The sequence below is a fragment of the Mirounga leonina genome, unplaced genomic scaffold (assembly GCF_011800145.1).
Source record: "Mirounga leonina isolate KUSES-001 unplaced genomic scaffold, KU_Mleo_1.0 Mir_201, whole genome shotgun sequence".
NCBI lineage: Eukaryota > Metazoa > Chordata > Mammalia > Carnivora > Phocidae > Mirounga > Mirounga leonina.
Window position 1 is genome coordinate 22,802,071 of NW_023270504.1, and position 72,089 is coordinate 22,874,159.

The 72,089-nt window shown below is 37.2% G+C and overlaps 1 protein-coding gene across 4 annotated transcripts; it reads left to right on the forward strand.

The window, feature by feature from the left end:
* Positions 1-33,783: 33,783 nt before the first annotated feature.
* KLRB1 (killer cell lectin like receptor B1) lies at positions 33,784-48,507 on the forward strand. 4 transcript variants are annotated; one of them, XM_035027883.1, is made up of 9 exons: positions 33,784-33,969; positions 39,742-39,840; positions 40,500-40,574; positions 41,668-41,822; positions 42,200-42,315; positions 43,080-43,139; positions 45,702-45,831; positions 47,709-47,801; positions 48,251-48,507. In XM_035027883.1, exons 1-9 carry the CDS (start codon positions 33,885-33,887, stop codon positions 48,464-48,466), a joined length of 1,029 nt encoding a protein of 342 aa, XP_034883774.1. In that variant the 5' UTR covers positions 33,784-33,884; the 3' UTR covers positions 48,467-48,507. The 4 variants fall into 4 exon arrangements, with proteins under 4 accessions (XP_034883774.1, XP_034883777.1, XP_034883775.1 ...); XM_035027886.1 differs by having other exon boundaries at positions 47,709-47,810; positions 48,251-48,340; XM_035027884.1 differs by lacking the exon at positions 43,080-43,139.
* The last annotated feature ends 23,582 nt before the right edge of the window (positions 48,508-72,089 follow it).

Here is a 72,089-nt window from a genome sequence, read left to right on the forward strand (position 1 = left end):
TGAATTCCATCTCTGACATCTTGGTTATATCTGTATCCATTTGTAAATCTGTGGCATAAGTCATAGTCTCTGAGTCTTTCCTATTTTGGGGGTTCCTCCTCCTAGTCATTCTGTTGAGGGGTGGTTGAGGGAATGTATAGATTCCAAATTATTGACCACAACCCAAGCAAGATGCACCTGTTTTCTAGGGACCTTAGGGTTGCTGGCCTCTTGTTTTCCCAGCCTGTCTTCTGGGTGAGGGGCCTTCCATGCTGTTACTCAGGCAACCCCATTTGGGCAGAGTTGCCCTGCCCCCTGTGGCAGGCGATGGGCTCAGTGAAAACCGGTTTTTTGGGGCTTTTGTTCTCTGGCGGCTTTCCCTGGTGGCTTTCTGTATCTCTTCCAAGAGTCAGAGCAAAAGAGATCGTTTCCAACCCTCTGCCGCAGAGCAGAGAGATCACAGTCTGTTCTTCAGTGGGCTCTTCAGGCCACACTGTCTCCGTTTCTGTCTGTGCTGCTATAAACTGCAGCATCTTGGGTTGTGCGCCCCTCAGCAGCACTCCCAGTCCTCTCCTCCAGGTTGGGGCACATCTCTGCCCTTTGTGCTTCTAAAACTGCCAGCTGCCACCAGTTCGCATGTGCAGCCCCACCACTCTGGGTTTCTGTCTGGGGGGCTGCCCTAAAGTCCTTTCCCCACTGCTACCGGTCTGCGAATCTGTGCCCTGTCCCCAGCGTGGGAGGCTATTGCTCACCAGCAGTGTAGGATCCTGACGGTTCAGCTCCCTCCCCCTTCTATTTATCCTCTGATATCTGCCCAGAGAATCACGGCCCCCCACTTCATACCTTGAAACCAACCACCTGCAATATTCGGTTTGTAGAGATCCAGGTCTATCTTCTTAAATCTCAGGCTGATTTCATGTGTGTTCAGAGTGGTCTGATAGATATCCAGGTCAGTTCCAGGGACTGGTTGGAATAGGGTTCCGTACTCCTCCGCCATCTTTTCCAGGTTCCCTATTAGCTGATTTTTTAGCAGAAGTTTTTCATGAAGCCAGAAGGAAATGGCATGATATATTCAAAGTGCTCAAAGTAAAAAACCTGTAGCTAAGAATATTCTGTCCAGCAAGGATATCATTCAGAATTTAAAGAGAGATAAAGAGTTTCCCAGATGAACAAAAGTTAAAGTAATTCATCTTCAGTTTTATAAGAAATGTTAAAGGGGATTCTTTGGGTGGAAAGGAAAGGCTCCAATCAAGAGTAAAGAAATTTCAAAAGGAAAAAATTTCACAGGTACAAACAAACATGATAAAAGTAGTAGATAAATCACTTATAAAGCAAGTGCAGAGGTAAAGCACAATAACAGTAAAATCAATTATATTTATTTTATATAAAATCTAAAAAATCAAATTAAAAATCAAATCACAAATCTAAAAAATCAATTATATTGATTTTACATAAAACCTAAAAATCAAAAAAAAACAGTCAAAGGATTGAAAAAATAAAAGGATGTAGGTATGACAAAATAAAATGTGGGGGTGGGGAATTTAGTGCTTTTAGAATGAGTTCAAACTTAACTGACACTCAAACTAATATAGACTGCTATATGCATAGGATATTACATATAAACCTAATGGTAACCACAAATCAAAAACCTGTAATAGATAAGCAAAAAATAAGAGAAAAGAATCCAAGCATATCACTACAGAAGGCCATTAAACCACAAGGGAAGAAAAGCAAGAGAAGAAAGGAACAGAGAAGAACTACAAAAACAACCATAAAACAAGTAACATAATGGAAATAAAAACATACTTAATAATTACTTTGCATGTGAAGGGATTAACCACTCCAATCAAAAGACATAGGTGACTGAATAGATACAAAATAAAGACCATCTATAAGCTGCCTACAAGAGACTCATTTCAGATCTAGAGACACATGCAGATTGAAAGAGAAGGGATGGAAAAAATAACCTAGACACATACCTAACACCCTCCCCAAAATTAACTCAAAATGGATCATAGACCTAATGGTAAAGCACAAAACCATAAAACTCATAGAAGATAACATAGGAGAAAACCTAGATGACCTTAGATATAGTGATGTCTTTTTAGAGACAACATCAAAACATAATCCATGAAAGAAATAATGGATAAGCTGGACTTTATTAAAATTAAAAACATTTTCTCTGCAAAAAGCAATAACAAGAGAATTAGAATTAGCCACAGACTGGGAAAAAATATTTACAAAAGACATATCCAATAAAAGACTGTGATCCAAGATATACAGAAAACACTTAAAACACAATAAAAAAATAAATAAACAAACACCTCAATGAAAAATGGGTCAAAAACCCTAATAGCTCACCAAAGAAGACATACAGATGGAAAATAAGCATATGAAAAGATGTTCCACATCATATATCATCAGAGAAATGCAAATTAGAATACCAATGAAATATCACTACACATCTATTAGAATGGCCAGAATCTGGAACCCTGACAACACCAAATGTTTGCAAAAATATGAAGCTACAGGATCTCTCATACATTGCTGGTGGGATTGCAAAATGATACTGTCTCTTTGGAAACAGTTTGGTGGTTTCTTAGAAAACTAAATATATTTGGACCATATGATTCAGTAATCACACTCCTTGGTAGTAACCCAAAGAAGTTGGAATCTTATGTCCACATAAAAACCTGCATGCGGATGTTTTTAGTGGCCTTATTAATAATTGCCAAAATTTGGAAGCAATCAAGATGTCCTTCAGGGGCACCTGTGTGGCTCAGTCGTTAAGTGTCTGCCTTCTTCTCAGGTCACGATCCCAGGGTTCTGGGATCGAGCCCCGCATCGGGCTCCCTGCTCCACAGGAAGCCTGCTTCTCCCTCTCCCTCTCTCCCTGCTTGTGTTCTCTCTCTTGCTCTCTCTCTCTCTCTCTCTGTCAAATAAATAAAAACTTAAAAATCTTAAAAGAAAAAAAAATTTGGGGGGGGGCGCCTGAGTGGCTCAGTTGGTTAAGCAACTGCCTTCGGCTCAGGTCATGATCCTGGAGTCCCGGGATCAAGTCCTGCATCGGGCTCCCTGCTCAGCAAGGAGTCTGCTTCTCCTTCTGACCTTCCCCCCTCTCATGCTCTCTCTCTCTATCTCATTCTCTCTCTCAAATAAATAAATAAAATCTTTTAAAAAAAATTTTTTTTTTTTAAAGATGTCTTTCAGGGACACCTGGGTGGCTCAGTCATTAAGCGTCTGCCTTCGGCTCAGGTCATGATCCCAGGATCCTGGGATCAAGCCCTGCTTTGGGCTCCCTGCTCCGCGGGAAGCCTGCTTCTCTCTCCCACTCCACCTGCTTGTGTTCCCTCTCTCGCTGTGTCTCTCTCTGTCAAATAAATAAATAAAATTTTTAAAAAAATAAAAATAAAAATAAAAAGATGTCTTTCAGTGGCTGAGTAGGTAAACTGGAGCATTCAGACAATGCAATATTATTCAGTGCTAAAAAGAAATAAGCTATCAATCTATGAAAATACACAAAGGAAATGTAAATGCATATTTTTAAGTTAAAGAAATCATTTTGAAAAAGTTTATGATTCCAACTAGATGACTTTCTGGAAAAGGCAAGACTATGGAGACAATAAAAAATCAGTGGTTATAGCAGTGAGGGGATAGAAGAAGATAAATTAGCATAGCAAAGAGGATTTTCAGGCCAGTGAATATACTCTGTTTGATATTATAGTTATGGATATATGTCACTATACTTTTGTCCAAATCCATAGAGTGAACCCTAATGTGAACTATGGACTTTGGGTGATGTAGGTTCATCCTTGGTGTTTTGTTCCATTATAGTGAGTGCTGTTGATAATGAGGCTATGCATGTGTGGGGTCAGGGGTATATGGAACATCTCTGTGTCATCCTCCCAAAACTTCTCAAAAAAATAAAATCCTTTTTTAAAAAAGTCATCGCACCCATTTTCTAATTGGATTTGTTTTACTGTTGAGTTTTAGCAGTCTTTTATATATTCTAGATACTAGTCTGGTATGCACATTTTTCTCCCAGGCCCATCTTGTCTTTTCATTTTCTTAAAATGATATTATGCAGAATAAATGTTTTTAGTTTCAATGAGGTCCAGTTTACCAATTTTTTCCTTTTATGAATCATGCTTTTGGTGTCAAATCTAAGATTCACTGTGTAGCTCTATATCCAAAATTATTCCATGTTTTTTTCCAAAAGTTTTCTAGTTTTATGTTATAGACTTAAGTTTATGGTCCCTCTTATGTTAACGTTTGTTTAAGATGTAAGGTTTAGGTTAAGGTTCAGTTTATTTTTCTTTTCCTTTTTTTTTTTTTTTTTTTTTTGCCAGTGGATATCCAAGTGTTCCAGCATCATTTACTAAGTGCTTTTGTACCTTAGTGAAAATTGAATTGGTCATATTTGTGTGGGTCTAAAGGAGCTGCAGAAAAAACAGCAAATAAAGCCTAAACCAAGCAGGAGAAGAGAAATAATAAAGATTAGAGCAGAAATCAGTGAAATAGAAACCAAAAGAACAGTAGAACAGAGCAATGAAACTAGGAGCTGGTTCTTTGAAAGAATGAATAAGATCAATAAACCCCTGGCCAGACTTATCCAAAAGAAAAGAGAAAGGACTCAAAATAATAAAATCATGAATGAAAGAGGAGAGATCATAACCAACACCAAAGAAATACAAACAATTATAAGAACATATTATGAGCAACTATATGCCAACAAAATAGTCAATGTAGAAGAAATGGATGCATTTCTGGGAACTTATAAACTACCAAAACTGAAACAGAAAAAAATAGAAAACCTGAACAGACCCATAACCAGCAAGGAAATTGAAGCAGTAATCAAAAACCTCCCAAAAAACAAGAGTCCAGGGCCAGATGGCCTCCCAGGGGTATTCTACCAAACTTTTAAAGAGGAAATAATACCTATTCTTCTGAAATTGTTTAAAAAAAAAAAAAAGTAATGGAAGGAAAACTTCCAAACTCATTCTATGAGGCCAGCATTACCTGGATCTCAAAACCAGACAAAGGCCCCACCAAAAAGGAGAAGTACAGACCAATATCCCTGATGACCATGAATGCAAAAATTCTCACCAAAATACTTGCCAATAGGATCCAACAGTACACTAAAAGGATTATTCACCATGACCAAGTGGATTTATTCCTGCAATGCAAGGGTGGTTCAACATCCATAAATCAACCACTGTGATACACTACATAAATAAAAGAAAGGACAAGAACCATATGATCCTCAATAAATGCAGAAAAAGCATTTGACAAAGTACAGCATCCTTTCTTGATTAAAACTCTATACAGTGTAGGAATAGAAGGAACATACCTCAATATCATAAAAGCCATGTATGAAAAGTCCACAACAAATATTATTCATAATGGGGAAAACAGAGGGCTTTGCCCCTAAGGTCAGGAACATGACAGGGATGTCCACTATCACCACTGTTGTTCAACATAGTACTAGAAGTCCTAGCCTCAGCAGACAATGAAAAGAAATAAAAGGCATCTGAATCGCAAAAAGAGAAGTCAAACTCTCACTCTTCACAGATGACATGATACTCTATGTAGAAAACCCAAGGACTCCACCCCAAAATTGCTAGACCTCATACAGGAATTCAACAGAATGTCAGGATATAAAATTAACTCACAAAAATCTGTTCCATTTCTATACACTAACAATGAGACAGAAGAGAGAGAAATTAAGGAGTTGATCCCATTTACAAATACACCAAAAACCCTGAGATAACTAGGAATATTCCTAACCAAAGAGGCAAAGGATCTGTTCTCAGAAAACTGTAGAACACTCATAAAAGAAAGCGAGGAAGAAAAAAAGAAATAAAAAAACGTTCCATGCTCATGGATTGGAAGAACAAATATTGTTAAAATGTCTATACTACCCAAAGCGATCTACACATTTAAGGCAACCCCTATCCAAATACCATCAACTTTTTCACAGAGCTGGAACAAATAATCCTAAAATTTGTATGGAACCAGAAAAGACCCCAAATAGCCAAAGAATTGTTGGGGCGGGGGGGAACAAAGCTTGTGTTATCACAATCCAGGACTTCAAGCTCTATTACAAAGCTGTAATTATCAAGACAGTATGATACTGGCACAAAAACAGATATAGATCAATAGAACAGAATAGAGAGCTCAGATATGGAGCCTCAACTCTATGGTCAACTAATCTTCAACAAAGCAAGAAAGAATGTCCAATGGAAAAAAGACAGTCTCTTCAACAGATGATGTTGGGAAAATTGGGCAGCCACATGCAGAAGGATGAAACTGGAGCATTTTCTTACACCATACACAAAGATAAACTCAAAATGGATGAAAGACCTAAATGTGAGACAGGAACCCAGACCCAGTTTTAAGACAAGTCTCTGTCCCAAAGTTGAGGCATTTGTGTTCTTGAAAAAGGAGACCTGGGCCAGTTCCAAAAGATCTTTACCTTCCAGTTAAAATACCAATGCTTCTTGAGAGCAGCTTTCACAAATTTTCAACCCAAGAAGACCAAGGATTTGGGGGAGGGGGAGAGGAGATTGGGAAATAAGAGGGGAAGGGGGTCTGAACCAGAACACTAAATAGGTTTTCTCTTGCAGCCTTTCCAAAAGTCCTTAAGCCTCAAACCCAGGGACTCCACTACTCCCCGCTCCCCGCACCAAGCTGTGCACATTCTGAAGAAGAGAGCAAGCAGGTCAGGGGCTCAGGACATCTCGGTGGGGAAATCAGGTCAGATTTTTCAAATGGCCTGGCCAGGGCTGAAGTTTACCAGGCTAGGAAGGCCCTGGGAGGCCAAACCCAGAAGGCATTTTCTTCTTCCTCATTTTTTTCCTTTCCTGGTGATGGTTTCTCTTTCACTCCAACGGGGAGCTCTGGAGAAAGTGGAAAAATGCAGCTGGGGGGTGGTCTTAGGGCTGCCGACCTCTGCACATGGTCTGTCCTTCTCCCGTCTGTGCCCCAGACCCCTCCACAGCTGCGGACCCCCTAGCCCAGTGCCCCTGCTTCCAGGCCACAACCACCTGTCCAGTCCAGGGGAAGCAGCACCAGCAGCTTCCCAGGCCCCCCTAAGGTGTTGCACACCACCAGACCAAGTTCTTACTTTCTGTTTTGTCTCCTATGGCTTTCATTTCTCCACACAGCTTTTGAAATGGAGGAACAAGAAACCAAAACCTCATAAACAGGAAACCTGGAGGTCACTGCTTCCTTCCACACCCAGCAGGGGCAATTAACCTCCTTGCCCCTGGCGCCTGTTTGACATTCTGGTGGACAGCTCTGGACGGGAGGGGATGTCCATATCCCATGGCCATGATTCAGGGCAGAGCCTCTTCCTAGGCCCAGGGACCAAACTGGGTCTCTGCCAGTCCCTGCTGGAGACAGTAGGTAAAATTCTGCTCAAGGCTCCACATCCTGGGCATGGCCTGGCCTAGCAAAGATGGGGGCAGGGCTCTGCCTCTTGGGTTAAGTTTGTCTCCATCCCCTTCTCTTGGATTATATTTCAAAGCTGAGGATTGCCCACAGTGATATTTGTCCAGTTGGAGCAGCCTTTAGGTATGTTCATATTGTTAAAACAAGACAGTAAGACAGAAATCAGTCTTCGGTCAATGACATTTTTTTTCCGGTGGGCTATTTTAATCTCTGAGGTTTTTTTTAGAAGTTTCAGCATGGGGTAATAATAAAAAACACATGACTTTGAAAGACAGTTGGCAGTTTCTTAAGAAAATGAATACCCTTCGGCGCCTGGGTGGCTCAGTCGTTAAGCATCTGCCTTCAGCTCAGGTCATGATCCCAGGGTCCTGGAAACGAGTCCCACATCCAGCTCCCTGCTCTGCAGGAAGCCTGTTTCTCCCTCTCCCACTCTCCCTGCTTGTGTTCCTGCTCTCACTATCTTTCTCTCTGTCAAATAAATAAATAAAATCTTAAAAAAAAAAAAAAAAAAGAAAAGAAAATGAATACCCTTGGGGTGCCTGGGTGGTTCAGGTCATGATCCCAGAGTCCTGGGATCCAGCCCTGTATCCGGGTCCCTGCTCAGTGGGGAGCCTGCTTCTCCCTCTTCCTCTTTCTCTAGCCCCTGGCTCATCTCTCTTGCTTGCTTGCTCCCTCCCTCAAATAAATAGATAAAATCATTTAAAAAAAAAAGAAGAAGAAGAAAGAAGAAACTAAATACACTTATCCTATGATCCAGCAATGTTGCTCCTTGGCATTTACACAAATGAGTTTAAAATTGATTTGAAAACTGCTGTCCACAAGAAACCTGCCCAAGCCTGTTTGTAGCAGCTATATTTATAAGTGTCAAAGTTTGGAAGCAGCCTGTCAATAGATAGATGGATAAACACAGTATGGAACAAATTTAGACTGAAAAAAGAACTCCTATAACAGACAAAATTGAAAGGGTAAGGCATAATAAAGAAATGAAAAATGAGCTAGCAGCACTCAACACAGAAAAGGAAGGTGAAAAATACCTCCGGTATTCTTAACAGAAATATAAGAATGCCCACTGATATCTGATAAAGGAAAACTATGTTAGAGATATCATGATGTAATATTGACTCTGCGAACCAAGTCAAAGCAATTAAAAAGTGATTCTTAAGAAAGAAAAGAAGTTCTGATATGCATAAAATTAGTATTCCTGAAGAGTAGCTCATGGCAGAAAGCAGCTAAGCATTAATAGAAGAAAACTTTCCTGAAATAAGAAGACAACTAAATCTGAGCTTTGAATAAATAAAGCACATCTTGGTAAAGTTTCTTATTTTTCAATATAAAGGTAAAGTATGTTGCTTACAATGGGGAATGCCAACCCCACCTTAGACTTTGCCACAGCCACATCAATGATGGCTGGAAATAAAAGAATAATGTCAACACTGTCTGAGAAAAACATTGAGTGAGGCAAGTTCTTATGCCCATTTAGTTCTCATGCAAATTAAAACCAAAACTTTAGGAACTTATTGAATACAACATATATCTTTCTAAAAATAAACTACTTGATGAATAAATAGATCCAGCCAACTAATGGGTAGTTAAAAATAAGGATTCAGGAAAGATAAAGACATTGTATGAAATGAATAGAACTATAGATTCTTCACTAGGACTATGATTGTATCTAATATGAAGTTTAAACTAAGTGTTGCATAATTATGATTAAACTGTGTATGATGAAGTAATAATGGAGGATAGAAGAAAGGCAGGTGAATCACTAAACTCTACCTCTGAAACTAATAATACATTATATGTTAATTGAATTTAAATTAAAAAAAGAAAACAAACAAACAAAAATAAAGATTTCCCTGTACAAACCTTTTATAATTGTCTTGTATTTAAAAAAAAAAAAAAAAAGGAAAGAAAGAAAGGCAGGGACAAAGGGCCCTGCCCTAAGAGGAAACTACCCCTAAAAGCATCTTAGGAAGGAGCTCGCCACCCTTTCCCACGTGAACAACTACTTGATTGGTAGATGAGCACGTGAACAAAAACCTGATTGGGTGACAGGCGCATGGAGGATTAGGTCAAATTAAAACAGCCACCTACAAGCCCATAAAAACCCCTAGACTTAGAAACCCGCCTTGGATTGCCTCTCTTTTCTGAGAGTTTTGTATTATGGCTCAATAAATTCTGCTTTGCTACCCACCACTTCCTCTGGTCTACTTCTTCATTTTTTGAAGCAGCATGGCCAAGAAACATGGGCATTAAGGGAAAAGAAATCCTACAACAGTAAAAACTAAAGCTAAACCACAATTGAAATTATCATTACCTTAAAAAAATATGTAAATATAAGAAATGTAAATTAGCTTAAGTCTTCCTCTGGCAAAGGTAGAAATTCATTTAATAAACTTTTGATCAGCCAATAAATACGAAATTGAGAAAATTAAACTGTAAAAGTTACAGAGTGACATCAACATCATAGCAGAAAAATCCCTCATTTTGTCCCCTCTTAACATGTAAAATTTGGCATCTATCCATGAACAAAAATGCTTCTTTGGGCTCTAGTGTTATCGAGCACCATATGCCAAAGGACTCAGGAGAAGTCTCACTCATCTATGAATTGGATAATAGGCAGACAGACCCCAGTATGGCTTGGAACCAGCAGGATCCTGTGAACTGGATCCAATCCCTTTTGGCCACAGTGCCTAGAAAACGCTGACTTGGGCATATATTCACAGACACAAGAGTCTTTATAGAAGTTCTAGAGGAAAAGTTCTAGTACTCCACTGGAGCACAAAAACAAAAAACAAAACAAAAGAAAAACAAAAACCAGAAGAGTTTGGAAGTCTTGGCGTGGGTAAGAGGAAATTTACAAGCATCATTCCTCCCTGAAAGTGGCACAGCTTAGAGAAAAAGGAGACCTAGGACCCCTCCCATAAGGGAAAAGGGAGAATGACAAGTGAGTGCCTGGCTTACCCAACCTATAGGACACTGCTGGAGAAACCCTTCTCTCCCAAACAACCTGGAGTATTAAAACAAGAGTTCTGTGACTCAGGGAAGGGAGGAGATTGGGAGAGAGAGAGGTGAGAATATCAGAGGACATTAAAGGAACACCAATTCTACTAACTGCCTTCTAGACCCCAATAGGAGGTCTGGCCAAGAGTTGCTGGGAAAACTTCAGCTGGGGATCCCCCTCCAACTGGTGCATGGGCACCTCCTAGTTATAGCTACTATAACTACTTAATGCAAAATGTAAAAAGAGGCAAATTTTGATGTTAAAAACATAAAAGGAAAGCTAAAAGGGTAGAATTTCTGTATGTTATCTTAAGTTGCTATCAATATAAAATGGATTCATATCTATAAGATGTTTTATGTAAGCCTCATAGTAACTACAAAGCAAAAAACTATAGTAGATTCACAAAAAAACAAAGAGAAGGAAATCAGAGCATGCTACCACAGAAAATCACCAATTCACAAAGGTAGGCAGCAGGTGAGGAAAAAAAGTACAATGGAACTACAAAATAGTCAGAAAGCATTAATAAGATGGCATTATGAAGTCCTTACATATCAATAATTACTCTAAAAGCAAATGGATTAATTATGCAATGAAAAGGCACAGAGTGGCCAGATGGAAAAAGAAGAGGAGAGGGAGGAGGACGAGGAGGGGGAAGAGGGGGAGATCCAGAGTGGGTATTTGGGGAGGAAAAAAAAAAGAAGATCCAACTATATGCTCCCTGTAAGAGACTCACTTGAGCTTTTGATAGCATAGAAATAGTAAAAGAATCATGAGACTACTATAAACAATTATATGCTAGCAAACTGGATAACTTAGAAGCAATGGATAAATTTCATTCTACTAGGAATGAATCCCAAAGATTAGAATATCTGAGCAGACCAATAGCAAGTGAAGATATCATATCAGTAATTAAAAGCCTCCCAACACAGGAAAGCCCAGGACCAGATGATTTCACTGGTGAATTCTACCAAACATTAAAGAATTAATACATATCTTTCTTAAACTTTTCTTAAAAATGGGGCAGGAGAGACACTTTCAAAGTCACTTTATGAGTCCAGCATTATCCTGATGAAAACTGACCAATAACTCTGATGAATATAGATAGAAACATTCTCAACAAAATAATTAGCAAAATAAGATCAACAGCACATGAAAAGGATCATACAGCAAGATCAAGTGGGATTTATTCCTGACATGCAAGGATGGTCTAACATATGCAAATCAATAAATGTAATACACTACGTTAATAGAATGAAATTTAAAAATTATATGACCATCTCAACAGATGCAGAAAAAGCACGTGACAAATTACGACATTCTTCCATAATAAAAACTCTCAAAACTTGGGTATGGAAAGAAGATATCTCATATAATAAAGGCCATATACAACATGCCCAGAGCTAACATCATAGCCTATGGTGAAAGGTTGAAAGCTTTTCCTCTAAGATCAGAAACAATATAAGGGTGTCATTCTCACCATTCTCACTCAACATAGTATTGAAAGTACTAGCTACTGAAAGTACTAGCTAGAGCAATCAGGTAAAATAAAGAAATAGACGGGGCACCTGGGTGGCTGTTGGTTAAGCATCTGCCTTCGGCTCAGGTCATGATCTCGGGGTCCTGGGACTGAGCCCCAGATCGGGCTCCCTGCTCAGTAAGGAGTCTGCTTCTCCCTTCCTCTCTGCCCCTCCCTGCCCTGGCTCATGCTCACGTTCTCTCTCTCTCTCTTAAATAAATAAATAAAATCTTAAACAAAAAAAAAAGAAAGAAAGAAATAGAAAGTATATCTACATCTGAAAGGAAAAAGTAAAATTGTCTTTACTTACAGATCATATGGTCTTATATATAGAAAATCCTAAAGACTTAACTGAAAACTGTTGGAACTAATCAACAAATTCAGTAAAGTCATAGGATATAAAATTAACATACAGAAATTAGTTGTATTTCTATATACCAACAATGAAATATCTGAAAAAGAAATCCAGAATACAATCCCATGCATAATAACATTAAAAATACTAGGAATAAATTTAATCAAAAAGTAAAAGACCTGTACAAATTTAAAGAAATAAACTGAAGAAGACACAAACAAATGGAAAGATATCCTGTGTTCACAGATTGGAAGAATTAATATTGTGAAAATGTCCGTATTACTCAAAGCCATCTAGAGATCCAATCCATCCCTATTAAAATTCCAATGGGCATTTTTCAAAGAAATAGAAAAAAAATCCTAGAATTCGTATGCATAGCCAAATAGTCAAAATAATCCTCAGAAAGAACAAAACTGGAGGTATCACACTTCCTATTTCAAAGTATACTATAAAGTGGTAATAATTTAAATGATATGCTACAACATAAAATGGATACATAGACCAATCAAACAGAACTGAAAGCCCAGAAATATCTCCCCAATAATGTGTACTAATATTTGACAAAGTAGCCAAGAAGATGCAATGGGGAAAGGATAGTCTGTTCAATAAATGGTAATAGGGAAAACTGGATATCCACATGCAGAAAATAAAATTAGACACTTATACCACTCAAAAATTAACTAAAAATGGATAAAAGTCTTAAACATAAGACCCCAAAACATAAAACATCTAGAAGAAAACATAGGAAAGAATCTCTTTGACATTGGTCTTCAAAATAATATTTTGGATATAACACCAAAAGCACAAGTCAACAAAATAATATTTTGGATATAACACCAAAAGCACAAGCCAACAAATAAGACTACGTCAAATTAAAAGCTCCTGTACAGCAAAAGAAATAATCAACAAAATGAAAAGCAACCTACAGAAATAGAGAAAATATTTGCAAGCCATCTATCTGATAAAGGGTTAATACTTAAATATATATATATTTTTTAATTATATATTTAATAATATATATAATGTAATTATATATATAATTATATATATTATATAATAATATATAATTAATAATATATATAATTTAATTAAATATATATATATAACTCAATACAAAAGCAAAAACAAAGAAAATGAGCAGAGGATCTGAATAGAATTTTCTTTCAAGAAGACATGCAGATGGCCAACAGTAAGTGAAAAGATGTTCAGTGTCACTAATCATCAGAGTAATGCAAATGAACTCCATAATAAGGTATCACCTTATGCCTGTTAGAATGGTTATCATCAAAAAGTCAAGACATAACAGGAGCGCCTGGGTGGCTCAGTTGGTTAATCATCTGACTCTTGATCTCAGCTCAGGTCTTGATCTCAAGGTTGTGAGCTCAAGTCCTGCACTCGGGCTTAAAAAAAAAGGGCTTAATTTAAATTAAAAAAAAAGTCAAGACATAACAAGTGTTAGTGAGGATTTAGAGAAAAGGGAACACTTGTGCCTGTTGGTGGAAATGTAAATTAGTGGATCAGCCACAATGGAACACAATATGGAGATTCCTCAAAAAATCAAAGATAGAACTACCATATGATCCAACAATCTCATTTTGGGGTATATATCCAAGGAAGAGAAATCACTATCTTGAAGGGATGTCTGCACCCCCCTGTTTACTGCAGCATTATTCACAACAGCCAAGATATAGAAACAAACTACTTATCCATCAACAGATGAATGGATAAAAAAATGTGAGATAGATATTATAAATATGATATAGACAGGTAGATATATAATGGAATATTATTCAGCCATCAGAAAAGATGGAAATCCTGCCATTTGCAATGACATGAATGAAACTTAAGGGCATTAAGCAAAGGAATTAAGTCAGACAGTGAAAGACAAACACTGTATCATTTTACTTATACATAGAACCCAAAAAAACTGAACTTGCAGAAACAGATAATAAATTGGTGGTTGCCAGAGAAAGAGCATGTGGGACGGGAGAAGTGGGTGAAGGTGGTCAAAAGGTACAAATGAAGAGTTATAAAGTAATGTACATCATGGTGATTATAGTTAATAATACTGTATTGTATATTTGACAGTTGCTAAGTGAGTAGATCTTAAAAGATCTACTTAAAAGATCTCTTAAAAGATCTACTCATAGGAAAAAGATTATAACTGTGAGGTGATGCATATTAACTAAATTCATTGCAGTCGCTTCAAAATATATACATTTAGGTAATCATTATGTGTACACCTTAAAGTAATACAATGTTATATATCAATTATATCTCAATAGATCTGGGGGGGGAAAGACAAGATATTGCACTCCCATATTTATTGCAGCATTATTCACAATAGCCAGGATATGGAAATAACCTAAGTGTCCATCAACAGATGAATGGGTAAAAAAAAATGTGGTAAATATTTAGGATGGAATTTGTTAGTCAGCTATGAGAAAGAAGGAAATCCTGCCATTTGCAACAACATGGGTGGACTTTATGGTAAGATAAACCAGACAGAAAGACAAATACTGCATGATAGCACCCCTGTGTGGAATCCAAAGGAGTCAAACTTGTAGAAACAGAGAATAGAACAGTGGTTAAGAAGGGCTAGGGTTCAGGAAATTGAGGAGATGTTGGCCAAAGAGTACAAGCCTGCAGTTAGAGAATGAGTAAGTTATGAAGATCTAATGCACAGCAGAGTGATCATAGTTAACAATGCTGTTTTATATATTTTAAAGTTGAGAGACTAGATTTTTAAATTTCTCACCACATAAAAGCAATGATAATCATATGATATGATGGAAATGTTAACTAATGCTGAGGGTAATCATATTGCAATATATAAATGTATCAAATCAATATGTTTTATACTTTAAACTTACACAATGTTAACAATGTTATATGTTAAACTTATCTCAATTAAAAAAAAAAAAGACTGAGGGGCGCCAGGGTGGCTCAGTTGGGTAAGTGTCCACCTGCAGCTCAGGTCATGATCCCAGAGTCCCAGAACCAAGCCCCGCATCGGGCTCCCCACTCAGCAGGGAGTGACTCAGTCAATTAAGCTTTGGACTTCTGACTTTGACTCAAGTCATGATCTCAGGGTCGTGAGACTGAGCCCCACTCAGGCTCCTTGCTCAGAGGGGAGTCTACTTGAGATTCTCTCCCCCTCCCTCACTGCCCCCCCGCCCGCTGGCATGGGCTCATGTGCAGGTGGCAGGAAGATTTGACCCGTTCATTGATCCCTGATATAAAGGTTATAAATTGGAAGAGCTTGAGTCAAGTGATAACATCCTTTAACTGTTTGAGTACAAACAAAATAACTATCACATATAAATCTGGATTAAATGGGTTCACTTCTTTAATATATTAAGAGTTTTAAATATTCATTAAGAAAACCTCTAACAATTCAATATAAAAATAGTCAAATGACAAAAACAGAAGATTTACCAAAAGGATCTACAAATGGCTCAAAAGCACTGAGCAGTTTCTCAACTCACTCAGAATAAAAGCAATACAAATTTTTAACCAAGTTAGATAGATAGATGATAGATATAGATAGATAAATGATAGATGATAGATAGATAGATAGATGATAGATAGATGTATAGATAGATGATAGAGAGATAGATGATGATAGGTGATAGATAGATGATAGATAGATAGATGATAGATAGATGATAGATGATAGATAGATGATAGATAGATGATAGATGATAGATAGATAGATAGATAGATAGATAGATAGATAGATAGATAGATAGATATAGATAAAAATGTTACCACTAAAGATCTTAATAAGTTGATTAAGCTTCCAAATTTCCAAAAGAAGGATGTGCACTTATGTACTATGCAAACAAAGAAAACATATATCATATAGCAAAAGATAATTATAATACACATATGCACAAACACATGCACAAAATAAAGAGATAAAATTTTGGGCAATCTGTTATAGCAACAAAAATACATTGCCACTTGTATAAAATAAAAATTGCTTATTATGAAATGCATGTAAGCAAAATGACTAAAGATACTGAAAATAAAAATATGACCCAGTACATATTTGGGACTTATAGTTAAAAAATTAAATAAGTAAGTGATTCAATAAAATAATGCCTCACATATATAACATGTATTAATACTTATGCCCAGACTTCCTTTGCATCAAGTTTAAAAATGAACAAAATTTACAGATCCTACTAAAGCTGTTTTTTTTTTTCTTTCCTTTCTCCCAAAGTTAACATCTAATCTGAGATTGGTGCAGACAATTAGCATGCATGCCTTTTATGCATTTACCATAAATATGTATTGATAAATAACATAAACAATAGCTTTACATAAAACTATTTTTTTGTAATTTTCTACATTGCATGGTGTTCAAAACCCAAGCAGGTTTTTTTTTAGTATATGTGCTGCCGAAGCGAGCACCCAAGCAGGTTTTTTTTAAGGCTTTTTTTTCCCCTTCAGTTAAATTCTCTTACCTTTACCACCATCTCCCACACTACAACCACCCACCCATCAGCTGGGAATTTACCGAACCCTTTTATTTTTTTCTGAAAACCAAAACTGTACTTTTTACATTGGTTGTTGCTAACTTTGTATTGTGTATTTGTATTTTATATTTAAATTTTACTTATATAACCTGCCAACAAATAACATGAAGTATAACATAGTAGATGCTTCATAAATATGGACCAAATGACTGTTGAAATAATCACATGACGAGGGGATCAAATTACTTTATGAAATAAAGACTGAGAATTTGACTTTTAGCAGCTGTCTTTTTTCACATGTACCTCCTCTATATTTGATAATACAAACGTGATAAAAGAACTGTGCTACTCTAAAAATAAGCACAATTCTTAGGTTATATAAGCAAGTGTTGTTTTGTTGTTGTTGTTTTTCTTTAGGTAGGCTCCACACCCGGGGTAGAGACCAACACAGGGCTTGAACTCAAGACCATGAGATCAAGACCTGAGCTGAGCTCAAAAGTTGGATGCTGAACCAACTGAGCCACCCAGGCGCCCCTATAAATGTGGGTTCTAACAATATTGACCTTCATTTTAGTGGTTGGACATCAGGCAGATGCTAATAGGGCTAGTGCGGCCTGACCATAGCTGTAAAAATGGAGATGTTTCTAGGAAGATATTGGTCATATTTCCTGTGTATAAAGGAAACTGAGTACTATTGTCTGCAGTGGAAATTTCTGAACCTTAAACACAAAACATTTCTGTGCAGTATCTTTCTCATCATAACATCGAAAATGTTCTTAATATTGGTGTAACCCATTATGAAACAAGCTATAGAAAGTGTATTAACTATTTGAAAAAGTTTGTATTTTGTCTTGGATTAATCAGTGGGTTCAGTTGGTGTTTAGATATCTTTAATTTTTTTTAAGATTTTATTTATTTGTCAGAGAGAGAGAGAGAGCGAGCACAAGCAGGGGGAGTGGCAGGCAGAGGGAGAAACAGGCTCCCCTCTGAGTAAGGAGCCCCACTCAGGACTCCATCCCAGGACCCTGGGATCATGACCTGAGCAGACGCTTAACCAACTGAGCCACCTAGGCATCCCATCAATAGCTTTTAATTTTTGCAGTATTATCAGCTTATATTAATAATTCCAAGTTCAGTTATAGACACCCCAAACCATCTTTTGCAGCCAAATATAACCATTAGCCTGGTGTAAAAGTGGAAAATTTATTAGGATATGTTATGGATTGAACTGTACTTCCCCCAATCTTCCAAAAAAATATTCATATATTCAAATCCTAGCCTTAGCACCTCAGTATGTGAATGTATTGGGGAAAAGGGTCTCTGAAGAGGTAATTAAGTTAAAATGAGGCTGTTGGTGTGAGCCTTTATCCAATATGATGCTGTCCTTATGATTTATAATCTCTTCTACTTGAAGTGATTGGGACACAGATGCAAAGAGATCATGGGAAGACACAGAGAAAAGACAGCCATTTACAATCCAAGGAAAGAGCTCAGCCTTAGAAGAAATGAACCCTGCTGACATCTTGAGCTTGGACTTTTAGCTGCCAGAACTATGAGAAAATATGTTATCTGTTGTTTCCGCCCCCGGTCTGTGGAACCTTGTTATGGCCGTCCTAGCAAACTGCGAGACAGTGACTCTACATCTCCCCAGTGCAAATATGAAGCACAGGACAATCACAGCACATACATCACACATTCATGCAGCTCTTCAGCATATAACCACGTAGTTATTCTCTGGAATTACAAAACAGCCATGCTTCAAGGGAAATTTTCCATTTAATAACCAAAACATAGCTATTACCACATTGCAAATAAATTATAAACATGCTTTGCATGCAGAGTCTGCAGGAACACAGAGCAAGGAGGGATAAAATGTCTCTGTTTTTACAGAACACTGAAGTACAGACTTCAACAACAACAACAAAAAAACCGGATACTTAAGCAATGTAGCTCACTAATGAGTGAGAAAGCAAAGCAAAGAGATGATAACCAGTAGCCAAATGCTGAGTTCTTTAGTGGTTTGCTGTTATTTCTCTTACTCCTCTGAAACCACGTCTTACCCTTTAATATTTTAAAATTTTCTTAAAAGGCAATAAGTTCAATTGTTTAAATCCAGCAGGAATCATTTTGTTTGTAATTCTGTATCTGAATAAGCTAGTGAATGGTGCACACAAGTTCATGAGTCAATGTTAAAGGAAGGAAAACATAAGTGAGGCCATGCTGTTGCAAACTTTAATTCTTAGAGACATTTACTCCACTCCCATCTTCCAGTATCCCCTTGCGTTCCTCCAGCAATTGACCAGTTTCCAGTTCTCTGGGTGGGAAGATATTCCATTGAAAATACTGTCCTTCCATCTTGAGTATTTTCGGATAATATAACCTCTTTTCCTTTATTTGTCATTCTAAATGCTAGTTTTTCCCCAGTTACACATCTTTTCTTTTGTATTTTTTTCTATTGTGGCAAAAACACAAAACATGTAAAATTTACCTCCTTAACAGTTTTTAAGTGTAGTTCAGTGGTGGTAACTATATTCCCATTGTGAATTGCAAATCTGAAATTCTATCCGCATTAGACAAATGATTGCCCTCCCCCACTGCCAGTAGTCTACTTGCTGTTTCTGTGAACGTTACTATTTTAGATACATCATCTAAGTGAGAATACACTGTCTTTTTGTAACTGGCTTATTTCACTTAACATAACATCCTCGACATTCATACATGTTGTAATATATGACAGGATTTCCTTCCTTTTGAAGGCTGAATAATATTCTAGTGTGTGTATATATCATATTGTTTTGGTCATTTTTTTTAATGAAGTATAATTAACATACAGTATTATATTGGTTTCATGTATAAAACACATTGATTCAGCAACTCCATGCATCACTTAGGGCTCACCACGGTAAGTGTAGTCACCATCTGTTACCATATAATGTTATTACAATATTATTGACTATATTCCCTATGCTGTACTCTTCATCTTCATGACTTTTTATAACTGGAAATTTGTACCTCTTAATCCCCTTTGTCTATTTTACCCATCCTTCCCACCTTCCCTCTGGCAACCCCCAGTTTGTTCTCTGTATTTAAGAGTGTTTTTATTTAGGGGCATCAGGGTGGCTCAGTTGGTTAAGCGTCTGCCTTCAGCTCAGGTCATGGTCCCAGGGTCCTGGGATGGAGCCCCGCATTGGGCTCCTTGCTCACCAGGGAATCTGCTTCTCCCTCTCCCACTCCTCCGCTTGTGTGCTCTCTCAATCTATCTCTCAAATAAATAAATAAGATCTTTTTAAAAAGACTGTTTTTATTTATTCATTTCTTTGTTTCTTTGTCTTGTTTCTTAAATTCCACATAGGAGTGGAATCATGTGGTATTGGTCTTTCTCTGTCTGATATTTTACTTAGCATAGTACCCTCTGGTCCATCCATGCTGTCAAAATGGCAAGATCTCATTCTTTCTTATGGCTGAGTGATATTCCACTGCCTATCTCTCTCTCTCTCTCTCTATATATATATATGTACATATATCCATACATGTATATATGTATATAAATATATATGTATGTATATATATAGCTATATGTATGTACGTGTATATTTATATATCTTACATCTTCTTTATCCATTCATCTATCCATGGCTACTTGGGTTGCTTTCATACCTTGGCTATTGTAAATAATGCTGTTATAAGTATAGGGATGTGTATATCTTTTTGAATTAGTACTTTTGTTTTCTTTGGGTAAATACCTAGTAGTAGGATTACTGAACCCAAGAGTATTTCTATCTTTAATTTTTTGAGGAACCTCCATACTCTTCCACAGTGGCTGCACCCATTTTCCTTCCCACCAACAGCACATGAGGGTTTTGTCCTCCACATCCTCACCAACACTTATTATTCCTTATCTTTTGGATTCTAGCCATTCTGAGCAGTGTCAGTGTACCACTTCTGCTCTATCCATTCATCTGTCAGTGGTTATATGGGCTGCTTCCAATTCTTGGCTATTGTGACTAGTGTTGTTATGAGCATGATTATGCAAATATCTAAGACCCTGCTTTCAATTCTTTGGAATATATACCCAGAAATGGGATTAACATATAATATGGTAGTTTTATTTAAAAATTTTAAGGAACTTCTATATTATTTTCCATAGCAGTTGCACCATTTTCCAAACCCACCAACAATATACAAGGGGTCCAATTTCTCCACATCCTTGTCAACACTTGTAATTTTTGCGGGAGAGGGGTAACAACCATGCTACCTTGTGTGAAGTGGTATTTCACACTAATTAGTATGGTTTTCATTTGTTCAGATGATTAGTGATGTTGATCATCTTTTTGTATGCTTATTGGCCATTTGTATATCATCTTAGAGATATGTCCATTCAAGTCCTTTGATCATTTTTTAATCAGGCTCTTTGATTTTTTGTTGTTGCTGTAGATGAGTCATAGAAATTCCTTAGGGGGTGGAGCAAGATGGCGGAGGAGTAGGAGACCTGGATTTCGTCTCCTCTCAGGAATTCAGCTGGATAGGGATCAAACCATTCTGAACACCTACAAACTCAACAGGAGATCGAAGAAAAGAAGAGCAGCAACTCTCTCATCAGAAAAGCGACCACTTTCTGGAAGGTAGGACATGCGGAGAAGTGAATCCGAGGCGATATTTGGGAGGATAGACGGCGGGGGAGGGGTCTCTGTTGGCCGCTTCTGGCAAGTGATAGAACCACGAAGCACAAAATCAGAACTTTTAAAAGTCTGCTCTGCTGAGGGACGTCACTCTGGTGGCTAAGCGGGGGGTGGAACCCTCCGGGACAGTGTGGTCTCAGGACCCTTGGGGACACAGAAAGACCGGGGGTGCCTGAGTATGGCAGAGCTCCCAGGTAAAGGAGCAGGGAAGCCGGCTGCAGAGATGGAGCTCAGGCGCAGGCTCTCAGCTCAGGGTTGCCATAAACCGTGATCCGCGGCACCGTCAGGCCACTGCTCCTCCAGCAGGGGCTCAACAAGCAGCAGATCCGGGGAGACTCACCTTCCTCCCCCGGGAGGAGCCGTGCTGGAGTGCACCGCAGGGATCTGCTGGGTTTGGAGACTCCACCCGGGGTCGGGTGCCAGAGATAGAAACACGCGGTCACAGGCCAGGTGAGCACGGAGTGCGGCCGGAGACCCGGGAGATGGGAGTGACTGACGGCTTTTCTCTGGGGGCACACTGGGGAGTGGGGCCCTGAGTTCTCGGCTCCTCCGGGGCAGAGATTGGGAGGCTGCCATTTTCACTCTCCGCCTCCAAAGCTGTACGGAAAGCTCGCAGGGAACAAAAGCTCTGGAGAGCAAACCTGAACAGATTACTTAGCCGGGAGGGGGCAAGGGCGGGGCAATTCCGCCTCCGGCACAGACATTTGGAAACCACGGCAACAGGCCCCTCCTCCAGAAGATCAGCGAGAACAGCCAGCCAAGACCAAGTTTACCGATCAATGAGAATGGCAGAACTCCAGCGCTAGGGGACTACTGCACATAGAATTCATGGCTTTTTTACCATGATTCTTTAGTCTTTCAAAGTTAATTTTTTTTAACAGTCTTTTCTCTTTTTTTTTTTTGAATTTTTCTTTTTCCCTTTTTCAACCAACATCTTATCAATCCCTTTTTTTAAAAAACATTTTTATTTTTCATTTTTAGAGTCATATTCTATCCCTTCATAGTAGTTACCCGTATTTTTGGCATATATATATAAGTTGTTCTCTCTTTAAAATTTTGAGATAGTTTCTTCTAACACATTAAAATATACCCTAAATCTCTAGTATATGGTGTTTTCTACTCCCCTGCCTGATCACATTCTCTCCCTTTTTTTTCCTTTTTTTTTAGATCCTCTTCTTTCTTTTTTCAAACAACTTCTTATCAATTCCTTTTGTAAAATTTTTTATAATTTCCATCTTTACAGTCATATTCCATCCCTTCATCATATCAACCCTTATTTTTTGTACATATATAAGTTTTTCTTTATTTAAAATTTTGGGAGGCACTTTCTTCTAAAAGACCAAAATACACCCCAAATCTAGTGTGTGGCACTTATCTATATACCAGCCTGAACATATTTGATCACATCTGGTTTTTTGTTGTTGTTGTTGTTTTGTTTTGTTTGTTTTTATCTTTATCTTTATCTTTTTCTTTTTCTTTTTTTTCTTTTTCTTTTTTCTCTCTTTCCATTTCTTTTTCCACTGCTTCAGGTCTTTTCTGATTTGTTTAGAGTATATTTTCTGGGGACATTGTTACTCTGCTAGCATTTTGTTCTCTCATTAATCTATTCTCCTCTGAACAAAATGACAAGACGGAAAAAATCACCTCAACAAAAAGAACAAGAGGTAGTACCGACTGCCAGGGACATACTCAATACGGACATTAGTATGATGTCAGATCTAGAGTTCAGAATCATCCCTTTAAACATACTAGCTGGGCTTGAAAAAAATATGGAAGTTATTAGAGAAACCCTTTCTGGAGAAGTAAAAGAACTAAAATCTAACCAAGTTGAAATCAAAAAGGCTATTAATGAGGTGCAATAAAAAATGGGGGCGCTAACTGCTAGGATAAATGAGGCAGAAGAGAGAATCAGTAGTATAGAAGACCAAATGATGGAAAATAAAGAAGCTGAGAAAAAGAGAGCTAAACAACGACTGGATCACAAGGGCAGAATTTGAGAGATAAGCGATACCATAAGAAGAAACAACATCAGAATAATTGGGATCCCAGAAGAAGAAGAAAGAGAGAGAGGGGCAGAAGGTATATTGGAGCAAATTATAGCAGAGAACTTCCCTAATTTGGGGAAGGAAACAGGCATCAAAATCCAGGAAGCACAGAGAACCCCTCTCAAAATCAATAAAAATAGGTCAACACCTGACATCTAATAGTAAAACTTACGAGTCTCATAGACAAAGAGAAAATCCTGAAAGCAGCTTGGGAGAAGAGATATGTAACCTACAATGGTAGAAACATTAGACTGGCAACAGACCTATCCACGGAGACCTGGCAGGCCAGAAAGGACTGGCAGGATATATTCAGAGCACTAAATGAGAAAAATATGCAGCCAAGAATACTATATCCAGCTAGACTGTCATTGAAAATTGAAGGAGAGATAAAAAGCTTCCAGGACAAACAAAAACTAAAGGAATTTGCAAACACAAAACCAGCCCTATAGGAAATCTTGAAAGGGGTCCTCTGAGCAAAGAGAGACCCTAAAAGCAACATAGACCAGAAAGGAACACAGACAATATACAGTAACAGTCACCTTACAGGCAATACAATGGCACTAAATTCCTATCTTTCAATAGTTACCCTGAATGTAAATGGGCTAAATGCACCAATCAAAAAACACAGGCTATCAGACTGGATTAAAAAACAAGACCCATCAATATGCTGTCTGCAAGAGACTCATTTTAGACCCCAAAACACCACCAGATTGAAAGTGAGGGGGTGGAAAACCATTTACCATGCTAATGGACACCAAAAGAAAGCTGGGGTGGCAATCCTTATATCAGACAAATTAGATTTTAAACCAAAGACTGTAATAAGAGATGAAGAAGGACACTATATCCTACTTAAAGGGTCTATCCAACAAGAAGATCTAACAATTGTAAATATCTATGCCCCTGACATGGGAGCAGCCAATTATATAAGGCAATTAATAACAAAAGCAAAGAAACACATCGACAACAATACAATAATAGTGGGGGACTTTAACACCCCCCTCACTGAAATGGACAGATCATCTAAGCAAAAGACCAACAAGGAAATAAAGACTTTAAATGACACACTGGACCAAATGGACTTCACAGACATATTCAGAACATTCCATCCCAAAGCAACGGAATACACATTCTTCTCTAGTGCCCATGGAACATTCTCCAGAATAGATCACATCCTAGGTCATAAACCAGGTCTCAACCGGTACCAAAAGATTGGGATCATTCCCTGCCTATTTTCAGACCACAATGCTTTGAAACTAGAACTCAATCACAAGAGGAAAGTTGGAAAGAACTCAAATACACGGAGGCTAAAGAGCATCCTACTGAAGAATGAATGGGTCAACCAGAGAATTAAAAAAATACATGGAAACCAATGAAAATGAAAACACAACTATTCAAAATCTTTGGGATGCAGCAAAGGCAGTCCTAAGAGGAAAGTATATAGCAATACAAGCCTTTCTCAAGAAACAAGAAAGGTCTCAAGTACACAACCTAACCCTACACCTAGAGGAGCTGGAGAAAGAACAGCAAATAAAGCCTAACCCAGCAGGAGAAGAGAAATAATAAAGATCAGAGCAGAAATCAATGAAATAGAAACCAAAAGAACAGTAGAACAGATCAACAAAACTAGGAGCTGGTTCTTTGAAAGAATTAACAAGATTGATAAACCCCTGGCCAGACTTATCAAAAAGAAAAGAGAAAGGACCTAAATCAACAAAATCATGAATGAAAGAGGAGAGATCACAACCAACACCAAAGAAATACAAACAATTATAAGAACATATTATGAGCAACTCTATGCCAGCAAATTAGATAATCTGGAAGAAATGGATGCATTCCTAGAGATGTATCAACTACCAAAACTGAACCAGGAAGAAATAGAAAACCTGAACAGACCTATAACCACTAAGGAAATTGAAGCAGTCATCAAAAATCTCCCAAAAAACAAAAGCCCGGGGCCAGATGGCTTCCCAGGGGAATTCTACCAAACATTTCAAGAAGATTTAATACCTATTCTTCTGAAACTGTTCCAAAAAATAGAAAGGGAAGGGAAACTTCCAAACTCATTTTATGAGGCCACCATTACCTTGATCCCAAAACCAGACAAAGACCCCATCAAAAAGGAGAATTACAGACCAATATCCCTGATGAACATGGATGCAAAAATTCTCACCAAAATACTAGCCAACAGGATCCAACGGTACATTAAAAGGATTATTCACCACGACCAAGTGGGATTTATCCCTGGACTGCAAGGTTGGCTCAACATCCACAAATCAATCAATGTGATACAATACATTAACAAAAGAAAGAACAAGAATCATATGATCCTCTCGATAGATGCAGAAAAAGCTTTTGACAAAGTACAGCATCCTTTCTTGATCAAAACTCTTCAGAGTTTAGGGATCGAGGGTACATACCTCAATATCATAAAAGCCATCTATGAAAAACCTACAGTGAATATCATTCTCATTGGGGAAAAACTGAGAGCTTTCCCCCTAAGGTCAGGAACGTGGCAGGGATGTCCACTATCACCACTGCTATTCAACATAGTATTGGAAGTCCTAGCCACAGCAATCAGACAACAAAAAGAAATCAAAGGCATTCAAATCAGCAAAGAAGTCAAACTCTCACTCTTTGCAGATGATATGATACTTTATGTGGAAAACCCAAAAGACTCCACCCCAAAACTGCTAGAACTCATACAGGAATTCAGTAAAGTGGCAGGATATAAAATCAATGCACAGAAATCAGTGGCATTCCTATACACCAACAACAAGACAGAAGAAAGAGAAATTAAGGAGTCGATCCCATTTACAATTGCACCCAAAACCATAAGATTCCTAGGAATAAATCTAACCAAAGAGACAAAGAATCTGTACTCAGAAAACTATAAAATACTCATGAAAGAAATTGAGGAAGACACAAAGAAATGGAAAAATGTTCCATGCTCATGGATTGGAAGAACAACTATTGTGAAGATGTCAATGCTACCTAGAGCAATCTACACATTCAATGCAATCCCCATCAAAATACCATCCATTTTTTTCAAAGAAATGGAACAAATAATCCTAAAATTTGTATGGAACCAGAAAAGACCCCGCATAGCCAGAGGAATGTTGAAAAAGAAAAGCAAAGCTGGCGGCATCACAATTCCGGACTTCCAGCTCTATTACAAAGCTGTCATCATCAAGACAGCATGGTACTGGCACAAAAACAGACACATAGATCAATGGAACAGAATAGAGAGCCCAGAAATGGACTCTCAACTCTATGGTCAACTAATCTTTGACAAAGCAGGAAAGAATGTCCACTGGAAAAAAGACAGTCTCTTCAACAAATGGTGTTGGGAAAATTGGATAGCCACATGCAGAAGAATGAAACTGGACCATTTCCTTACACCACACACAAAAATAGACTCCAAATGGTTGAAAGACGTAAATGTGAGACAGGAATCCATCAAAATCCTAAAGGAGAACACAGGCAGCAACCTCTTTGACCTCAGCCAAAGCAACTTCTTCCTAGAAACATCGCCAAAGGCAAGGGAAGCAAGGGCAAAAATGAACTATTGGGACTTCATCAAGATAAAAAGCTTTTGCAAAGCAAAGGAAACAGTCAACAAAACCAAAAGACAACCAACAGTATGGGAGAAGATATTTGCAAATGACATATCAGATAAAGGGCTAGTATCCAAAATCTATAAAGAACTTACCAAACTCAACACCCAAAGAACAAAGAATCCAATCAAGAAATGGGCAGAAGACATGAACAGACATTTTTGCAAAGAAGACACCCAAATGGCCAACAGACACATGAAAAACTGTTCAACATCACTCAGCATTGGGGAAATACAAATCAAAACCTCAATGAGATACCACCTCACACTAGTCAGAATGGCTAAAATTAACAAGTCAGGAAACAACAGATGTTGGCGGGGATGTGGAGAAAGGGGAACCCTCCCACACTGTTGGTAGGAATGCAAGCTGGTGCAGCCACTCTGGAAAACAGTATGGAGGTTCCTCAAAAAGTTGAAAATAGAGCTACCATACGATCCAGCAATTGCACTACTGGGTATTTACCCCAAAGATACAAAAGTAGGGATCTGGAAGGGTACGTGCACCCCGATGTTTATAGCAGCAATGTCCACAATAGCCAAACTGTGGAAAGAGCCAAGATGTCCATCGACAGATGAATGGATAAAGAAGAGGTGGTCTATATATACAATGGAATACTATGCAGCCATCAAAAGGAATGAGATCTTGCCATTTGCAACGACGTGGATGGAACTTGAGGGTAATATGTTGAGCGAAATAAGTCAAACAGAGAAAGACATGTATCATATGATCTCACTGATATGAGGAATTCTTAATCACAGGAAACAAACTGAGGGTTTCTGGAGTGGGGGGTGGTGTGGGAGGGATGGGGTGACTGGGTGATAGACACTGGGGAGGGTATGTGCTCTGGTAAGTGCTGTGAATTGTGCAAGACTGTTGAATCTCAGATCTGTACCTCTGAAACAAATAATGCAATACATGTTAAGGAAGAAAAAAAAAAAAAGAAGAAGAAGAAGGTAGCGGGAGGGGAAGAATGAAGTGGGGGAAATCGGAGGGGTAGACGAACCATGAGAGACAATGGACTCTGAAAAACAAACTGAGGGTTCTAGAGGGGAGGGGGGTGGGAGGATGGGTTAGCCTGGTGGTGGGTACTGAGGAGGGCACATTCTTCATGGAGCCCTGGGTGTTATGCACAAACAATGAATCATGGGACACTACATCTAAAACTAATGATGTAATGTATGGGGATTAACATAAGAATAAAAAAAAATTAAAAAAAAAAAAGAAATTCTTTATACATTCTGGATATTAACCCCTTATCAGATATATGATTTGCAAACATTTTCTCCTATTCTGATTTTTCACTTTGTTGTGTCCTTTGAGGCACAAAAGATTTAAAGTTTGTTGTAGTCCCATTTGTCTATCTGTGCTTTTGTTGGCTTTGGGGGGTATCATATAAAAGAAATCATTGCCAAGTTCAATGTTATAAAGATTTTCCTGTATGTTTTCTTGTAGAATTTTTATAAATTTAAGTCTTATATTTACATTGCTAATGCATTTTGAGTTAATTTTTATATATAATGTAAGATAAGATTCCAACTTCATTCTTGACATCTACTTCCCAACATCATTTGTTGGAGAGATTCTTTTTCCTCTTGAGTAGTGTTGGCACACTTGTTGAAGATGATATAGCCAAAAACATGGGAGTTATTTCTAGGTTCTCTATTTTATTGATTCATTTGTCTGTCTTCACACCAGTACCACACTCTTTTGATTACTATAGCTTTGTGATATGTTTTACAATCAGAAAGTATGAGTTCTCCAACTTTGTTCTTCTTTTTCATAATTGTTTTGTCTCTTTGAGGTTCTAGAGATTCTATATGAAATTTGGGATGATTTCTTTCTATTTCTTTCTTTCTTTCTTCTTCTTCTTTTTTTTTTTTTTTTTTTTTTTTTTGTGGGTAGGGGCAAAGGGAGAGAAAAAGAATCCCAAGCAGGCTCTAAGTCCAGCATAGAGCCCAACATGGGGCTCAGTCCCATGACCCTGAAATCATGATCTGAGCTGAAATCAAGAATTGGACACTTAACTGACTGAGCCACCCAGGCACCTCATTTTTCTTTCTCTTTCTGAAAAAAAAAAAATGTCATTGGGATTTTGATAGGAATTGCATTTAATCTAGAGATTATTCTATTCAGTATGCACATTTTAACAATATTAAGTCTTCCAATCCATGAACATGGGCTACCTTTCCATTTATTTATGTATTATTTCATTTCTTTCAGTAATGTTTTATAGATTTCAATGTACAAGTCTTTCATTTCCTTAATTGGGTTTATTTCTAAGTATTTTATTATTTTTGATGCTACTGTGAATGGAATAATTTTCTTCATTTCCTTTCCTCCCATGTCTGCCTGCAATCCTGTAGCTCTGCTTGCTGCTCACCTCAGTTTTCAGTAGTTTATCTTGAGTTGGTCCCCTAAGAACTCTGAGTCAGGCAAGACAGAGACCAGTTCCCTGAGTGGCCCTCAGACAATCCAGAATGTTGGGTGCATGGTCCACTCTTTTTTTTTTTTTTTTTTCCATCTTGAAGGAAGTTACATGGGGTTTCCTCCTGATGTCTCCACAATATGCTGTGTAGGGGTTAGGGCACTAACGAGTGTACCAAATGCTGGGAATTATCCTACCCCTTTTGGTGGAATGTTTTCTTGGTTTTACAATGGCCTGGGTGCTGCAGTTTCTCAGCTGGTCTCTAGAGTTCTTACAGAGATATTCTGGTCCATATATGGTTGTTAATTCAGTGAAAGAAAGTGAGCCGGTAGCTTCCTAGTCTGCCTTTTCTTTTATATTATAAGCCTGGAATGGATTCTCTTGTCTCATGATTACCACATATTGCCTCTTGTGTTTTCACCTTCTTGCACCAAATTATTCTCTTACCACTCATTTCTCCATTTCCTAGCTACCTTCTGGCCTCTGTTATATTTCTTCACATTCAAAAGTAACGTTGTTTTTATTTTACTCTCTCTTCCTCTCCACTCCAACTCTCACTATTTTTTTTTTAAAGATTTTATTTATTTATTTGACAGAGAGAGAGATAGCAAGAGAGGGAACACAAGCAGGGGGAGTAGGAGAGGGAGAAGCAGGCTTCCTGCTGAGCAGGAAGCCCACTGCGGGGCTCGATCCCAGGATGCTGGGATCATGACCCGAGCTGAAGGCAGACACTTAACGACTGAGCCACCCAGGCACCCCTCCAACTCTCACTATTAACCTAGGAAAGCTCAATGTCAAAATAGGTGATATAGTAAAAAGAAATCTATCTTTATTGTTTTTTGAGCTACTCAATGTTATTGCTACTGTTATACATTCTAAATCTCATAGTTTGTAATCACTCATTCTCTGAAATATTTAGCTTTAACATCATATATATTATGTGTGTGCCTATCTCGGTATGTATGTGTAAATGTGTATATATACATACACACACATATATAGTCAGGAATGTACTGTCACATATATATATGCATATAACATATATACATATATATGTGACAGTATATTCCTAAATTCTGATATGCTTTTTGCAAAAGTGCCATCTACACTGGGGAGGGTGTGTGCTCTGGTAAGCACTGTGAATTGTGCAAGACTGTTGAATCTCAGATCTGTACCTCTGAAACAAATAATGCAATATATGTTAAAAAAAAAAAAAAAGAAGAAGAAGAAGGTAGCGGGAGGGGAAGAATGAAGCGGGGGAAATCGGAGGGGTAGACGAACCATGAGAGACGATAGACTCTGAAAAACAAACTGAGGGTTCTAGAGGGGAGGGGGATGGGAGGATGGGTTAGCCTGGTGGTGGGTATTGAGGAGGGCACATTCTGCATGGAGCACTGGGTGTTGTGCACAAACAATGAATCACGGAACACTTCATCTAAAACTAATGATGTAATGTATGGGGATTAACATAAGAATAAAATAAAAAACAAAACAAAACAAAACAAAAGTGCCATCTAGATGATTAGATGAACATAACTAAAAAAATTCTCCAAGTGTGAATTCTTATAAAGGGTTTATGTATACAATAATGATCACACAATAAGTGTCTTTTGTGATAGATGATTGTGAAGATGGCTGTAACAAACAAAATGAACCATCAATATGTTGTATAGTACATATGCACAAGTAAAGACTCATCTTTTGTTTCTACTTCTCTTCGAGCCAGTTTATGCTTTTGCAGTTCAGACTTTTACAAGCTTCTGTTTGAAGGAAACGCTCTGAAAGGAACATTCAAATAAATTATTTTTCATATGGCCATTGTGGATTCCTAATAATCACAATCATGCTGCATAACTTTATTTTTTTAAAGATTTTATTTATTTATTTGAAAGAGAAAGGAAGCATGAGCTTGGGGAGGGGAGAAAGACAAGCAGACTCCCCACTGAGTGGGGAGCCCTACACCAGGCTCCATCCCAGGACCCTGAGCCAAAGGCTGATGCTAAATGAACTGAGGCACTCAGGTACCCCAGTGCTGCGTAACTTTAAATTAAACTTTAGTGCACTAAAAACATTATTTAAATCCCCTGATTATCAGACTTCTGTTCACTCTATTAATCTTTCTCAAATATCCTCACATTTTTTACATGCTACATGAGTGTTTTTTTATTTGTGGCTCATGAACCACCTCAGTTACCTGGGATGATTTTTTAGCACATCCCCACCCCAGACTAACTGTATCTTAGGAAGGGAAGAGTATATGTAACAAGATTCTACATTATTAACAAATTTTCAGGTGGTCCTTGTATAGACACTAAAATTCAAGAATCATTGTTCTATATAGGTGACCCAGTATACCCTTCCATAATCCTGGCAGATTATGTTTACTCTAAAAATTTAGGTGATTCCAAGTCAAGAAGTTATGCAAATACCAAAAAAATAAAGATCTTTACAAATGTTACTTATAATTACTAAACTTTCCCAAAGTGTTTTTTACTTACATTCACTTCTGCCATTAGCCATCAGCTCATTATCACCTTCCTGCCGGTATACAGTTTCCCTCTCATTCATTGTTAGAGTCAAGGTTGGGGAAAACTGGAGATTCATTCTAATTAATTATATTTCAGTCATTTCTATTTTCAATTTTCTGGCAAGGTCCAGGCATTGATACAAACATTTTCATATCAATGTGAACTTTATTTTTTATTAATGGAAATTTTAAGAAAGGCAAGGTTGTCATATGGATTTAAATATGGTTGTCTAAAAAGACATGTTGTGAAAACTGCAAAATATTAACTCAGTTTTTCATTCAATTATTGTTCTATCTGTAAAACATGCTATATGTATTTGATATTTAATTAAAATCCTCTAGGGGTTCTTGCGTGGCTCAGTCAGTTAAGCCTTCGACTCCTGGTCTCAGCTCAGGTCATGATCTCAAGGTCTTGAGATTGAGCCCTGTGTTGGGCTCCATGCTCAGCATGGAGTGTGCTTGAAATTCTCTCTCTCCCTCTGCTTCTGCACCTCTCCCTGCTTGTACGTGTGTGCTCTATCTCTCTTTCTCAAAATAAATAAATAAAATCTTTAAAAAAAATAAAATAAAAATTTAGGTGAAGTATGTGACAAAACCAAATAAAATAGCACAAATAAAGTGACTCTTAGTTACCAAATAGTCAGATAGTTAACATTGTCACTGAGTCACTGGAGAGTGCATACAATGGTACTATCAACGTAAGTTAGTTTTGGTGAGCCAATATATCATAGTCAAGACTCAGAATTTTGGGGGAGGGTGAAACATGCACCTTCTAAATAATGGCGGGTAAACACTGGTGCATCACTCTAAAAATTAAACTCTTACAAGAAAATAAAAAGAAATATCTTAGAAATTTTTAAATTCAGAATATTATTATCAACAATGCTGGATATATTTTTATAATATATGAACATATATTTTTCATATGTTTCTAAAAACAGCAACTTCTTCTGTTTTTCCTACCATCAGCTTAAGGATGCATAGATTATAAATGTAGTGGGGCACCTGGGTGACTCACTCGGTTAGGCATCTGCCTTCAGCTCAGGTCATGATCCTGGGGTCCTAGGATTAAGCGCCCCCCTCAGGATCCCTGCTCAGAGGGGAGCCTGCTTTTCCCTCTCCCTCTGCCACTCCCCCCTGCTTGTGCTTGCACTCTCTCTCTTTTTGCCAAATGGATAAATAAAATCTAATAAAAAAATTTTTTAAATGTCATACTTTTCTTTGTGGGTCATTCAATTCTCACACATGCTTACTTTTCATAATTATTAGTAATCTTTAAGGAGTAAGCATGTGCTTCTATAGCAGCTTTATTTGGAACACGAATATTTCAGGAAGAATTTAGAGCTTTTAAAAGGCATCCTGCCATTTTTTTGCATAAATGTTTATTTTTTGCCACATTGCATTAACTATTATTTCTCTCGATTACTGAGTCTTTTTGGAGAGTTCCTGAAATGTTCACCCTAGATGAGTGTCTCATTTGCCTCATGCCGGTCCTGACCCTGAGAAAGATACTCAAAAGGGATGGTTAGAAGCACAACGACAAAATCTTCCCAAAATTTTGTCAAACAACAGACCAGTTAATTAAGCAAAGTAGATATTACATATCCAAGTATATTAGACACCCAATAAGTGAATTGTCTCCCTAATTTACAGAGGAAACCCACAGCTAAAAGTGTCAGTGGGAGGGGTTACAAGAGAAACAACAAAGCATTTCAGACTGGGCACTTCCTTTTGCTGATCTTGACTCATAGAACTTGGAGTCTGTCCTTACACACAAGTTAAGTGCCATATTCCCCTGCTTACAATGGATAGACAAGTGGTATATGCTGACTTAAACTTATCCAGGGGTTCTTGCTTTGCAAGTTCATCACCCCCATCATTTCCTCAAGGTAAGTACCTTTAATTTTCCTCTTGGCATTTGTTTATCTTCCAGAGTTAGAATTTCCTCTCATATTTATGGTTTTCAATCATTGCTCTGAGGATGAGCAGCAATTCTATATTACTGTTGCAGTGGTGCAGCAGAGTTTGTCTGTAGGTAACAATAACTGCCAAGAAAAGCACGCCCCTTGTCGATTTTGTTTTTTATCAAGATATTAGTGTGGGGGCACCTGGGTGGCTCAGTTAAGTGTCTGCCTTCGGCTCAGGTCATGATCCCAAGGTCCTGGGATCGAGCCCCACATCAGGGATCCTGCTGCTCCCCCTGCTTGTGCTCTCTCTCTGTCAAATAAATAAATAAAATCTTTTAAAAAATAAAACAAATAAAGATGTGGAGAACCAAAATACATTTCATTAATTAAATAATTAAGTAAGCCTCCTATTTCATTAATTAATACAATCACAAAAGAAAATAAAAAGAAATATCTTAGAAATTTTTAAATTTAGAATATTATCATCAAGAATGCTGGATATAGGGCGCCTGGGTGGCTCAGTTGGTTAAGCAACTGCCTTTGGCTCAGGTCATGATCCTGGAGTCCCTGGATCAAGTCCCACATCGAGCTCCCTGCTCAGCAGGGAGTCTGCTTCTCCCTCTGACCCTCCCCCCTCTCATGTGCTCACTCTCTCTCATGCTCTCTCTCTCAAATAAATAAATAAAATCTTTAAAAAAAAGAATGCTGGATATATTTTTATAATATATGAACCTATATTTTTCATGTTTCTTTTTTTTGCCTTTTATTCTTACTTTTTAATTTTTTTAATTTTATTCTATTATGTTATGTTAGTCACCATACAATACATCATTAGTTTTTGATGTACTGATCCACGATTCATTGTTTTCTTATAACACCCAGTGCTCCATGCAGTACATGCCCTCCTTAATACCCATTACTGGACTAACCTACCCCTCCCAACCCCCTCCCCTCTAAAACCCTCAGTTTGTTTCTCAGAGTCCATAGTCTCTCATGGTTCATCTTTCCCTCCGATTCCCCCCCTTCATTTTTCCCTTCCTTCTCCTAATGTCCTCCATGCTATCCTTCACGTACCACAAATAAGTGAAACCATATGATAATTGACTTTCTCTGCTTGACTTGTTTCACTCAGCATAATCTCCTCCAGTCCCATCCATGTTGGTGTAAAAGTTGGGTATTCATCCTTTCTGATGGCTGAGTAATATTCCATTGTATATATGGACCACATCTTCTTTATCCATTCATCTGTTGAAGGGCATCTCGGCTCTTTGCACAGTTTGGCTATTGTGGACATTGCTGCAATGAACATTGGGGTACATATGGCTCTTCTTTTCACTACATCTGTGTCTTTGGGGTAAATACCCAGGAGTGCAATTGCTGGGTCATAAGGTAGCTCTATTTTTAATTTTCTGAGGCACCTCCACACTGTTTTCCAAAGTGGCTCTACCAACTTGCATTCCCACCAACAGTGTAAGAGGGTGCCCCTTTCTCCACAACCTCTCCAACATTTGTTGTTTCTTGCCTTGTCAGTTTTGGGCATTCTAACTGGTGTAAGGTGGTATCTCAGCATGGTTTTGATTTGAATTTCCCTGATGGCTAATGATGATGAACATTTTTTCATGTGTCTGTTAGCCATTTGTATGTCTTCTTTGGAGAACTGTCTATTCATGTCATGTCTTCTGCCCATTTTTTGACTTGATTATTTGTTTTTTGGGTGTTGGGTTTGAGAAGTTCTTTATAGATCTTGGATACCAGCCCTTTATCTGTAGTGTCATTTGCAAATATCTTCTCCCATTCTGTGGGTTGCCTCTTTGTTTGTTGACTGTTTCCTTTGCAGTGCAGAAGCTTTTTATCTTGATGAAGTCCCAAAAGTTCATTTTTGCTTTTGTTTCACTTGCCTTTGGAGATGTATCTTGAAAGAAGTTGCTGTGGCTGATGTCAAAGAGGTTACTGCCTATGTTCTCCTCTAGGATTTGGATGGATTCCTGTCTCACATTGAGGTCTTTCATCCATTTTGAGTTTATCTTTGTGTATGGTGTTAGAGAATGGTTGAGTTTCATTCTTCTGTATATAGCTGTCCAATTTTCCCAGCACCATTTATTGAAGAGACTGTCTTTTTTCCATTGCATGTTTTTTCCTGCTTTGTCAAAGATTATTTGACCATAGAGTTGAGGGTCCATATCTGGGCTCCCTATTCTGTTCCATTGGTCTATATGTCTGTTTTTGTGCCAGTACCGTGCTGTCTTGGTGATCACTGCTTTGTAATATAGCTTGAAATCAGGCAACGTGATGTCCCCAGCTTTGTTTTTCTTTTTCAGCATTTCCTTGGCGATTCAAGGTCTTTTCTGATTCCATACAAATTTTAGGATTGTTTGTTCCAGCACTTTGAAAAATGTCATTGGAATTTTGATCAGGATGGCGTTGAAGGTATAGATTGCTCTGGGTAGCATAGACATTTTAACAATGTTTATTCTTCTGATCCATGAGCATGGAATGTTTTTCCATCTTTTTGTGTCTTCTTCAATTTCTTTCATGAGTGTTCTGTAGTTCCTAGAGTGTAGATTCTTTTTACCTCTTTGGTTAGGTTTATTCCCAGGTGTCTTAGGTTTTTGGTGCTATTGTAAATGGAATTGTTTCTCTAATTTCTCTTTCTACAGTTGCATTGTTAGTGTATAAGAAAGCAACTGACTTCTGTGCATTGATTTTGTATCCTGCCACATTACTGAATTGCTGAATGAGTCTAGGAATTTGGGGGTGGAGCCTTTTGGATGTTCCACATAAAGTATCATGTCATCTGCGAAGAGAGAGAGTTTGACTTCTTTGCCAATTTGAATACATTTTATTTTTTGTTGTTGTTGTCTGATTGCTGTTAGATTGCTCTGGGTAGCATAGACATTTTAACAATGTATTTTTCATATGTTTCTAAAAACAGCAGCCCCTTCTGTTTTTCCCACCATCAGCTTAAGGATGCACAGATTATAAATTTACTGGGGCACCTGGGTGGCTCACTCAGTTAGGCCCAGGGATCAAGCCCCGCCTTGGGCTCCCTGCTCAGTGGGGAGCCTGCTTCTCCCACTCCCCCTGCTTGTGCTCTCTCACTCTCTCTGTCAAATAAATAAATAAAATCTTTTTTAAAAAAAGATATTAGTGTGAAAAGTGAACATCACTTCTATTACTGAGCTTTGGTTAAAAACCAGGAAGAAACATTTTACACATATGAACAAAGCAATATTTTTTAGAGACACATTGCTACCTTGCTGTAATGGTAACCTACCTTATTCCAAATCCCCTCACAAAATACTAAGATTAAGTTCCAGTGAATTCACTTCTATAGTATTTTTTTCACAATGCAAAGTATAAGCTTAATGATTAACATCCTTCACTCTCCGAAGAGAAGGGGAAAAAATTTCTGGAAGAAAATCATATTCAAGACTGCAGACTTCAATATAATTACATTGTGATGGTTTCTAACTTTGAAACTTGATACTTGAAAAGTATCACAGTTTAGGAGATAAGCCTTGAGACACTGGAGAATATCATTAACGAACAAACCTATTTGACACTTGTTGGAATCAGCACTTTTCCGTGTGAGTGAACAACAACAAAAAAAAAAATAGGGAAGTGTAATATGAAGTAATAGGTGAGGGATGCCACGACCTGGACATGGGTGAAAAAAGACCAGGAACTAGGCAGAAAATACATATGAAATTATCATGACTTTCTGAAATCTAACCAAATGTGATATTGGGATTTTTATCTAACCTGATATTTGTTTCATATTGTGCTAAGCATGTGGACTATATTCTTTTAGAATGACTTGGGATAGGTTTGAAACTATTAAATTATCAATGTTCCAAATTGGGAAAAAAGGTTTAGGGTTACCAAATAAGTTTCACTATACTTTTCATATGGGGATTAAGGAGAATTGGAGGATTTTGGTAACTACAGTTGGGGTTTGGTCTAGTCACAGATATTTTTTTATGGGAAAGAGTAAGACTTCTCTGACCCTATTCAGATCTAGCAAAAGTGGAGAGAAAGGAAGATGGTGTTGAAAGGGGATGTCAGAAAAAGGGAAGAAAAAAAAAAGGCAGGGAGATTTTCCTCAAAATCTACTCTCTATGACCCCAAATCAATGGGTCCAGAAAATTTGTCTAGTCTGATTATATTTTTATCCTACAAAATATCATCCTAAAAGCGAAACTGAAAAAAAGTAGAATAAAGTCAACAAAATGTGTTATATGTTTCTTTTTTTTGCCTGATATTACAATTATTGTGAAACCACTCCTGAGCTTTTGGCTAAGTTTTTCAGGCTGTGGTTACCATAAAAGAGTGAGAAAACCAAGAGTCAGTAAAACCAGGCAGAGATGTGAGCGTTGACCTATTTTGTTACAGTCAAGGGTTTTGGTCCCTTAGAAAAGTAAGTAAGGTGTTGGCAAAATGCCTCTAGAGGTTATTCATTCATTCAAAAATAAGCACCTTCTGTGTGCTAGGCCATCAGTGCTGAGATGACAGCAGTCAACAAAATAGAGAAAAAAAATCTTTTCCTTTATTACGTTTATATTACACTACTACAGACACAGATAAACAAAGAACTAAGTATATGTAAGAAAGATCACATGATATTAAGTGCAATTGAGAAAAATAAAAAATAGAAGTAGAATTTAGCTTTGGGGGAGGGACAGTATCAAATGAAATATCTACAGAACCTGACGGCAAGATGACATTTGAGTCAAGACCTGAAAGAATTGTGGGACAAATTTTTTTATTAGAAAATTACTCACATTAGTTTTCCCTATGAAATCCAAATTTTTAAAGATGTCTAGAACCAGGACATCTAGGTGGCTCAGTCGGTTAAGCATCTGCTTAATCCTGGGATCAAGCTCCCATCAGGGAGGGATCCTGCTTCTCCCTCTGCCTGCCACTCCCCCTGCTTGTGCTCTCTCTCTTTCTGTCAAATAAATAAATAAAATCTTTTAAAAAATAAAACAAATAAAGATGTCTGGAACCAAAATACATTTCATTAATTAATTAAGCCTCCCATTTCATTAATTAATACGATCACAATTTCTGATGAACATGAGATATACGCTATATTGTAAGTGATATGACTACAGAGAAATACAAATGTATTTGATATTTTGTTAGACTATGCAATGTTGTAGACATCAGTTCATGCTATGTTACATTCATTGAAATACTGAAAATAATATGCAGCTTCACAAAACACTCTTTCTTGAATGCCATACATCTGATTCAAGTTGGAAATAATTGTTTTAGATGACAATAAAGTAGAGGAATCCACGTCCAAGAATAGAATTGTTGTATATAACCGAAACCTAAAATGGTGCTTAGCACAAAATAGAGCCTCAATAGAGCTCTTTCTAAAATACCTTGACTGGACAATGGCCATCTTTTTTTAGACAAAATTCTTTCACTTACTCCCTATAATATGGTATTTGTTTGATTTTCACACAGCACTTGGCAATTTTCAAAACTTTTCATATCTATCCCATTTGATTATTATACCAATCATTTGTACATAAGACAAGCATAAATATTTCTGTTTTATCAGTGAGCAAACTCTCAGCTGGATCTGGCTGAGAATCCACCTCGTGGGTCCCTAATATGGCTGATTGTTCTTTCCTGCCCCCAGCTCCCATCCTGAATCTGTCTATAGGTGATCCAAAACACCCTTGCTTTTTGTACCAGATGAACTCAACTGGGTTAACTGAGTGTATTTTCTTAACTTCTCAGATGTCTGTCAAGGTTCACCTTGGCATCAATTTGCTCTGAAACTTGGTTGTATTGCGCTTATTCTTCTTACTTTGACTGTGATTGGATTGAGTGTTTCAGGTAAGTAATTCAAGATTATTTGCTTCAGAATACTTATATTATTTCTATCACAAATATTAGAGTATCAACATCATTTGGCCACCTCAAACTTAGTGAAAGACCAATAAAATAAAAACAATTACAAAACAATGCTTTTCACAATGCTCGGCCCAAATCTACTCTGCAAACTTCAGCCTTTCACATTTCTCTTCCTAATTGTTCGATCGTCTTCATGTGGTATTTCAGATGTGCTCCCAGAACCTAAAAATGATCACAGTTATAATAAAAACATGACAGTGACAAAGAAAAATAAAATTTTCCCTTATTTACAGTTTTTTAAGTGCCTACTAAATTCCAGATTGCACTAGGCAACCTCTCCCATGGGGTAAACATAATTATATTTATTTTGAAGATGAAAAAGCTTGGTCAGGAGTATAAACAACTTAAGAGTAGACAACAGGTAAGTCAGTGTCTGTGTGATTTCACCGTTCCATGTGTTTTCTTGTTTGTGTATGTATGCTGTGTTCTAACTAGGCTCTTTGCTACATTACTATCGCTTTATCTTCTGTCCACATTCAGCCTTGTTGAGATAATATAGTCTCCTGAAGTGATCAATATAACACATCCATTTCACCACATTCAGCATTTAATCTTCTTAATGGTTTCTCCTTACTTGCTAGTGACTTTCTTAAGACGAAACTCATTAATAGAAGAAAGCCGAGTGGATGTTCAAGAGAACAGGAATGAAACAACAGGTAATTTGGTAGCTTGAACTTTCTAAAAATAATAGCCCATATTTGACAGATACTATATGTTACAGTAGTAAAAGCTCCTAACAACCCATAAGTTAAGATGGCATTATCTTTCTGATTTTATGTTTGACAAAACTAAGGAATGGAAAGGGAAAACAACTCACTTAGGGTCATACACCTAGTAAGAGGTGACAACGGAAATTACACCTGTGGCCAGAAATTGCATCATAGATTAAGTCTATGATCTTAATCACCAGTTCATGTTGCCTCATGGGAAGTTGCTGTTAGAATATTCAATAATTAATAGCCAAATACCATGTTAAAAAGTTAACTATGCACTTACGCAAAATATTTGATGATCTTAATGAGTATGTCAAAGAGTTAACTTTTGTCCATTAATCTTAAGACATCAATCTTGTTCCAGTAGGTAGTGTGAGTTAATAAAGACACTATTGTTGAATGACTGTAGCAGAATGTGTTCATGGATTGTGCACATTCTTACAGAACAGAAATTTTAGGAAACCTGGAAAATCCTTCCAGAAAATGTTATCTAATAGATTGCCTTAAGTTAGCAAAGATAATTTGACAATTAGAAATTTTCCATAGAATTTGTCATTAATTTAGTGAAATCAATTATTATCTGCCTTGCAGTTTACATGTTGTTTAAAGTAAACATTTTTTAGATAACTACATATTGGACGTATAGTGGAGTCAGCACTAGTGATGGGTTTAAGGAAACTCAGGAATAGTTTTGACTCTACCACCATCTGATTGTGTGGACTTAAATTATTCTGTCAGTGCCTTAAAAAGTAGGATGTGGCTGCTTAAATGATGTTGATGGTCTTTCCCTATTCTAATATTCTATGATTCCATTTATGCTCGCTATAACTGGTCATGAATTTCCAATTCTTGATACCAGAATGAACAGTAAGTCTCAAAAACCTCAAAACTATAATAAATTCATTTGTTGTTCTCACAGTGATAATCAGAGACTTCTGTGCATTTATAATGACCTGTGCATGTGTGATTAGTTGTGGTGGGTGGAGACAGAATAGAAATATAACACTTATTTATTTCTTCTTTCTGTTTACTTCAGAGAAACTAGATCTGTTAAAGTGCCCAGAAGATTGGCATATACTCCCAGAAAAATGCTTGTTTCTTTCTCGTGCTTCCAACACTTGGAAAGATAGTCTGACTGACTGTTCCACAAAAGAATCCAGTTTGCTGCTTATTCGAGATCAGGAAGAATTGGTAAATAATGAAATAAGATATCTTAATAATAAAACTTAGCACTTTTTTCTAACCATACCAAGATCTTTGGGCTTTAGCCCAAAGGTTCTATGCAGATAGAAGTAGCAAATTTCACTTCAAGAAGCTCACAGTCTGAGAGACTACACACAGGTGTAGGCAAATAATTGAAGAGACTTTGATGCATGCAGCAATATGGATATAAATATAGGGACAATAATATCACAAAGAAGGAATAATTAACTCTGATGAGGAGTTAGGAAAGGCATCATAGACTAGGTGAGACTTGAACTCTGTTTTAGAGAATGAGCAGAAAAATGCAAACCATGAATAGATAATGCAGATTCAATATTCAGTCATTTCTTTCGTTTTATTGATAGAAACTCATACGAATGCGGATAAATGAAAAGGGAATGCTATTTTGGATTGGACTAAATTTAACATTATCAGAGAAGAAATGGAAATGGATAAATGGTTCATTTTTAAATTCAAATGTGTGAGTATTAGATCAGCTAATTTGAATATTCATTCCCAAATCAGGTTAATATTTCAGGATAGTAACACTGTTATGGAAGATTGAGGTTTGTGGTTTTAATTTAGTTTAGAAATTTTCAAGAGGTTCGGAATAGACTAAGATGAATGATGTTGAAGTTGGTTGGTTGAAAAGTTCCGTATGTGAAAAGACATCAGCCCATTATAGCAATATATATTTTTATCTGCAAGGGGGTTTTAGAGGAGAAAGGAGCAGACTAACTTTTTTGGGGAGGGGCATATAAAATTAAGCAATCTCTAGCTGGAGGTTTTCATCATGCAAAAGTTTTTAAGTAGTGTTTTTCAAATTGTGGGACAATATACCTTGGGGGGGTCACCATCAGCACTGGAACAGTAAATATAAGGGGGAAAAAAAAAAAGTAAATATCAGCATGCAGAACCCAGACACATGAAAAGCCTTATTGATTAACATATATTTTATATGTTATACGTATTCTATACTGTATTCTCACAATAAGCTAGAGAAAAGAAAATGTCATTAAGAAATTATAAAAACAGAAAATACATTTACAATACTTCACTGTATTTATCGAAAAAGAAAAAAATGCATAGAAGTGAACCTGTGTAGTTCAAACAAATGTGGTTTGAGGGTTAGCTGTATATTTTAACCAGTGGTGTAAAGGAGACAGTTATTTCAGGGAATGGGATTAATATGTCATAGGCCACAAAGGATCTAATTGCTATTTTCTCTTGGGTGTTTCATTATAGTTTCTTGTGTAAGGTGGTCAAGATAACTAGCCGTGTAATAGGAGGGTTGATGCTGCACAGGTAAATTACATATTTTAACAGAATTCATGGTTAATTGTACAACAAATGAAGAGTTTTTTTTCCCTCAGGAGCAAAAGTATGTAGGAATTCAATAATGTTTCTGTAAAGAACTTTTCGATAGATTTTTCAGAAGAGATGATATTATGTTGCATTTTTTTTAGTCTGTGAATGATTCAATCAAATCTGTATAAATTACAGTTAAAATTTTTTTTATCCTTCAAAAAACATGAGGAAAAAACATGAAATTTAAAACACAGGAGCTTGTTCAAGTTTATCTAAGCCATAGTGATAATTGTTATGGAAAAGTATTAAACATTGAAAAAAAGCTGGCTTAATTAGCAAATTTTCACATTGTCTGACCCATGTTCTAAACTGTTTTTTAAAATGTGATTCTTTGAAAGATTATTTTAAAATAAGTGTTCTGGGAAGCGCAGTTGGTTAAGCATCTGGCTCTAGGTTTCAGCTCAGGTCATGATCTCAGGGTCCTGGGGATCGAGCCTCATGTTGGGCTCCCCATTCAGCATGGAGTCTGCTTGGGATTCTATCTCCTTCTGCCTCTCCCCGTGTGCTCTCTCTCACTCTCTCTGAAATAAATAAATCTAAAATAAATAAATGAATAAATAAATAAGTGTTCTGGAGTAGAATAAAGTTATGAAAAGGCAAACATACTCCTTCTGTTAAATAAAATCTATCCTCACACCACATGTACATCACAAACACAAACACACACAGCAGAACACACCAAAAACAATACTCACATACACCACACACATATCGCACAAAACATACTCACTACACATACACAACACACATATACACCACACATACTCTACACATATATCACACACACACAGCACAGACACGCACACACAAATCTATCCTCATTTTTTATATGCTTTCTGGGTATTATTTTCTATACTTTATCTACATATAAATGAAAATTTGATATTGACTTATTTTTATTTTTTCATGCATAATAAAGGTTAATTTGGGTTGATTCAATTTAGTATGTGTGTATACTTATTTTACTGAGGTTCATAATAAAATTGGAAAACACTGAAGTGTCTGTGAGCAGAAATATAAGTAAAGTGGATGGATTAAATTCAACTGAATATTCCATTTCACTCTGGGATAAAAATGATGCTTTGATTAAGATGGCAGTGATCAGATAACCCTGGAAGGTGTCGGGTTATAGTAGAAAGGGTATCAGATTCTGCTTTCATTTTAACTGTCAGCCTGGCTTGCTGGTAAGGAGAAAAATAGAGGGTGATAATAATTTTTCTCTCAGGACTGTTTAGGGATTAAATGAGATAAGTTTAGAGAACCAGGCTGAGATTGAGGGCCTTTTGGAAAGACAATCATTGACCTGGCCATCTGAGCATTAAAAAAGTTATCTTGAAAGCTGAAGAAGGGATCAAAAGGGTAAAGAGGCAAAACATGGCAGGCTTCGGCAATAGCCTAGTTGAGAGAAGTTCATAATTTGACAAGAGTGTCAGACTCTAGGGAGGAATCAGATTGGCTGCTCAGGCCCAAGGGGCTGCATGAAGAAATGCAATGAAGTAACAAAGAAAAGCTGTGACAGAACCCTGTCCACCACCACCACTCCACTTGGTTTGAAACACATGAGTCTTGAACTCACCCCATCCCGGCACCTGGCCCTAATGTTGCCTTACTCTGTTGTTGATTCTACTCCTACCCTCACCCGCAGTGAGCCACAAGCCTCACACTTGTTGGAATTAATGGCATATTGAAGCAGACACCTACCAACCTCTGCTTGGAAAGGAAAAAAAAAGGAAACTTCTGACCACATAGCACACAAACGAAGCCTCTTTTCCTAGCTGTGTCCAAAGTCTATAGACCCTGTATGCCCATCACTCACTGTGTACTTAATGTTTACTGAGCACATACACCATTTAAGCATTGTCATACTTTCACATGTGCCATCTCAATGTCTCCCCCAAATATTAGTGGTTATATCCTGTATATTTAAGAAAATTGAAGTTTGGTAAAGAAACTTTTCACATGATATGTCAATGATAGAATAAGAATCAGAAGAGAATCCCAGTTTCCAAAGCTTGTCTTCTTTGCATATGTTATTACGAAGCTTCTTGTTAGAGAATGCTTTTCCAGTGAAGATGAACTGGCGAGTTCCAGAGACTTATATAGCTATTCCAGGGTGCCTAGGTGGCTCAGATCTCAGGGTCATGGGATCGAGCCCCGTGTCCAGCCCAGAGTCGAGTCCCACATCTGGCTCCACACTTAGCAGAGTTTACTTGGGAGTCTCGCTCTCCCTCTCCCTCTGCTCCTCCCCCTAGTTGTGCTCTAAATAAAACTAAGTAACATAACATAATAAAATAAAATTTAAAAATAAATAAGTAAATAAATAAAAATCTTTTTTTAAGTGTTTATACCATTTTATGTTTGACAGTGTACTTACGCTATACTTAATAATTTAGCATCCCGTTGTTTCCTGAAAGTTGTAGGAGACACTGGCTAGATGAAGGGAATTAATTATGTGAGAAAATCACAAACACTAAGGGAGTTTTTTCTTTTGCTCCACAGATTACAAATTTCTGGTTATACTCAAGAAAAGAGCTGTGTTTCCATCTCACCAACAAGAATTATTTCTGAGGACTGTGACACAGAAAATCGATGGATCTGCCAAAAAGAATTAAAACCTGTCAGAAATAAAGTATGTTCTGACTCTTGACTATACATCTCCTCTCAATTTCTTTACTTTCCATTATAGGTCTCTGCAATTTTAACTATATATACAGTTAAACTGGCCTAATGTACATTTAATAGCACAAAGTGAACCAATACTGAGAATTCTAAAACTATTATGAATCTTACAGAAGTTCATGTCTAATCTACTCATTAAATGAATGAGGAAACAAATACATAGGGAAAATATGTATCATTTTAAGATGTTCTATGGAAAGAAGCCCAGAGCAGCTGAGAGGAATGGTTTCCAGTCCTGGCATATATGTGTGGCCTTCATTGATCCCCTCTATGCCTTAGCTCACCTCTAGAAAAGTTTTAGTAAAAGATCTCTAAAGTCCCGTGAATATTTCATAGTCTATGATTTTTCATATTATTACACAACTGGATTGTGACAGAACATTGACCTAAGTCCATTCTCTTGACTCTGATATCAGAATCTCATAACCAAAGGATCTTGGGAAGGGATCTAAACCCTTCCCACCATTCCAATGTTCTTCCCATTTTTTCTCATTACTTCTCTATTTTCCTTCTATGTCTCCTTTCTATGGCTCACATACAAGCTGTAGGAAATATGTAATTAAGTTTTCCATTATTTAATGGAAAATAAGTGTTTTTTCAACAAAAGAGAAATGTTTATTCAGATAAATATCATGAGTGTTCACTTTTTTTAAAACATGCCACATCTTCTATGGAGATCAAATAAATAATAATACTGGAGGCTTATAATAAAATTTCTGAAAAATAGATATCTACTTACTCTGATCATTCAATGCCAATTTGAATTATATAAATTCGAGTACATACTATAGTGACCAAAATAACATTTCAATTTCTGTTTTCATGATGATTTATAATACTTGTTAATATACAATTTTGACTATGTCAAAACCCAAAGTATAATTCTTTTGTGTTAGGAAATAAATTACTTAGGGAGACATTCTAGACAAGAACATCATTATGAACAGTATATGATAACAGTGAGATTTTGAACTGTTTGGCACTTTTGAGGAAGAGACCTATAAAGAACAGAAATCTGAAAAAAAAGTGTTTCCATAATTGACAGTGTACATGTCCACCCCTTGAAATAATGTTCAATGCAACCTTCTAAAGCGAATCAGGATTCAGCTCTCTAAATCCATCCAGTTAATCCAGAATTCATTCCAAACATGGACCTGTTCCTTCTCCTATACTTGTTAGATCCCAAATGAAGTGGCCCTAAGGGACACAACTGTAAGAGTGTTTTACAATGAAACTGACTCCAAGAAGTTAAGTTCTGTCACAAGGATTTGCTATTGCAGTATTAGATGATCAATTAAATTTACCAGTGGATAGGACACTGGAGATCATCTTTGAGACTCAAACTATAAAGTTTCCGCAGCTCCCTGAGGAAAGCATGTCTAACCATATTCTACGCGGATTAAAAAATATTAGATCTACAGTATTTGAGTCATTGTTTATTGACAAACTAACCGCAACTCTAAAACATGTCAAAAGAAATCCTTGCTACGTCATTCAAGATCTGCCATCTACATTTCCTCTAAGTGGCCCATACGCTCCTTGTGCAGGCTCCTTACCGATCTCCAAACACCTCCTGACGTTGTATGATTTCATTGTTTAATACATGTTGTCCCATGAGTGTGAGGTTCTCTTTTCACACATCTTTATGCTTTGACTAGAAAAACCGGAGAAGTTGTGGATGGTTTAAATCAAATGTTAATTCCTTTCTGAATGTTTCCTCAAGCTTCTCTCTCTCACAATTTGTAAATTTATTTCTCTTTACTTTTCTGAAATATAATTACAATTCTTCTTTGCTATATTGTAATAAGTTGCTTTTGTGTTTCTCAGGCTGGTTCCACCGCTCTCCTGGCTGACATTGCACGAGTACCAAGACAGAACAATGAAAGGAAGGAAAGGAAGTCCCTGACTCGTTTTAAATCAGTGAGCTAAGCTGAGTAATGGCACAGTACAGTCTATTCATGCTGCTGTAGACTGACCTTGAGGCTGGACCAGGGAGATTCCTTCTGTTTATTTTCTATGCCATGTGCTTGGATTTGAAATCCATTTGCTTCTGTTTTCCTTCCTGTCCGCTCATTCCACAGCAGGCTTTGATAGGCGCAGTGCGTGATAAAAAGTAGTTCTCGTGGTATCACATAAGACTGATGAATCACAGGCCTGTACTTCTGAAACCAGTAATACATTATATGTTAATTCACTGAATTTAAATTTTAAAATGTTTTTAAAAAAACAGTTCTCGTGGAAAAACCCTTATGGTGGAAAAGAATTAAATATAAGATATTCTTGATGCATTAGCCTAGCTTTTTAAGAAGTCATTGTTTCCAATGCCCAGATGTGTAGGCAGCCAGTCACGAGATTCTTTTCCTTTTTAGGTAACCTGCCCTTGTACTTCCGTTTTTTTGCTGTGGACTCCGTTCTGCCACCTTGTGGACGTACTTGGTTTGGGTTGTGGTTTCCTGGCTATGCTTGTTCTGTTCCAACCAAGCAAAATAGAACAAAGGGAAAAACACCTGAAACTAATGTTGTGTGTCAACTATACTCAAATTTTAAAAATTTTTAAAAAGAGAATTTTGTCAACGGAGAAATGACACAAACAATAAATATCAGAAGAGGTTTATCCATGTTGTCCCATTGCAAAACCTTATTTCTCTCATAACATAGGAAGTGGGGTAATTATTTTGTTTATCTGTTTATTGTTTTGTTATTGTTCTTATTTTGTTAGGCCAACTCTTGATCTCGGCTCAGGTTATAATTCCCAGGGTTCTGGGATCGAGCCCGGCATGGGGTTCTGTGCTCAGCAGGGAGTCCACTTGAGGATTCTCTCTCCCTCTCCCTCTGCCCCCACTCTTGCATGCTCTAACTCTCGCTCTCAAAATAAATAACTCTCTCTCAAAATCTTTAAAAAAAAAAAATTATGAGCTCCACGAGAGGAAGGATCTATGTAGTATTATTAACCAATACGTCGTTCTGGCACATAGTAGGTTCTCCATAAGTATTTCCTGCACAAAAAATTATTGTACAATCAAATGTGTTGATTGAATGGGCTTCCCGAGATGATTCTTGCTTGGGGTCTCTAATGCAGTTGGAGTGAGATGGTGCTTGGGACTGGTGTTATCTCCAAGCAAAGTGCTCCTCACCAACATTCATAGCTATTGATTATGACTGTTGCCTTGAACCTCAGCAGGGTGGCTGAGGTACAAGAATAGCTTTTCTAAAAGACCATTTTTCAAATAATAATACAAGAAGCACATGGGGCACCTGGGTGGCTCAGTTGGTTAAACATCTGCCTTCAGCTCAGGTCATGGTCCCAGGGTCCTGGGATCGAGCCCCACATGGGGCTCCCTACTCCACGGGAAGCCTGCTTCTCCCTCTCCCACTCCCCCTGCTTGTGTTCCCTCTCTTGCTGTGTCTCTCTCTGTCAAATAAATAAAATCTTTTTTAAAAAATACAAGCAGCAGAGAATGACTTGTCAACATTTAGGAAGTGACCCACTGATAGAGCTAGAACCCAAATCTGATCTCCCAGGTATATGAAGTCAGTTGCATACCTACCTCTCCATCTATCCCAACACAATCTAATGGGGCCCTTTCAAAACAAACATTTGAACGCTGCATACTTAGAGTGTGCTTTGGATTTATCATTTGTGATTCACGGGAAATTTTCAATATTCAATAACTTTAGGAAACAGGTAAGCGCTACATGGCTACAAATTCCCAAGCAAAGACATTCAGTAAGCATACTCTCTAAATGTAATCCAATTCTGACTTAAATTGCTCTCCAGAGAGCTTGTGTTCTTCTCCAAGTTTTTATTCAGATATTTTTATTTATTAGTAATGATTTTCAGGCTGAAAGCACGAAAGGCAGTATTCAATTATTACTATATTATTTCAACTTCCTGTCTGGTGCTAATGCAAATATAGGATGATTTAAATTAATGATTCATTTGTACATGAAGTGATTTTGCCCAACCAGCAATGGAGGGGTGGATCCAGAATGCAAGCTCCTCAATCACAATGATCTCTGTTTCTTCACTGATGTGTCCCAAGAACCTAGAAAGATGTCAGGCACATGGCAGGTACTCAGTGAATACTGAATGAACGATGATTTAAAAAGAAGAATAAATATTCTCTGTCAGTGTTTATTTTGTAGGAAATTGTAAGTAGTTAATAAAACGATGTTTCGGGGGCACCTGGGTGGCTCAGTCAGTTAAACATCTGCCTTCCACTCAGGTCATGATCCCAGGGTCCTGGGATGGAGTCCCACTTTGCGGGGGGGGAGGTCCTTGCTCATCGAGGAGCCTGCTTCTCCATCTCCCTCTGCCCCTCCCCCCACTGTGTGTGTATGCACGCGTGCATTCTCTCTCTAATAAATAAATAAATAAATAAATAAAATCTTTAAAAAAAATGATGTTTCAGGAGCTGATATATGGGATGAGATGCCTTTGTTTGTGCTGTTTTTCTGAGTGAATGCCCTTCTTTCCTCTGTACCTGTTGGGAACTTTGAATATTTTTAAGACTCAAATTAAGACTACCTTCTATAAAGTGATTTGTGATTGTTTCAGCTGCAGGAGATGCTGTTTTCTGTGAAATTTTATTGCATTTTCAGTCTTGGTCATATGCTTTGTGTTAAATATATTATCAATTCCCTTCTCTCTCAATTTTGTTATTATGCTAAGACAAATACGGTCTTTAGAGTCTTTCATTGTATTTATTTTAAAATTCTCACACTATTTAACGTATAATTGAGCTGCTTCTGGCTTATCAGTATTCTTCCCTGAATTAACATCCATTGCAGTTATCAGACAGAGACAGACAAAAGCAACCCAAAGGAAGAATTGCTAAAACAAACCAAAATAATATCCAACATTTCTAACCAATCAAATCAGAGCAAACAAGTCGGCAGCAAATTATTATTAAATTTTTCGGATTTAATTAATGGAATTATATAATGCTAAAATTGATTTATAATAGAAACGATAAGTACAAGTACAATTGTACTTGTTACCTGAGTCAGTTAAGTTTTCCAACATGACAGATCACCTCAAAACTCAGTGGATTGAAACAATGATTTAGTTTTGCTTATGAGACCATGGGTTAGCTGGAACTTTCTACTGAAACTAGTTCAGCTGATGTTGTCTGGGCTCAGTCATGCATCTGTGGGCTGCTGACCAACCAGCTGAAGGCTGACTGGGCTAGGGGGACCTTAGTCACCTGTGGGGCAGTTGGCTCACTGCCCACTTGGCTAGCAGGTCCAGGCATTTCTTATTCTCCATCAGGTTAACTCAAATTATTCAGATGGTAGCTGGGAGAGTTCCAAGAGGTAGAGGGGCTTAGGTTTCCAAGTGGACTCTGTCACTCTCCCCACATCTGTAGGACCAATCAAGTCAAAAAACTAGCCCAGATTCAGGGAGCAGGGGTAGTAGACTTCTGATCTTAATTAGAAGAGGTGCCAAGTTCCATTACAAAGGGCATGGGTACAATGGAGGGACAGAGAACCAGAACTGGTGCTATTTCTTTTTGCTCAATTTACATAAAACCCTTTAAAATGATTTCTGGTTGTACCATACTTCACACAGTATGTGCAGAAATTTCTTCTATTAATTGGGATATTGGTACTAAATGTCCACAAAGACGTTTTCCAATGGAAGGATTCAACAATTCTATGACTTTATCCCCCAAAATTAGAAGGGGGGTAGATAAAAGGGACTGTTAATCAATAAAATTTGTCAATCGGTTTGAAAATTTGTTTTTCCTATGGAATGGACTTTGGTTTTGAGGTGGAAAAGAGTTGCAAATACTTTGATAACAGTGGATATGGTAAAAGAGGGAAGCTCTGGTTGCTTTGGAAGCTACCAGAAAACAGTAAAAAGACACCAGCCTCCTGGGTACAGCATGTCAGAAAGTTAGCAAGGGTCATGAACAAGATGAATTGGTGCAGTATGGGAAAGATGAAATTCACAGGATAATTTATTCAGAACCAACTCTATTTCCTTTTCGCATCAAAGAATTTATCATTTAAATCTTTCCAGATCTTTATCATATGTCCTATTGCCCACTGCCTCTTCATCCCTCATAGCCTTGTTGCTTTACTCTCTCCACCTTGCTTACATATGGGATGGCAATGCATAGGAGCAGAAGAGGAGTAATTGTATATATGTTTTCAGAAACACCTATCCATGTGCTACAAACAGATACAGTGCACAGGAATATTTTAAGGCATCTCCAATCATATTTGTATATATCTTAAGAGGAACTATGTTTCTTTCTCCATAGGAAACTTGTCACAGCAACAGAATGTCAGTTGAGTTTATCAGGCATTTGCTTCCAGGGTCAATGTCTCTGAGGACTAAGAAGAAAGAATTCATTATTAGAGACTTACCATATTCAAGTTGAACCAAAAAGGGAAAAGATTGTTTTTACAGCTGGGAAGAAAGTGAAAGATCCCAGAGTCTAATTTTTTTTTCATTTTACATGTGAAAGCTACTTATAGTTGACTTGGGTAAGGTCACAAATTAAGCATTAATTGAGCCAGGACTAAATACTAGATTTCTCCCAATCAGTCCTTGCTTCTTCCTTTTTCTGTGTCCTTCTACTTTCCAGCATGCCCATGTGAATATTAACTACTCAATTTTAAGTGTGAATTTCTCAGTGATTCTTACCTCCCGAGATTTTTACACATTTCTCCAGTTGAAGATGTTGTGTTTAAAAAGAATTCTTTTCTGGATGCTCCTTTCACTGAAGGAGTGTCCCTAAATAAATTCAAAAGTGAGTCTATCGCCACCTTGTGACCATCATGTTTAACTGCAACTTTAAAAGTGCAGTTTTGGGGGCGCCTGGGTAACTCAGTAGCTTAAGCCTCTGACTTTTGATTTCCGCTCAGGGCATGACCTCAGGGTCCTGGAATCTGGTTGGGCTCTGGGCTGAGCACAGAGTCTGCTTGTCCCTCTCCCTCACTCCTCCCTCTGCTCATGCGCTGCCTCTCTTGCTCTCTCTCCTAAATAAATAAAATCTTTAAAAAAAAATAAAATAAAAGTGCAGTTTATAGAGGGAAAGTGTCACATTTAAAAAAAAAAGTTCAATAAACACCAGTATTTTTCCTTACCTAGATCTAATACTTATTACAACTTTTCCATATGAACTTTACCTCTCTTTTGCTTTTTATTACCCTCTTTTCTGAATGATTTGAAAGTAAGTTGCACACAGAAATTGATCTATACAAATTAAAAATTATTCAATGTATATTCTAAGAAATATTTTGCATCCAAATTTTCCCAAAATGTCTTCCTTCCTCAATTAAAAAAAAAAATTCCTGGTCTAAAGGAGTTCCTATCCTAATTGTTTATGCTATTACCATAGATACATTTTCAACAAAATGTTTCAATCTGTAAACTATTGTCTCTCGGTATTACATGTGGACACTATATGATTTTTAATATCAGCCCCAAGTCATGTCTTACTTTTTATGTTTTGTTTGCTTCAGAGATGAGATAGAGGCTCTGAGAGACTGTTGGTGAGCTATTAGTTTTTTCTAAAAATCTTTTCTAAACAGAAATGTCATATAGGTCATGCAAATGAGAAAATAAATGGGTTCAAGTCCTAATCCAGCCACAAGAATTGTATAATCTTGAATAAGTGAGTAAAACTCTTGGATACTTAATTTATCTACCAATAATAAGAGCACTCAAGACAATGATATTCTTTCTGGATAGGAAGGTGGCCCCAATCCTACACTTAGGATTATGTAATGCTGTCAATATCCTTTATTATAAATACTCTGTAGTTATTGTTTGAAATTCTCTTCAGTTCAAGAATTATTTAGAAGAGTGATCTCCTTTTTTCCAGGCATTGAGGTTTTTGTTTAAAATGTTTTAGTGGTTTCTAAAATAATGACAATATATTTAACTTTATGCTCTGTATTTTTTGAAAAAGAAATGGTGTATTCTCTGAGATGCATAATTTAAAAAGCTCATGAATCTGCCCTATTATTTGTACTATAGTCTGTTATATCCTAATGAGTCTTTAGTCAAGTGAATCTATGGAATAAGGAGTCTGGTATGACAAAGCTTCCCACTGTAATTTTGATTCTACACATTCCACATATATTTTAAAACATTTCTGTAGATATTCTTAATCTACACTGTGGTACATTATAGTTCAGAATCAATTATTCATTGAAGAAATAGTGGCCGACCTAGAAGCCTGCCAATTTTTGTCACGTGGGTTATGTCAGTGAACACAGTAAGAGAAAGATCCCAGACCTCGTTGAGTTTCCATTCCATTATATTCAGTATAGCAAAAAAATAAGTAAGTGTGTAAAAGGTAATAAATAATAAAGAAGGAAAAAAGGAAACAAAGGGTGATGGATTTGAGGGATGGTGGTGGTGTAGACTGCTCTACTAAATAAGATGGTCAAGGTCAGATATATTGAGCATAACCTTGAAGACAATAGGAGATAAGACATTTAAGCAAGAGACTATCACAGTGAAAGCAGATCCGGGTAAAATCCAGGTAAAAGGAAGAGCCAGTGAAAAACAAAAGTTCATGTTCCAGGAACAGCAAGAAGGCTAGAGGTAAGTCAATGAACTGGTGTCAGCAAGATAACAAGGTAAGATCACGTAAAACCTGTAGGTCATTGTAAGGAGTTTGGCTTTTCCTCTGTGGGAAGTGGGAAGTGACTGTGGGGTTTAGAGCACAGTAAGGGCTTGATCTGGTTTCCATTTTTAGTTTTAAGTGTTCAGTGTGATCTCTGTATTGACAAAAGACTATGGAGGGCAAAGACAGAAGGAAGGGGACAGGTACTGCAGAGCTGTGATAACGTAGGAAGGTAAAGATGGTGGCTCAGAGCAGGGTGACTGCAGTGGGGGTGGTGAGAAGGGCTTAGACTCTGGATATATTTTAAAGGTGAAATTAATAAGGTTTCTGGAAGATTGATATGGGATGTGAGAGATAGAGGACAGTTGGGAATGACTCCAGATTTTATGGCCAGGGCATAGAAAGGAGATTTGATATCAAGTGAGATGGGGAAAGGCTTTGAGCAGAAGCAGATTTGGGGTAGATTAAGAGTTCCGTTTTGGACAGGTGGGACCCAGATGCTCCTTAGATTTACAACTAAAGATTCCTAGTATGTAACTCAATACACACCTTTTGCGTTAGGGAGAGGGCTCTGGGCTGCAACCAGAAATACGGGGGTTATTAGCGTGTAAAGCTAAGGAACTAAATGAGACCATTGAGAAAGGGAACGTTTACAGGGAAGAGAAGAGGCCAGGACCTCGCTCTGGTCCTGAACAATGGAAGTAGAAGAATCAACAAAGACTGTGGATAAGACACTAATGAGAAAAAGGAAAACCACAAAGGGCGCTGCTCTTCGAGGCAAGGGAACCAAAGGTATCAGGCAAGAGGAAGCATGTCAAATGGTGATTTTTCTTTTGCAGTTAAGATATTATCTGCTATACTTTCTTGAATCGGTTAGCTAGAAGCTAGTCAGGAGCAGTGGAAGGAAGGCCCCGAGGCAGAGTCCCAAGTCCCTGAAGGGGAGTGATAGAGAAACGAGCGGAGGCAAGGACGACGGTGATAAATAAACTACACCTTATAAGCCCGGGAACTCAACATCTTGACCTTGCGCCTTCCAAGACCTCGGCCTGACAGATCAAAAACCACAGGTGCAGAACATGCGCTCTCTTCTTCCACCTCTGTCCCAGGGTAACCCCTAGACTCATTATAATGCATTTGCAAATCAGGTACCGCCCCGCCTGATGGAGAAAGGCTGCCCCAACTGTTCAGTACACACCTGGTAGGGTCAAAAACTCCCCATGACAACCTGTGGGAGGAGTTTCCAAAAGAAACTAGGCTATTACTAGGCATCGGTCTCTCTTAAGAGAGAGCTTTAATTATATGCTGACTTTCAGTTTGTGTCAGCTAAATCCAAAGACAGACCTACTTGCTCTTTATCCTAAAATAAAGGAGTATTAGTGGAATTTTATGGAAGAGTCTTGTAAACATTTCCCCTGGCCTTACTGCTCTTCTAAATAGAGACCATCAGATCAAGGTCTTCCCTTTTGCATCAATTTTTTTTTTTTTTTTTACCCTCCTGCACTGTATCTCATTTATACATGGAAGACACTGTCTCTAGTTTCCATATTCATGCAAGTTTTCTGTTTTTGTTTTTTATTCTTCTTCATATTTTGAGGGTTCTGGAAGAGAATAGTTTTTTGGCTACATTTATACTTCATCTCTAGACACTAGCTAGCTAGATTGCTGCACCATTTCCAGCTGTCCAATTTACTGTCTTTCGGGAACAAGAAAGAAGAAAAAAATTTAACACTTTTTTTTTTTTTTTAATGCAGAGCAATTCAGTTCTCCTTAGCCCTAACCCCAAACATTTTTCTAGGCCTTCTTTTATACATATGATGATACATTACTGTACTCTTCTAAACATAGCCATATACTATGGCTCCATCTGTTTTCTCTCCAAATGTTTTGTTCAAAAAGTAAAATGTAGGGGCACCTGGGTGGTGCAGTAGGTTAAGCTCTGATTCTTGGTTTTGGCTTAGGTTGGGATCTTAGGGTCATGAGATGGAGCCCCACAGAGCACTCCACACTCCATGCTTGAGACTTTCTGTCCCTCTCCCTGTGCCCCTCTGCCCTGTGCTTGTGTGTTTGCTCTCTCTCTCTCTAAAATAAATAAACAAACAAATTTAAAAAAAAAAAAGGGGGGGGGGCGCCTGGGTGGCTCAGTTGGTTAAGCGACTGCCTTCGGCTCGGGTCATGATCCCGGAGTCCCGGGATCGAGTCCCGCATCAGGCTCCCTGCTCGGCGGGGGGTCTGCTTCTCCCTCTGACCCTCCCCCCTCTCATGCTCTCTATCTCATTCTCTCTCTCAAATAAATAAATAAAATCTTTAAAAAAAAAAGGTAAAATGTAGTATAGATCTTTGTTTTCCACTGATACAAACTATGCCTGTCTACCTTAGTGATGAGACTTCTGCCTTGACTTCCCGAATCGATGTCTGCCAGCTTAAGACAAGAACAAATCAGACTTAGGGCTGGGTTGATGGTGTGTTGCAGCAAGGGATACCCACACCGTAGGAATCCACGGGTGCAAGGTTTTTGACAGCTTGGATATTTGAGCAATTCCAAGACTCCACAGAGCCTACTTACATAAGCCCTTTACGTAAAAGGCAGAGATGCAAGGCAGCCAGAGAAAGAGTATGTAAGCAAACATTTGGGATCCTGGAGACTTCCGAGCGCAGTCACCCCAGGGTTCTTATTCACACATAGTTTGCATTCTGTTTCTAAACTGAACTATCAATATCTATGCAAAGAACTGTAGTTCTGGGAAAGCTCAGGACAGAAGTTCTCATCTGGGTTTTTATTCCCCATTGGCCACATTATAGTCCGGCTGCCTAATTGGTTGTGGCCAGTTGAAAACCATCAACAAACTTAGCCCTAGGGGTCACCGTGGGAGTTTTGAAGTTTAAACAGCGCGTCATAAATCTCACCGTGCTTATCTTTGCCAAGAGTCAAAGACAGACAACCAACAGTCCTCAGAGATAGGCTATCGCTTTTCTTGTCCAGTTCAACTGTAAGTCAACTTTATCTTTCACAGTGGAATGTTTTAGTAGGAGAGTATTAGGAAGAGCTTGTTATAGGATTTGGCCTTGTGCTAGGTGATTTGGGGGAGGGTCCAAGCATGGTCTTGCTCTGGATTGAATGCTTTCAGAAACTAGCACTTTGGTCCACAGGGCAATTTGATTACTGAGTATTGTAGAGGGATAGGGCTAACTTGCAGCTGTTTCGTGGTAGCTCTATGATTTTCTCCAGGTGTGCCTGCATAAATGCACTAGTTAATAATTTATTATGTGAGGCTTAACATGCCAAAAAAGCACACGCATGTGCCCTCCATCAGCTCGACTCCATTTTTCACTGAAAATGTACAGATTGATGTTCTGTATTGAGTTAACCTGGTTGCAGAGGCAGGTTTTGCTCTGCGACCAGTGGGCGATAAAAGACCCCTCAATAGACTTGTCCCTTGATTTCCCTGAGACCAAGATGTCATACGCACATCATAGGAGTTCATGTTCCAGACACAAAGCATGTCTGTGTGAAAGGAAGAGGACCCTGGATCGTGTGCAGGGGTATCTAGGACCTTGGTGATATCTGCCTGTGTTTTCTTTCTCCTGTGGACACAGATCTTTTGTCTTTATCAAAAACTCTATTTAGGTATGCTCTTTGGAGATTCCTTTCACTTGTGTAACCCTGTGTAATTGCTGAAGGTTTTTCAGTAGTTGTAATGTAGAAGGCAGGAAGAACGTAGCAAGACCTGAGCTGTACTGAGAAAGAAGCTGGAGTCACATATGTCTCTGAGAGAGGGAGATACTTGATTATTTTTGTAGTTTGCACAAGGTTCTGGTCTGTGTCTGTACTATGAGTAGCAGTGGCCTTGCTTTTGTCTCACTTCGACATGATCCCAGTGCGATCTTGGGTAATGTTTGTATTCTCTAAAATTATTATGTTCAGCAGGAACACCAGCTAAGAGTCGTCAGGGATGCTTTATTCTATCTTAATCCCCGGCTTTTGGTTAAAGGCAGATGAATTCAAGCCACAGGACATGAATCTGTGATACCCAGGTCTTCACAATTGCTGCAATTCTGCGAATCAGGAGATTTTCTAGAGAATGTTGTTTGCCATCAAATGAGAGTTACTCCTTCATGCCGTTGTTATAAGTTGTGGAATCGTGTGATGTAATAATGGATGTGCGGTGGAATCTACAACACTGGATAAAATGCAGTCAACTGCCAACACAGACATCTGCCAACAGCAAAACTGTAATAGTTGTTGAAATAGATAACAAAGCAGGAACCTAGATAACTAAACCCAGACCATTAAAACGTGTCTCAATATCCTTATAGGTCAGTTTCAGAGAGCCAGGTGGCTTTTTCTGTTAGCTTAGTCATGGGCTGTTTACTTGACTGCATTTATGAGGTACAGAAGGAAGATTTGTTATGGTACAACACACCCCGCATTGGGAGTTCCTTAAGAGGAAATCATAGGCCATGCTAAATTTGATTGTGAATTTAAAATGGTTTGTTGAGGTTTTGTTTTTGGTTTTTTTTTAAATAGATTTTATTTATTTGGCAGAGAGAGCACAAGCAGGGGGAGCTGCAGGCAGAGGGAGAGGGAGAAGCAGGCTCCCCACTGAGCAAGGAGCCCAATGTGGGACTCCATCCCAGAACCCTGGGATCATGCCCTGAGCCAAAGGTAGATGCCCAACCGACTGAGCCACCCAGGAGCCCCTTGTTGAGTTTGAAGAGCAGAAGTGATGTCCATGTGAGCAGTGGTAGCCCCTAGATGGGCACAGTCCCTATTGATAATATAAGTATCATTCATTCTAACAGGAGTGACTCAATCATCGGTCCCTTAAGGCAGTCACATTTTCTGAGTAGAGTCAAATCATTCCTGGAATGTCTCTGAGAAACCAGAAGAGACACTATTTTACTAATGATAGTTCTGAAATTAGTATACTTCCAATGGACTGGATTTAGCTGCTAAAAATACAATGACCTCAATAGAAGCATTCTGTTGGGGACCGGGTGGGGGACTCAAGGCCCAATTTTCACAAGATTAGTTACAATTAATAATGTAAGGGTAGTTTAAGTACCAGACAAGACCTGCAAAAGAAAACCTACCTTTTGAAATATTTTCACAATGTTTCTCAATCTTTCTTCAATTTTGTTCCCCTAAGGAGCCCTTTTGGGCATTTTGTTTCTAATTGTCATACCCAAGAAATTTTAATACTGTAGACTTAGATATTCTGTATACCTGTTTATGCACTGTATGTATAACCATGCTTATACATAAAAAAGTAAGACATTTTCAACCCATAAGAACTTATTTTTGCTCTCTTAGAGGTGTCACCCCTGTTGAGAATGCATATTTTAAAGAAACAGCTATTGGATGCTTGACAGCAGGAACAGATGGGGAATGATAGACCTGCCAGTCAGTTCATTCAAAGTGGTAGCTATGGTCAGAAAATGCATAAGAAAATTTTGTTTTTCCTTGAGTGACAGAAGGCCACAGTGTGTCAACAGTAAAAAGATGGAGGAAGACCCCCTGGGGGAGATTGTTGGGAAATCAGTCAGTAGGGGGTGTTAAAATACAATAGTAGGCAAGATTAGAAAAGAGAAAACAGAAAGAAATAGGATGGTGGGGAATCAAAAAATTAATTTTATTCTATCATCTTGTGTGGAAGCGTTCTACTCCCTGCGGCTGCCTCTTTTTAGAGGACACTTAAGAATCTACAATTTAAAGTCCCCCAGTGAAGTGGATACCAGTGATCAGAACAAGATGATATCTGGGGGTCAAGAGAAGATGTTGTCTGTGTTCTTAAGTGGGAAACATGAATCCAAGGACCAACTTTGGAGTTTTACTACAATGCTAGTTGTTATGGTACCAGGTTAGATCTTTCCTTCAAAAGACAGGGATGGATTTTTTTATAGTGTTTCTTTGAGAAGACTAAATTTCCATGTTCATGTTATGAAAGGATGTGTTGAGTGATTATTTTGGAAAAACTGTTTGTACCCATTTAATAAGACTGGTTGTATCTAGTTATATCTGTTCATAATACGGAAGTACCTACTATATGGGGCAGCCTGTTATTAATCTATAAGGGAGAGTCTGTATCCTGTGTATCATCAAGGCTTATGGCAATTCCTTCAGCCATGGAAGTTCTAGAGTCTCTGAGAGCTTTGCCACTTTTCGGTTTTTTAATTCCCTTTGTTCTCCTACTTTTCACTGAAGATGGAGGATAAGAACAATAATTTTTAAGTAAAAAGTAAAGCCTTACAAAGGTATTTAATAACATTCTCAGTGAAAGGTACTTCTTAAAATAAGCAAATAATGACCAGGCATACTAGAACATGATCATTATTTGTTTAAATGTTGATCTTTACCTTTTTTTTAACGTGGAAGGCACAGATGAGGATAACTAACTCAGTCGTGTGGATTAATTTAGATTCAGGAAGTGGTTCATGTTCTAAGATTGAATTTAAATCTGTAATTGGATAGCTTGCTTGATAATTTCAAGTTTTTGTTTTTAAGTGTAAACCACTATAAAATAAAATTAAATCAGGATTATCCAAGGAAATTACAAAAGGCCTGTGTAAAGCATAGAACATTTTCTAGCAGAGATTAAACCACTGGGGAGTTTTGTTACGTAGAGGAAGGAGCACTTCTGGGTTCAGCATGTTACAGTGGTGGATTGCTATGTTAACAAGAGTCAAATAGGAGGACTTTAATATAACTCTAAATGCCTTCAATCAACAAGAGCACTTTAAACTAGGGTCCTAGAAACAACAGCTTTTTATAAATAATTATAATACCAGTCTTTGTGCTTAAACATGAGTGTCCTTTTTTTAAGCTTTTTTTTTAATCCTTATTTACAATCATTGTAACATATTCACAATGTAATACTTAGCTTATACGTAATAAATCTAGGAGGATGTACTTTCTTCTAGATTTATCAGTTCTTTTAAGTTCGGTAAACAAAGTATTCTCACAGTAGTGTGAAATAATCAAATTTTGAGGCTGACAAACAAACTTGATTATTTTTATTATTCCTACCCTACTTCTTTGAGTAAAATAAAGGAATAAATGTGATATCTGGGGGCCTTTCCAGGACCCAAAAATTGATTATACATAACAACAGTTCTATTATTCCTATTTGGGGACCTAAATTTGAGAAAAGCAAAATTGACTATTGCCAAAGGAAACAAGAGATAAATAGAATACTGTGCTTTAAAGACACATTTCAACAAGAAGCAAAGATGAATAGGAACATTTAGTATTTAAAAAAGGAATTTTGTTAAAATACATCAAGATCAAGTTTAACAGAATAGATTGGTAAACAAAAAGAGCATTTGTTATCTGGACACAGAAAAATAGTCATTTTACAGAAAAAGAAAAAAATTCTAATTTTGCTCATGTGTACCATTTATGCAAAAATTTGCAGTAAAGGATTTATTAATAAATTTCTATGTATGCATTTACACATATAAATATATATATATGTATGTGTAGATATACAAATAGAAGATAAATTTAACTAAAAATTAAAGTAAATTTAACCTAAAATATAATTAACACAGTACATTAAATAGGACACACTCTGTATTATATTACCATATAACAATGTTACATTAGGGCACCTGGGTGGCTCAGTCAGTTAAGTATCTGCCTTTGGCTCAGGTCATGATGCTGGGGTCCTGGGATTGAGCCCCACATCGGGGTCCCTGCTCAGTAAGGAGCCTGCTTCTCCCTCTGTCTCTGCCCCTGCTTGTGGTCTCTCTCTCTCTCTCTCTCTCTGTCAAATAAATAAAATCTTAAAAAAAATGTTACATTGATAATACAGGACAATATTCATATTATATTGAAATTGCCATCTTAATAATGTGTAAAAATATCCTTAATGAGAAGATAAATCATATTATCTTGTATACAAAATCATGCTTCTCTGTAAGCATTGAACCAAAAATGCTTAATCACTTAGATTAATTACCATATTCAACCACATTGATAATTCTCTATATACAGGTAGCCTCTATAATTTAGTGCATGCAGAACCAGTAATTTTCTCAACTTGCATTGCTTTGACTCATACAGACTTACAGATTTTCATATTTAAAGAAGAAGATATTCTATGTAAGTAAAAAGAATTTATTATAATATAGTGTACTAGATACAGAGATTTTGCTTGCCTCTTCTGGGATCATTTTTCTGAGCTTCTCAAGTTTTTACTCTCCACATAATGAGCTAATAAAACTAGATCTAAGAAATATGGAAAATCTGTATTGTGTGACTTTTTAAAAAGATTCATTTATTTATTTTAGAAAGAGAGAGCTTTAGAGAGAGGGGCAGAGGGAGAGAGAGAGAGAATCTCAAGCAGACTCCATGCTGAGTGCAGAGCCCGACTTAGGGCTTGATCTCAAGACCCTGAAATCACGACGTGAGCCAAAACCAAGAGTCTGACACAGTCGGTTGACTGTGCCACCCAGGTGCCCCAAAATCTTTATTGTGTGACTTCTGCGATCAGTTGTGATTAGAAGTCCTGGTTTCACTCTGATAATGATGGCTTTGCAATTCACAACTTCATACAGAAGGTACTACCTAGAGTTATCTCTAGGAATGACAGTATTCAATACCAGTTGAGTCTTCTCATCTGGTTCAACAAAATATCTTTAATTTGTTCACTTATACACTTTTTTTTTTTACTTCACTGATGCACCAGCATTCTTCACTATCAAAATATTGAAGCTAAAAGTAGTTCACTTCTTCATCTCCATATAAAAATAACTCATTATGGGGGCGACTGGGCCACTCAGTCGTTAAGCGTCTGCCTTCCGCTCAGGTCATGATCCCAGAGTTCTGGGATCAAGCCCCACGTCAGGCTCCCTCTTCAGTGGGGAGCCTGCCTCTCCCACTCCCCCTACTTGTGTTCCCTCTCTCGCTGTGTCTCTATCAAATAAATAAATAAAATCTCTTAAAAAAATAGTAAAATAACTCATTATGGATCTTCCAGGATAAATTAATCCTAAAATAGTTGCTAAGTGAACTAATTATGATAACTTGAATATATTTATTTGCCTAAACTTAATATATTATTTTGGCAAAATTTATATTGAATTATTCATCCTAAACATAATCTCACAGGATTATTTTCTTCTTGGGGTTACTTCTGGAACATGCTAGTAAAACTATGGTATAGACTGACAGTCTTATAGGTACATCAAAAAATAAACCCAGCAGAATGAATTTTAGCCTAAATGCTTCATGTTCTTCACTTAGATACTTAGGATAGGATTGATCACCCCTAGATGTATTTCATCTTGTTGACTTGGGCTGGAGAACACATAGAATTGAATATATGGGAAATTTTTCATTCAAATTGATTAGAACATTTATTAAGCCAATACTGTGTTTAGAGATCTGTACTTCAGTTTTATAATGGGAATTGCAACAGTAACAAGAAAATTCTATAACTGCAATAATAAAGAACTCAATGGCTCATATTTTTAAGCCAACATGAGCTAGGATCATGTATTCATTTTTGTTCTCCAAGTCTTTTGGTAAGTCCATGGAACATATCTGATACTCTACAGTATTTTTTAATTTAGAATAATCTGACAAGAATAGGGGAGGTACAAATTCTTATGGTCAAAGCATGGTATATAGTCCACTGAGATTTATAGATATTAGTGTTCTTAAACCCTAATAAACCCTGCCAAAAAGTACTTTTTTTCAGTAAAATTTTGACCTAAAATAATGGATTTATATTTTAAATCTAGATACATTGTGAAAATATATTAAAACTCAAAAGAAAAATTATGAGTTTGGACCTTTTATAAGTCCCACTTGATGACATATCAAAAATATTTTAAGAGAAACTTCCAGGGAATCTGCTTACTATAGAAGTATATAAAAACTAATTTTTATAGCCTTAAGATAAATATAACTGTTACTATTGGTTTAATAACCTAAAAGAATCTGACTGGCTAAGCTTGACCAATATTTGATATGAATATTAGCTATATACCAACCAGGCACAAACTTCACAAATTTATATCTTTAGCTCCCATCCCTCCCCTGCACTCCAGACCAATTTATCCATTTGTCTACTTGACGTTCCCACATGATGTCTGAGGGGGAAAAAAAGTGTTCATATTTTATACACAACACGTGTAAAGTAGAACTCTTAATTCTCTACTCATTCATATTCCACTTCAGAAATTGGTCTTAAGTAGTTATTCAGTAGCACTAGCTAAAATAAAGGATTCATTCTTTATTCCTCATGTTCTTTTATTCTTCACAGCAAGTTAAGGTTCTTTCCCTCTCATAACATATTCCAAATATCTCCTCTCTTCTCCATCTTCCCAACTACCATGCCAGCACAAAGCTACATTACCTCTCTTTGTATCTCTCCAATAACATCCTTAATGGTTTACCTGCCTCCATTTCTGGTTCCCTAAAACCTATTCTCATCAAAGAAGCTGAAGTAATTATTTTTAAAAAATCAGACTCACAATCATTACTTGAATGATGTTCTACCATAATATATTTATATACTATACTATAATTATATACCATAATTCATTCATTAAAAAGTATTTATTGAGCAATTACCATACACTACAAGTTTTAGTTCAAGGCACTGAAAATACAGTACAAAAGAAGACATAGTTTTTAAGACTCTGCCCTCATTAAGGTTGCATTTAAGTAGGAGACAGCAAATACTGAATCATCAATTTCAAATGCAATACAATATGAAGGAGAAATCATAAGTGGTGCCATGGATAAAAAAAAAAAGTGATGGTGAATTATGATAGTTTGAAGATTTTGTTTCCTAATATATTATCTTATATCTGTGGTCTAGTATAGAGGTTTTCCAAGAATTGAAAAATAAAAGCATCTTCATTATAGAGCATAGCATGGGAAAAAGACCTTTCTATTTGAGGAACTGAAAGACATCCACCAGATCTTAAGTGGAGCAAACATTTTTTGAAAATACATTTGCTTTTTTTGCAGACTTTTGTTGAGCTCAGACTTTGTTATTGTAAATTAGGGCTTGAAAAATAAAAACAAGTTCTAACTAGAAAATTTGCATTATTCTAAAGTTATGTAGGTGAAATCCGTATAAAGCAAAGAGTGCCAGTTCTCCACATCTTCCAAGAAACAGACAACCTTTGTTTAGAGTCTTGACCTCCATCAGTTACACTGGCTCCATGCAAGGTCAGCTCCTCTTGCCAGGCACCTCAAGCCTCAGGGTTATTCTTGATAATATTCATAAGTAGACTAAAGTCCGTAGTCCTAGATATTGTAATACAGAGGAAAGTGAATGTGATTTGACTTAAATATTAAGAGAGGAAGTATTTTTGTCTACTTTGGTAACATTTTTTGTTCAATTGTATATTGCAAAGGCATTATCAAGACTGTATTCTTACAGATACAATGAGGCAAAAACTAGTTGGTTCAAATTATTAGCTTGTTTTAGCCATGGACCAATTATCTAAGAAGTAAGATTTCAAAGATATGGATAGAATGGGATCTAAAATATAGGTGGAAGAATAATTTACCTTAAAGGAAGGAGGGACATTTAATCTTCTGACATAAAAAAAAAAAAAGAGTTGAGGAAAATGGATTCAAATGTATTTGAAAGTTTGTGAGAGATGTGGAATGAAATCATATGTGATGTTCTCAATTTTATTGATGCAATAAGATAGAACTTTGAAAAATTAGAAGAATTCACAGGTAATACTGAGTGACTGGCCTGGCTGGACCATCACCAGTTTTGCTCTACAAAGGATTAACTTGTATAGTTGTATTATTTCTTCAAAATGAGACCGTGATTAAAAAGAAAAGCACACTTATTCTTGGTCAGGGCTATCTAGAAAAATAAGGATTTTACAATTTTAAAAATGCTCCATTTCTTTTGTTGGATGCAGGAGAATAGATTGGTAGCTTCTCTCTTTACTTGTTTGTAATACTTTAAAGATATCACAGGTCAATAGACAAAAGAAAAAAAAACATATACCATTCATATCTTTAAGAGGCTTTCAACAAAGAGTCATTCGTAACTCTAGAATATTTTCTAATCCCAAATAAGTGCTTTCTTATTTATACAATCTTTAGTTTACAAAGGAAAATGCCTGGCTTTCTAAAAGCTCAGTTACCTGTCGCTTTTTTTTTTTTTTTTTTTTTTTTTTGTCGCAGTGAAAGGGTTTGGTAAGGAAGAAATCTGCCCGTGTTTGCATTGGACTAGATTAATCAAATATTGTTGTACTAATTTGCACAATTCCAGACCAGTTAGGCAGAGTCCAAGTCACAGCAAGCAACCGATTCTCTTTCTTCCTTCCTGGAACAATGAAAATCACTGCCCTGGCACCAAGCAAATGACCACTTGTTCTCCTAAATAATCGATTCTGTTTATTTCTTGAAATATCAATTAGTCTAACTTCAGAGATAGGATGTATAAGCATAGAAGGAACCAGAGATTGTTCAATCACCACCTTTGGCAAAAGCAGACTTGAGGCCAGGTCAAAGAGTTTTACTTTGCTTACACCCCATGTCTCACTTCCCCTTACATGTCCTAACATTTATTGAGTTTTTACTATGTAACAAAGGTTGTTCACTTTCTCTTTAATAACACATTTAATCCTCAGAAGAACTCTGTAAGATTGGTACTATTATTTTCCTTATTTTGCAAATGAAGATATCAGTTTCCAAGAGGTTTCAACATGCCCAATATCAATCTTTTTGTAAGTGAAAGAGCCTGGATTTGAACCTTGTCAGGCTCCATGGCCCACACTTTAAACACAATATATTCTACCTCTCTTAATACTAACAATATTGCCTAATGATTACTCAATGTGTAAGATTATACACAAATATTTTCACTACTATATAGTATGACTTAGTCACATTTTACATTTTATTTTTCAGTGTTAAGAACATAATTTAAACTATACTTAACTTTAACAAATATTGTATTTATAGGTTTAGACAATTGTGAATCCTTACCCCATGTCTACTCATCCCACTGATGCCTTTATGAAATGTAGCAAGCTGTTAACACTGAATCCATTACAAATATTATACCACAAAAGTAAGTGGCAATGTTTCTTTTTTTTTTTTTTAGGAATGAATTTTATTTTTTTAATTTTATTTTATTATGTTATGTTAGTCACCATACAATACATCATTAGTTTTTGATGTACTGATCCACCATTCATTGTTTTCGTCTAACACCCAGTGCTCCATGCAATACATGCCCTCCTTAATACCCATCACCAGACTAACCCACCCCCCCACACACCCCTCCCCCCTAAAACCCTCAGTTTGTTTCTCAGAGTCCTTAGTCTCTCATGGTTCATCTCTCCCTCCGATTCCCCCCCCTTCATTTTTCCCTTCCTTCTCCTAATGTCCTCCATGTTATTCCTTAAGTTCCACAAATAAGTGAAACCAAATAATTGATTTTCTCTGCTTGACTTGTTTCACTTAGCGTAATCTCCTCCAGCCCCATCCATGTTGATGTAAAAGTTGGGTATTCAGCCTTTCTGATGGCTGAGTAATATTCCATTGTGTATATGGACCACATCGTCTTTATCCATTCATCTGTTGAAGGGCATCTCGGCTCTTTCCACAGTTTGGCTATTGCGGACATTGCTGCTATGAACATTGGGGTGCATATGGCCCTTCTTTTCACTACATCTGTGTCTTTTCAGCCACTTTGGAAAACAGTGTGGAGGTGCCTCAAAAAATTAAATATAGAGCTACCCTATGACCCAGCAATTGCACTTCTGGGTATTTACCCCAAAGACGCAGCAATATTTCTTTAGAAATTTTATACTACAGCATTCTCTCCCTTTTCTAATCAGATAATACCAACGAATCTTAATTACAATGAATAAAGCATTTTTCCTCCAAGGCATAAACAAAACCCAGTTTATTTCTTCCCTTTGCTTTTTAAAAGGATGATTTCCATTGCCAGCCATATAGCAGGTACTCAGTAAATATGACAAATTAATGAGTATAGAGAAAAGAACAAATTCATGCACATCACGGAAATCTGAAATTTTTCCTGTGCAATTACAATCTATAGAATTTTCTACCTAAATGGTAGTGAAAAATATATGTCTAAAACTGTCATTATTTGCAGACAATATTACCGTATACTTGGAAAACTCAAAGGAATCATTTAAAATATTCCTATAAAACAAGTCAGCAAAATGTAAAATGAATATTCAGAAATCAATGGTCTTCATGTGAAAAATAAAAGACCTCTTATGATACATAATAAAAGATACCATTTTAGTAGTAACAAAGAATAAAATAAAATAACTCAGAATAAACTTAATAGAATAAACAGAATAACTTATTAAAATATCCCTGAAGGAAACAAAAGAGACTTGATGGATAAAATAGACATGCAATGTATTAAATGGGAAAATTCAACATTTTATAAAAGCATCAATTCTCCCTAATTTAATGCAACTCCAAGAAAACCAACAACAGATTTTCTTTTATCCTGGAAATAAGCTGACTCTAAAAAGGTTATGGTAAAAGAAAGAGTCAAGATAAGTCAAGAAAACTCTAAAAAGCAAAAGCACCAAAGCAGAATTAGAGAGAAGGCAAGCATGACCAGATATTAGAATAGATTAAAAATTTTGATCATGTAAATGGGTGCTTGTTTATGTTGCACAACTGGATAGTTAGACTGAAGGAATGGAAGAGAAAAACAAGAAGTAAACCAATGTATGCATGGAAATTTAGTACTTGATATAAACAACATCCAAAAAAGCAACAAGGTAATAAATGATATTTGAACAGCTAGATAGTCATCTGGAAGTGGAACAAGTTGGAACTGAACCTCACACTGTACATCAAAATAATTACCAAATTGATCAAAATGTAGATGTAAACGAAAACCATAAAAAGTCTGAAAGACAATAGAGAGTAATTTCTTCCTTACTTTGGGTTAGTGACCTTTTTAAAGATAACTCATAAGGAATGGTGCAGAGGACCATAGGGGAAGGGAAGAAAAACTGAACGGGAAGAAATCAGAGAGGGAGACAAACCATGAGAGGCTCTGGACTCCTGGAAACAATTTGAGGGTTACAGAAGGGAGGGGAGTAGAGAGATGGGGTACCTGGGTGATGGGTATTAAGGAGAGCACATGTGGTGATGAGCACTGGGTGTTATATGCAACTAATGAATCACTGAACACTACATCAAAAACATGATGTACTGTATGGTGGCTAATTGAACATAATAATAGAAAATATAAAAGAAAAATTAAGAAAAAGATAACATCCAGAAGCCAAAAGAGAAAAGATTTTAAAATTCATCTATATAAAAATAAAGGTGCCTGCATCATTTAAAGAAAAAAAGTCATAAGCAATGTCAATGACAAATGAAAACATCACAACATGAAGAGCTATTTTTCTTTGGGTATAGAGAGGTACCAGAAATGGAAACAAATCAGAACAGCAACCCAGTGGAAAAATAAACAAAAGGTTTTAACCAAAACTTAGCAAGTAAATAAAAACACATGGCATTTAAGCATATGAAAAGATGCTCAATTTCACTCATCATAAAACAAATACAAGCCAAAACTATTATTTTCACCTACTGTTTTGGCACAGGTCTCAAAGTTGGGCTATACATTCTGTTGACAAGGCAGTTATCCAACAGGCCTCGCTCACTAGTGTAGTGCAAAATGGTACAGTGCACATGGAAGACAATTTACCAGTCTTTATTCCAATTGAAATTACATTAACTTTGACCTCGCAATTCCACTTCTGGCAAAGTTTTCCAACAGATAAGACTTGTCCCCGTATATAAAAAAAATTATATTAGAAGTTACTGTTTCTAGGAGCAAAAGATTAATCTAAGGGTCCAGATAATTCTACCTCTGCTCTTGCAAAAGTCAATGATGGCGCACTCCATGTAAGATTTCTAAAACAGATTAGTAAGTGAAAAAAGAAAGAAGCAAACAGTGCATATAATATGCAAATATTATTGGTAGACCATTCTCCAAGGTCTCTGTGCACATTTTGGGAACAGAGACTCATATGTTTTTCTTCCAGACTATCTTTTCAAGGATACGTATACAGTGAACAGCCTTGGATAATACAGACCATGTCTCCCTCCAGAGCAGAAGGCAGATTCATTTGCTATCCAATATAATAAAAGTAAAGTCTCTTATTTTTAAAATAATTTATTTAATCTATTTTTAGTATTTAAAAAGAATGACCTTTGTCTGAAGCAAAGATCAGGTGGGTTTGTTTGCAGCCTACTGTAAAAGATCAAGGTTTGTTTTTGTTTTTTTTTTTCTTTTAGAGATTTTATTTATTTATTTGACAGAGAGAGAGAGAGAGAGAGCACAAGCAGACTGAGTCTCAGGCAGAGGGAGAGGGAGAAACAGGATTCCCACTGAGCCGGGAGCCTGACACAGAGCTCAATCCCAGGACCCCAGGATCATGATTTGAGCTGAAGGCAGACACTTAACTGGTTGAGCCACCCAGGCACCCCAAGATCAAGGTTCCTTCAGGTTGGGGCTGTTGAGCTGTGATTCACACTCACTACTTACGTAGCACCTCTCTGGGTCACTGCATGTTGTCCCAGTGGAACTGGGAGGGACCATGGAAACCAAAGTGAACATGTGATTTAAACTGCTTACCATGAATAATAAAGTTGCTTTGCTTCTACTCCAGGAGTCTAGTGTCTTCTGCTGGCATTCATGAAATAGATGGCTAACTTGTTAATTTGAAAATAAGATAAAATCTCAGATTCTTCACAGTTTTCTGACACAGCATGAAAATGTGACACTAACAAAACATGCCCTTCTAGAAGAGAAAGAACAAGAGTTCCATGGGTTAAGCTAGGGAATATGAGAGAACTTCATAGGATCTGCTGGTGAATGCTCTCCCTCAAGTGGTAGGTGAGTAGAGAGAAGCAAAGGTACTCTACTGTCCTACCTGTTAATGAATGCTTAAAGGCTGAGTGGTTAAGAGGTAGAATTGCAACAAGTTGCCTGAATGGTACCTAAATTGCTTACTCTCCTACATGCAGCAGAAGTAAGGGATGTGTATTAGCCAGAGTTCTCCAAAGAAACAGAAACAATAGTATATATAATGATGATAGATGATTGACAGATAGAGGATAGATGATAGATAGATAGATAGATAGATAGATAGATAGATAGATAGATAGATGATAGATAGATGATAGATAGATAGATAAAATAGAGATTTATTATGGGAATTGATTCATTTGATTATGGAGGCTAAGATATGTCACAATATGTTGTCTCCAACTGGCGGACCAGGAAAGCCAGTGATATAAATCACTCTGAGTCCAAAAGCCTAAGAACCCAGAGCTCTGATGTCTGAGAACAGAATATGGATGCTCCAGCCCAAGAAGACAGAGAATTTGCCCTTACTCTGCCTTTTTATTCTGTTCTCGACTTCCATGGATTGGATGATGCCTGTCCACATTGGTCAAGGCAGATTTTCTTTACCCAGTCTACTGATTCAAATGCTGATGCATAAAATTTTCTGAAATAATGTGTCAAGAGTCATATATAAACATATTCTTTTAAATCTCACCATGGTCATCACAATGAGCTAGGTGTTCAGACCAGAAGGGTTACTCAAGGTAGTTTGA

Excerpts from the sequence above, each read along its gene's own strand:
- KLRB1 (XM_035027883.1), top strand. The coding sequence starts at position 33,885 with ATGGATAGACAAGTGGTATATGCTGACTTAAACTTATCCAGGGGTTCT. Across the intron at positions 40,575-41,667 it reads GAACAGGAATGAAACAACAG|AGAAACTAGATCTGTTAAAG; the intron begins GTAATTTGGTAG and ends TGTTTACTTCAG. Across the intron at positions 43,140-45,701 it reads GGAGGGTTGATGCTGCACAG|ATTACAAATTTCTGGTTATA; the intron begins GTAAATTACATA and ends TTTGCTCCACAG.